The sequence below is a fragment of the Capra hircus genome, chromosome 8 (genome assembly GCF_001704415.2).
Source record: "Capra hircus breed San Clemente chromosome 8, ASM170441v1, whole genome shotgun sequence".
NCBI lineage: Eukaryota > Metazoa > Chordata > Mammalia > Artiodactyla > Bovidae > Capra > Capra hircus.
Window position 1 is genome coordinate 42,887,242 of NC_030815.1, and position 72,089 is coordinate 42,959,330.

Here is a 72,089-nt window from a genome sequence, read left to right on the forward strand (position 1 = left end):
ACACCATCAATGACTGTAGGGATATGGTAGACTGCATCCTTCTGTGCAGATTTTTCACTGTATTCCCTCTTGCATATGGAGTTCAGATGTCCTCACTGAAGTAGATATCTATTTGCCTAGAATAGTATCATCCATTCCTACTCCTGTATCTAATAAAGGCTTCTCCAGCCCAAGTGGCCCTAGCAGGGGCTGGCAGTTGTAGCATGCTGGCCACTTACCTCTCCTCTGTCCCTACCATAAGGTCACTCAAATGACTTGTGTGAGCCATTCCTAGGCATAGTTCAATAATAGGCATATGACTCAAGTCATGACAGTAAGATGTCTTCTCCAAGATTTGTTCAACTCAAGTTGGAAGAAGAGAAATATTTTATCTTTGGCTAGCAAAACAAAAGAATGGAGTCTCCCTACCTTCCACCAACACCTCTTTTAGAGAATGGAGCAGAAGCTAGCATTCAGGGGAAAATAAAGCAAAAGATGACTAGGGAGGGTAGTCTTGGTGCCATTCACATTTCTGGTTCCAAATGACACAAAGGTCAGTACCACTGAAGGTCAGTACTTCTGAAGTATTATACAAGCCAAGGCAAATTTCTCCCTTTGGTCAGACATTTTGGCCCTTGGCGTGCATGCATGCTAAGTTACTTCCTTTGTGTCTGACTCTTTGCGACCCCATGGGCTATATAGCTTGCCACGCTCCTCTGTCCATGGGATTCTCCAGGCAAGAATACTGGAGTGGGTTGCCACTTTCTACTCCAAGGGATCTTCCCAACCCAGGGCAGCTCCTGCAATGCAGGCAGATTCTTTACCAGTGAGCCTCTGGGGAAGCCCATTTTGGTACTCAGGAAAGCTTAATTTATGTGTGCAGATATAGCTGATACTACAGGTACTGATTTTTTTTTTTTTAATTGCAGAGAGGAACGGAGTACCAAAGCCATCTTTTTGGCCCTACTCTCCTCAGACTTCACAGCCTCATTATCATTTAGGATTTGGGTGAAAGGGGTACCAGCTCTTCACATTTCTGCTTACACTCTCCAAAATTAAGCTGATGTGGAACCTTTTTGGAACAAGATACTTAGATTGAAGATGTGAAATCCTTTGAAAATCACTGGAAAACTACCTTAGAATAAATTAAGGGCACATTCCCAGGCAAATCTTTTTAGAACTTCATTGCTGGAAGAGCATTATCTTTAATGTTAGTTACACAGCTCCTTGAAAACTAATATTTTGTCTTATTTATTGTGCCTGGTATTCTTCAGGCACTCAATAAATTATTTATTTCATGAGAGTCTTTTGTTGTGAGATGCATGTTAGGTTAAGGATAGAAATGGGGATGAAACAGTTAAGCGACAATTCCTAGGAACTTAATTGAGATTCTCTGATCTTTTGGGGAGAAGAAGAAAAGAAGCCATCCTATGTTACATTTCAACTTATCTGTTTTCTACAGAGGGAAAGAATAAGCATTTATTTGAAAATACCATGAATTATAAACTATAATAGATAATTTCATATGCACAATTTTGTCTAATTATCATAGCCAGTATGTTAGGAGGCAGTATTGTTAGTTGTATGATTACTATTACACACAAAGAAACTGAAACTCAGAAACACAAGTAATTTACCCAGGGTTACAGAAAAACATAGGAATCAGGGCATTGCCGTCTCTGACACTCAAACTGGTCTCTTTTCATTTTAAGTCCTTCCTGAGCTTTGATTACAGTATCTGTGCTATGAAGGATTGTAATGAGATCAGTGCTGGCAAATATACATTCCATAAACCACCTACTCCCCAAACGATATCCCTGGTGGCCACTGTTAGAATCAATTATGTTATTTTACTCTGCTGAGCCATAACTCAGAATCCCTGTAAATAAAATGCCCCAGGAACAATTCATTTTACCAATCAGAGGTAACACTCATGTTCTATTCTGTATCCTGTTCCGAAAATGACATTAAGCCCCTTCCCAGGGCTCTAGATCCAAGCTAAGAATTTCAGTTAACAACAAAGCAGCCCTAAAGAGGTCATCACCCGTGACTTGGCGATGCAGACATCCTAACACTGGGACCCCCTCCCCCACCAGACAGTCTATGCAGCAATCATTACTCCTCACGAAAGAATCCCTTGCCCTCAGAAACACCAGGCACGGGCAGCCCTAGGCCTCAGTGCAAAGTCAGACCAGAGACCGAAACCCGGGTAGGAGCCCAGGGCTGCTTCTTGGCAGTTTTCAAACTGACCAGGTAAGTTGCAGCCTGACGGAAAGGACAAAACAGGAGTTTGAGCACCTGGCAATTTGGGTGGCTTTGAAATGCCAGCTAGCAGGAGCTGGGGCACAATCAGGGCCCCAGCATTTCAGCATGTTCACATCTCATTTTGTCATTCCTCACCCTTGGTCAGGAGAATATGCCAAGGTGATTTCAAACAAAGCCTCAAATTCAGTCTTGATGGAAGAGGCAATATTCATTTTGAATTATGTTTACAAAAGCTGGGGGTGGAATATAAGAGGGCAGGAAAGGTGAAGTGATAGGGTGATGTCATTTGGAGTGGAGGTATTTTGCATAATAGAATTTTCTCCTATGCAGGGCATTGTGGAGAGTGACATTTCAAAAGAGCAGAGCTAAAGCAGAAGGCCATCAAATGAAGTGGAGTTAACAAACTTGAGAATGCTTTGGATAAAACCTAAAAAAGTCAAGTAATAAGCCACCCTGTCCCTTCAGCAGCTTTTCTGTGCTATGTTCCACCTTCTTTAGAATCCTATAAGCATGGAACTAGAAGTCCAGTGTCTTTCAAAAAAATTTATTAGCAGATAAATATTTGATAAAATGAAACCCTGTATATAACTTCTATATCCAGTGAAGTCTCCCTGACCTCCCATTTTGTGGCAGACAATGCCTAGTGTCCTTTAATAGTATCTAAACCAATTAATGTCATAATGAAATTAACAAAATATTCTGTTTGGTTCTGGTGTCACATGACTTGGTTCAAGACCCAGACCTACCATTTGCTACCGTGACATTGAAAATGAACACCCCCAAGAGCCTTAATATCCTCATTTGTAAAAATCAGGAGCTGATATGATGTTATAGCGGGAAAAGAAATGTGTGAACAAAGTCATTACATCTGATAAAGGATATCTACTTTTAATTAAAAAAGAAGGAAAAGGAAATAGACTACTTTTTTGTTTGTTTTTATCTCCCTCTTCCTTCCCTTAGATGTCATATGTCTTTTTAACAAAAATTGACCCAGTGATGATTCTTACTTGTTATATTAATGAACATAAGAAATGCTGGTTTCTATAACAAACTCTAAAACTTTAGAAGTTTAAAGAATGTAACTTTGTTTCTTAGTCAAGCAAAATGCAACGCGCATGTTCCCGGTCGCTGGGTGGCCTTCCATGTAGCTCCACCCGCCCCCCCGCAGCCTTAGTAGAGGCTCTTCCAGAATTACAAGTCCCTCCCTCTGTATTCTGCGCGTACGCAGCACGCAGCGGGAGGCAGGACGAAGCATTATGTAGGAGGCTTTCATGCACTAGGCCTGGAAGAGGCGTACATGGATTCTGAGCATACTCCTTTATCAAAACTCTGTTACATAGTCCCATATCATTTTGAACATTATTTATTCTCTCTAAAATATTTCATTTTTCTTCTCTTCCTTGCTGTGTTTGAAAGGCACTTTTACCTAAGTTTAGATGTTTATAAACTGTAACGTTTATAAATTATACTCCAAATTCTGTGAGTATAAAAGGGGCTGTTTACATGGAAAATGTTATAATCTTATGTTGTTCCTCATACACAAATTAATTCTCTACACAGGATTTGTTTAAGTTGGTTAATCAGCAAGCACTGTGCAAACAGGTGTCATCTATGATTTACAGAAGTGATGTAATACGAAAACGGTTCCAAGTACATGTTCCATTCATGGTGCTTATTGATATCAGTGTTTCTCTAAACTGATATTAGCTTTGTTTATACGAAAAGAACAAAAGCGACAGCTGGAACAGCCAGGAGCCAAGGCATCCATTTGGCCTGGGAGTCTGCCCATGTGTCCCACCACTGACCACAGAACTCACTTGCTCTCTGCCTCTCTACAGCATGGATCCCAGCCTTTGTGCCCACTTACTGAAAGCAGAACTCTTATTCTATGAGCTCTGACAGCTCTATTTATTCTCCTCCTATGCTCAGGAACTGTCTACCCGAGTCCATCATTTCTTTCCCTCAAGGAGCATTGCCTCTTCATTAACAAGCACTTTTTTCCCATTTCACACCTTCCACATCTCTAGGGACTTTCTCGTTGGTTCCAAGGTCAGGTGTGATAAGTAAAGGTGGTTCTCCTTCACAAAACAGAGGTGATGTGATTCCTGAGGCTCACCACTGGGAGCCCTCTAACCCAGCACCATCCTCGGTGAGTTCCAGTGAATTCTGTTTCTGTAGGTTGCTGACAGATGAGGGACAAAGAGGGAGCAGTGGTTCCCATAATAAAATATGTTCTGAAAACACTGAGAATAAACACATGCCTTTAATACAGAACTTTTCAAAGCTTGAAATTTATCACTGTTATTAAGAATCCAAGACTTAGCGTGTAGTGTACCCTAACTGATCTGACTTAAGCACCCTTGTTTTCAGAGTTTCTTGTAGAACTGATGACAATGGGAAGATATACTTTGGAAGACGTGGTGATCCGAACTATCCTGTCTCAAGCTGGCAATCTCATCCATCTCAAGAAGATTTTTATAATGATTGACACACTGATGATATTACTCATGAAGAAGTAGGCTTCTGCAAGTATAATCAGTGAGAAAAAATGTCATGTGGAGTATGAGAGATTTATAGCGTAAATCTCCAGGTATAGCACACCTGGAGTTCTGGAGCAAAGCTATGCCATGTGAAATAGAATAACATACACTTTCGAAAACATGCCCCCTGACATGCCCCAGGGTGGCTCTCTGAACTCACACCCATGTCAGTGTGAGAGATCTGTTAGGACCAGCTGAAGGAGGAAGGGAAAGCTTGACTTCGGTTTGTTGATGAACTTGCTGTGTACGTGGCAAGGCTGCACTGCCCTCAAGGGTAGCCTTAAATGATGGTAGTGAGAGAAAATCCTGCCAATTGGAAGAACCTCGGGAATTGCACCTGGTTTTTCACTTTTGCTGTTGGAAAACAAAGAGACCCAAGTTGAGAATACATGAACTTACAGGTAGTGGTGAAAAGCCTGGCCAGCTGGTGAGGGATCTGAAAGGGAAAAGATTGTAAGATGAGGGATAAGGAGGCTGGGATTCAGTCATGTGAATAGACATTAAACAGTGGACATGAACAGGAAAGATGCTCTGTGTGTGTTTGTCAGCCCTATCAGATGCAATTATTTAGCCAGTTACCCATGGCATGGCCTCTAGCCATCGGCTCATTCAGGACTGGTGTCGGCTGCAGACGTACCTGAGTTAAGGTTCTCCTGCTTGTGCAGCCAACACTGGGTGACTGAGGAAGGCATAGATATAAAGCCTGGGTGCTGCTATGGCTCATTATGGAGCACCTGATGGGCTATATTCCCTTCAGAGCTTATGGACGAATGGGCTGAAGCTCTTTCAGGCATGCCTTGAAGGCCAATTTCTTCCTTTCTCCAGCCCTACTTTCTTACCCTTCTTTCTTACTCTCCTACCCTCTTCCCTTCACCGGGAAACCATCTGGAACACATGGTGAGATAAGTAGCAGGTAAAGAAACTGAGACTCAAAGCAGACTCTCAACTGAGATCACTCAGCTTTGGTGGTAGAATCACGACTTGAAGCTGCTGAACTCAATCCTGTATTTCCTAACTCCATTTCTTTATATATTAATAGAAGGGTAATTTTTTTTCTGTGTGTTTGCTCTTATTTAATTACAGGACAATCACACACCCTACAGAGGCCCCTAATAAACTTCAGATCTCACTTGCTTCTTATTTCATTAGCCCCAGTTGACAAGTCATCCTTGTAGGTTTCAGCTGATTTTCAATGGCATGATAATTCCCCTATGGTACAGAGATATTTGATATACTTCCTTAAAAAAAACCATCTTCATTGTCTAGAAAATTCTAAAACACCAAGAAGAAGGGAAGTAAACCCTGATAAAATTTAAGACTTCCTTCCTTGAGGGGGTAAAAACAGCATGTATAAATGAAGGAAAATAGGATCCTTGTGCTGAGAATTTGGAAAGTTGTGGTATCTTATAAAACCAATTCAGTGAAATTAGAGATAAAACAGAAGGGAAAGCAAGAAGGGGAGGACAAGACAACAAACGTTTGAGTCCCCGATGGCTCAGCGGGCAAAGGATCTGCCTGCAATGCAGGAGACACAGAAGATAGGGGTTTGATCCTGGGCTTGCAAAGATCCCCTGGTGGAGGAAATAGCAATCCGCTCTAGTATTCTTGCCTGAAAAATCACAAGGACAGAGGAGCCTGGTGGCAATAGTCTAAAGAATCACAAAGAGTTAGACACGACTGAACATGAGAATGTTTTTTTTTGTATTGTATCTACCACAAGCCAGACCTTGTACTACATATGCCATCTCATTCAATCTTCCTCATGTTACTACTGTGCATGCCTGCACACCCTAATATATAAGAAGCATCTGAATTTGACTACTTAGGATTCATTCCTCATCCATTTAGAGACAGAAATTAAAACCTCCTTTGAGAAATTGCTCTTTTTCATTCTCTACCACAAAACTGAAAGAGATTAGTCTCACCCCCATTTCTATGACTAGGCCCTGATTGGTTCATATAAGTGTATTCTGTGTCCTTATATTAATGTGCTAAGGGCACCATAGCACCTAAATAAGGGGAGATAAGAAAGCCTTCCTAAGTGATCAGTGCAAAGAAATAGAGGAAAATAACAGAATGGGAAAGACTTGAGATCTCTTCAAGAAAATTAGAGATACCAAGGGAACTTTTCATGCAAAGATGGGCACAATAAAGGACAAAAATTGTATGGACCTAATACAAGTGGAAGATATTAAGAAGAGGTGTCAAGAATACACAGAAGAACTATATAAGAGATCTTCATGACCCAGATAACTACAATGGTGTGATCACTCACCTAGAGCCAGACATCCTGGAGTTTGAACTCAAGGGGGCCTTAGGAAGCATCACTATGAACAAAGCTAATGGAGGTGATGGAATTCCAGCTGAGCTATTTCAAATCCTAAAAGATGATGCTGTGAAAGTGTTGCACTCAATATGACATCAAATTTAGAAAACTCAGCAGTGACCACATGACTGGAAAAGGTCAGTTTTCATTCCAATCCCAAAGAAAGGCAATGCCAAAGAATGTTCAAATCACAACACAATTGCACACATTTCACACACTAGCAAAGTAATACTGAAAATTCTCGAAGCCAGACTTCAACAGTACATGAACTGAGAAGTTCGAACTGTTCAAGATGGATTTAGAAAAGGCAGAGGAACCAGAGATCAAATTGCCAACATCTGTTGGCAAGAGAATTCCAGAAAAACATCTACTTCTGCTTCATTGCCTATGCTACAGATTTTGACTGTGTGGATCACCACAAACTGTGGAATATTCTTAAAGAGATGGAAACACCAGGCCACCTTACCTGCCTCCTGAGAAACCTATATGCAGGTCAAGAAGCAACAGTTAGAACCAGACATGTAACAGTGGACTAGTTTCAAATTGGGAAGAGTATGTCAAAAGCTGTATATTGTCACCCTGCTTATTTAACTCTTATGCAAAGTATATCATGCAAAATGCCAGTCTGGATGAAGCACAAGCTGGAATCAAGATTGCCATGAGAAATAATAACCTCAGATGTGCAGATGACACCACCCTTATGGCAGAAAGTGAAGAGGAACTAAAGAGCCTCTTGATGAAGATGAAAGAGGAAAGTGAAAAGGCTGACTTAAAATTCAACAATCAAAAAACAAAGATCATGGCATCTGGTCCCATCATTTCATGGCAAATAGATGGGGAAACAATGGAAATAGTGACAGACTTTATTTTCTTGGGCTCCAAAATCACTGCAGATGGTGACTGCAGCCATGAAATTAAAAGACGTTTGCTCCTTGGAAGAAATGCTATGACAAACATAGACAGCATATTAAAGAGCAGAGACATTCCTTTGTGAACCAAGGTCCAACAGTTAAAGTTAGGTTTTTTCCCAGTAGTCAACTATGGATGTGAGAGATGGCCCATAAAGAAGGCTGAGCACCAAAGAATTGATGCTTTTGAGCTGTGGTGTTGGAGAAGACTCTTTAGAGTCCCTTGGATTGCAAGGATATCAAACCAGTCAATCCTAAAGAAATCAACCCTGAATATTCATTGGAAGGACTGATGCTGAAGCTCCAATACTTTGGCCACCTGTTACAAAGAACTGACTCATTGGAAAAGACCCTGATGCTGGGAAAGACTGAAGGCAGGAGGAGAAGGGGACGAAAGAGGATGAGATGGTTGGATGGCATCACTGACTCAATGGACATGAGTTTGAGCAAGCTCCAGAGGATGATGAAGGATGGAGAAGCCTGGTGTGCTGCAGTTCATTGCGGAAAAGAGTCAGACATGACTGAGCAACTGAACAACAAGGGGCATCATAACAAACTACCATAGACAGGGTGGCTTAAACAACAGAATGGTACTTCCCCACCATTCTGGAGGCTGTAAGTCCAAGATCAGGGTGTTGTCAAGTTTAATTTCTTCTGAGGCCTCTCTCCTTAGCTTGCAGGTAGCCATCTTGCTGTGTTATCATGTGGTCTTCCCTCTGTGAATCCGTGTGCGTGTTCAGCTGCTCAGTTTTGTCCGACTCTTTGCCGCCCCATGGACTGTAGCCCATCAGGCTCCTCTGTCCAAGGGGTTTTCCAGGAAAGAATACTGGAGTGGGTAGCCATTTCTTCTCCAAAGGATCTTCCCATCCCAGGAATCAAACTTGCATCTCCTGCATTGGCAGGCAGATTCCTTACCATTGAGCCGCCTGGGATGCCCCATACACCCATGTATCTGTCCTACTCTCCTCTAATAAAGATACCAGTTGTATTGGATGAGAGCCCACCCATATGACCTCATTTTATCTTATTGCTACTTTAAAGGCCATATCACCAAACACAGTCACATTCTAAGGGATCAGGAGTTAGGACTTTAAAGTATGAATTAGGGGGAAGGGGGCTCATAATTCAGTGTGTTTGGGCACAGTGATGGGTTCAAGGATAAGAATGTATTCTAGCCAAAGTCTATGAGACTCAAGGAAATTATGTCCAGACTACTGGGAAAGAGGAATTTATTTTCTTCCAATGGATTTGGTAGTATTAAGATATCACACTAGGGCTTCCCTCACAGTCCAGTGGTTAAGAATCCACCTTGCAATGCAGGGGATACTGGTTTGATCCCTGGTCTGGGAAGATCCTACATGCGGCGGGGCAACTAAGCCCATGGACCACAACTACTGAGCCTGAGCTCTAGAGCCAGTGAACCACTGCTACTGAGGTCCACACGCCTAGAGCCCCTGCCCTGCAATGAGAAGCCACCACAATGAGATGCCCACACAACACAAAGAAGCACAGCCCCCACTTGCCACAACTAGAGAAAGCCCCGGTGAAGCAATGAAGACCCAGCACAGCCAAAAGAATTAAAAATAAATAAATTTTATAAAAAAGATATCAGTCTAGAGGTTCCTGCAGCTGTTTTTATACCATGAGGAAAGCCAATTCATGATGAATCCATCACATAGAGAAAGGCAAGACAGAGATTCAGAGAAACTGCTTCTGAATATGTGATTTAAGCCTCTAGACTACCCCCAGGAACCAAAGACTTTGGTACCAGGACTTCCAGGTACTAGAGCCAATAGATTTCTTTAAATTTAAGCCAGTTTGAGTTGGACTTCTTTCATGTATGACATCAAAATTTCTAACTGATAAATATCTTTTTTTTTTTTTAAGAGTTTAAGTTCACACAGCTAGCATTTGTGTAACATTCTGGCATTTTTTACTACACTAAGTTCATTGTATTTTTCTTTAGAGAACCACAGGGCTGCAGGTCAACCATATCTTCAGTTTAAACACCATTCCACCTCTAATGTCAGAATGCAGTAAGTTACCTATCCTTCCAGAACCCATACATTTCCCACAATGTCCTGTAAATTACTGTGTGAATAGGTACTAAGGTGATAAACCAGCCAGTGACTCTCTGTTCTCTCCTTCAATTCGATTGAATTCTACATAGGTTTCCTGCACTGTTGAGGGTCTAAAAGTGTACATGCCATGGCCCCTGTCCTGCAGACACTCACATTTACCACCATATAGGGAACCTGCAAACAGCTAACCAAATATAAACGGAAGTAACTGGACAGAAGATCTTTCACAGTTATTAAATAAATATTCTTGTTCAGAGAGGCTAGGAAGAGCACCTTGCCTCTAATACATGGCTGCTTTCATCTTTGGTTCCAAAGGCTAGATCCCTAAACAGTATCATTTGATGCTGAACTTTATTAAAATTACAGTATTTTTATTTGTCTACCACTGACTTTTAAATGCTTTTGCCACAATTTACAGTGAAAAAGATCTAGAAAACATGGTACCACAGGGAAAACTAACACTTCCTCATATGCTATCCCCTTCACCAAAGGAAAGAAATAAAGCTGTAACCATGATAATAAGGCAATACAATGAAAACAATACAGGAAACCAGGGAACCAAGAGAATCTAGAGTCATTTATTTCAGGCAGTAATTTCCTCAACAATAACATGGGTATTCTTTTTTGAGTTAATTCGATTATGTGGTTAAATAAATGCAAAACATTTTTTGCTGTTCCCACTGTGAGTTTTGAAATGATATCATTATATTATGTGAAAACTGAAGATTCATAGCCAAAAAACATGCCTATGAGGACTCTGGAGTCAGACTATTTGTAATCTAGAGTGCCTGAAATTTTTAGAATGATGGGATCCAAAAGCAGAGTTTAATTATTTGTCTCCTTTACTATTTTTATTTTAATCACCAAATACTTAACTGTATAGTCTATTGGACCATTTTTATTATATGCTATGAGAATTATAAAAATTACTTTTAACAACCTCTTCTCTTGTGAAGCTTACAGTTTAGAGAAAATTTTACCACTTAATATTGACCTACTGAATCATTTGGAAAAAGTTTTACTTTTCTGCTTCCTTTAAAATCTGTATAACAAATAGTCGACCTAGACAGAAATAAGCTTTATCAAGCAGCACTCAGTAAAGGGAGGTACTTTGCTTGGGTTAGCTCAACATGAGCAGCAGCATCTTGTCTACAATATTTAGACCAGGTACACCAGGTCTGTCTGTTCCTTTTCTACAGCAGTACCTGGAGGGATGTTTTAACTCAGGAAATACTCAACTTTCTAGATGAAAGGAGAACGACACGCATCGACCTCTGTGTAAACGTGCCCTTCATGCAACATGGAGTTCTGATCGTGTATTTCCAGCCTCTCACTCCAGCTGAGCTCACTGAGCACTGCAGCGGGACAATGACTCAGTTCTGCTTCTCTTCTTTTGTGTCATCCTTCTGCTGCCCCGCCCCCAGAGTAGTGTGTGTAATAATGCTCACTTAGGAAAAGGAGTACATCAAGGCTGTATATTGTCACCCTGCTTATTTAACTTCTATGCAGAGTACATCATGAGAAACTCTGGGCTGGAAGAAGCACAAGCTGGAATCAAGATTGCCAGGAGAAACATCAATAACCTCAGATATGCAGATGAAACCACCCTTATGGCAGAAAGTGAAGAGGAACTCAAAAGCCTCTTGATGAAAGTGAAAGAGAAGAGTGAAAAAGTTGGCTTAAAACTCAACATTCAGAAAACGAAGATCATGGCATCTGGTCCCATCACTTCATGGCAAATAGATGGGGAAACAGTGGAAACAGTGTCAGACTTTATCTTTTTGGGCTCTAAAATCTCTGCAGATGGTGATTGCAGCCATGAAATTAAAAGATGCTTACTCCTTCGAAGAAAAGTTATGACCAACCCAGATAGCATGTTGAAAAGCAGAGACATTACTTTGCCAACAAAGGTCCGTCTAGTCAAGGCTATGGTTTTTCCAGTGGTCATGTATGGATGCGAAAGTTGGACTGTGAAGAAGGCTGAGCACCAAAGAATTGATGCTTTTGAGCTGCGGTGTTGGAGAAGACTCTTGAGAGTCCCTTGGACTGCAAGGAGATCCAACCAGTCCATTCTAAAGGAGATCACCCCTGGGTGTTCTTTGGAAGGAATGATGCTAAAGATGAAACTCCAGTATTTTGGCCACTTCATGCGAAGAGTTGACTCATTGGAAAAGACTCTGATGCTGGGAGGGATTGGGGGCAGGAGGAAAAGGGGACGACAGAGGATGAGGTGGCTCGATGGCATCACTGACTCAATGGACGTGAGTTTGAGTGAACTCCAGGAGATGGTGATGGGCAGGGAGGCCTGGCATGCTGCGATTCATGGGGTTGCAAAGAGTCGGACATGACTGAGCGACTGAACTGCACTGAACTGATTCATAGCAAGGCCCCAGGTCACCAATATGCATTTCCTTTTTTAAAAAATTAATTTTTTATTTGAAGTACAGGTGATTTATAACACCATGTTAGTTTCAAGTGTACAGCAACATAATTCAGTATTTTTGTAGACTAGACTCCATTGTAAGTTACTATGAGATAATGGCTATGATTCCCTATACTATATAATACATCCTTGTGGCTTATCTGTTTTATACATAATAGTTTGTATCTATTAGACCCATACCCTTAATTTGTCCCTCCCTTCTTCTCTTCCATGGTCACCAACCACAAGTTTATTTTCTATATCTCTGAGTCTGTTTCTGAATCTACTAAGTTAGTTGTCACGGGCATTTGGGAGATAATGCTGCAGGGAAGTGACTACCTTAAATACAGCCAACAGGGTATCCTATTTAAAGAGAACTTAGAGCCTTTGAAAATGCAAAGAAAGACAAATACTGTATGATGTCACCTATATGTGCAATCTAGAAAATAATACAAATGAATGCATATACAAAACAAAAACACACTTTCAGTTAACTTAGTATGTTTCTGTTTTGTGTATACAAATGGCTTCTCATTCTCATTACATGGCTTAAAACTTTCTCTCTGAGCATTTTTTTACAGGAGCTGCTTCTAAGAAAGGCTCATATAATAGTAATGAGGGAGGGACTGTAACCTACTTACTTCTGGTGGGACAAGTACGTCAATATTGGAATTTAGACAGAAACTGGAGCAGGAACCCATGCCTACCCCACCTCTACAGTTCATCTCGTAGTTTAACCAATTATTTCTCATTAATCATGCGTGCTATATTTGTACCCCCAAATTTGGATACTAACAAGCAATATATATGTGGAAAAGGATCTGAGGTAGAAGCTATGGAGAAATGAGACAGTCCCTATTCTCAGGGAGTCACATCTCTCTGGGACCCAAGACAAGATGCACACATCACTTACTGTATGACTCTGGATATTCCTTAAAAATCATGTCCTAAGACTTCCTTGCATTCCCAAATTCATAAATCACATAATTTCCTTCATAAACTATGATCAAAATATATTTAAGTGGCACCTTCAGACACAAGTGATTTTCCCTATAAAGGACTAAAATTGTGTATAATATAACTTTTTTTCTGACTAGGAATAATCACTTCTGCGTTAACTCTTCAGTTGCTCCTCACTTCCATTACCAGCACCAGAAACATGTTTCTTTATGAAAAAAATTACCCTCAAAACAAAGTTTCAAGGGAAACTGAATTTCCAGGCCATTTTTGAAAATGTGGCAGACAGCACTTCATCGTCGCGTTGACTGTGGGGTTGCAGAATGGTCAAAGACGCAAATTCCTATACAAGGTATGGAAAAGCCCCTTCCAATAAAGAATTTTTCACATCTCTCACAGTTTCTAAATGTCTTGCCAGATATCCACATAGATGAAACAACTGTTTAGAACTAGCCAAGCTGACACCTTAAATCCTATTTTTAAAAAATGTACCATTCGGAAGAGTGATGTTGGTAATGGGGGAGAATATGCATGTGAGGAGCAGGGGAGCAGATGTATGGGAAGTCTATACTATCCTCTCAATTCCATTGTAATACTAAAACTGTTCTAAAAAATAAAGCCAAAAATGGCACGCAAAAAAAATAGACAAAATGTATTTTTGCTTGGTTTTAATATATGTTGATTTTCTAAGAATGCAGCCACCTTGCAAATCAAAAGAAGAGTACCTTCATGTTTTGTTGGTATTTACCAAGAGGTACTGGCCCTTTCGCAAAGAGTTGGACATGACTGAGCACACACATGTATGACTGGCCTTTTCAGAAAAATCATATCACCAATAACAGTCTCACCAATAACAATACTACTTGTGATAGTTGAGTAACCAAAATAAATACTTGCATCTGTCTGCATTTGTAGTTTGGTGTTGATTATTTATAAAGGAGAATTGTATCTTACAGTTCCCTTGCACCCAAAAATATACATGTTCAAATACATATTTTTATTATTATTTCTTATACTTAACTTATATATTTAAGTAGGATATATTGATTTTTATGAATATAGATGCAGATATGTTATTTAACACACTTCAATTTCAGAACACTCACAGTGCATTATAAATACATGTTATGAAAAAGAGAAAGAGAGAGAGGGGTGTTTAGCCTGGTAATAGCTTAAAAAGCCTTTGAGTCTGAAGAAGTGAAGAGCAAGGTGACTTTGGGAAGAAGGGTCATTAAGATATCTTGGCAGGGGTAAATACATTTTCCATGTACATAGTTCTTAAAGCTGTCAACCATCCTCCTCTCATGGCCTAACCTTGATCAGTGTATCCCTTCCTACACTTCTCTATTATTCCATTTTACAGAACCTGAGTCTTGGAAACCAGTGGCAAATAGGCCATGAGATGCCGGGAACACTGAGTTAAGCATAGAGTTCTTCAGCTAAATGGCCCAAAGCTGTCAAACTTATTTCAGGATTTCATGTAGCCCTGTGCATGCTTGGTATGTGGAGGCTGCAGTAGGTGTCCAATAGCTAGGAGAAGCATAGTGAGAACAGAAGTTCTTGAACCAATCAAGTTTCCACAGCCCAATAACAGGTCTCAATTTCTCTGAGCCAGATGGCCACCATTCCCAGATGTTATTCTGATCTCATTTACACCTAATCCTTTAGGCTGCCAGTTTCTGGAGTCAACCCCATGCTAGCAAAGCTGCTAAACCTTGAGCTAAGGGCTATTACTAGATCAGAAAAATTTCTTACAAGATAAACAGAATGCTTTATGTGCAATTCAATCCTTCAGGTTCCAACAAACATTTATAAAGTGCCCAAAGGACGCTGTACAGTTCTAGGCATTTCATAATACATGAATGGTGATGGTGGTGAAGTTGCTCAGTTGTGTCCGACTCTTTGCAACCCCATGGACTGTAGCCCACCAGGCTCCTCTGTCCATGGAATTTTCCAGGCAAGAATACTGGAGTGGGTTGCCATTTCCTTCTCCAGGGTATCTTCCCAACCCAGGGATCCCAACCCACACTGCTGGCAGATAATTTACCATAGAATGTAGGAAAGATTTGGTTTCTGCACTTTGGGTATTCAGTTTAGGAAAGCCAAACCAAATGAGCACCAAGAACAATAAACCTTTACCCAGATAGGTCTTATATCACTGGAGTACAATTAGTCTCTCCCTATCCTCCTGTGATTTACTGCTTCTGCTACTGCTAAGTCGCTTCAGTCGTGTCCGACTCTGTGAGACCCCATAGACGGCAGCCCACCAGGCTCCCCCGTCCCTGGGATTCTCCAGGCAAGAACACTGGAGTGGGTTGCCATTTCCTTCTCCAATGCATGAAAGTGAAAAGTGAAAGTGAAGTCGCTCAGTCGTGTCCGACTCCTAGCAATCCCATGGACTACAGCCTAACAGGCTCCTCCGTCCATGGGATTTTCCAGCCAAGAGTATGTTATTTCCTCATAGATATACCTTCCACTGCAGATACTTCAGAATGACATTCAGAGGAGCAAATTATCAACTTAATGAAGACGAAGGCAGCTTCAGCTCCTGTTCAGTCCTGGGAAGTCTTTATCAATGACCCAGAAGCTCACTTATGCCTCTGTTGTGACATTTTCGACAAGAATTAAGTTTCTGGATTTTGAGTCACTAACCACCCCCCCCCAAAGAATGTATAAATTAGTTGGTTATTTTATGCTTGTGATTGTCTACCTTTTTTAATTAGAAATACAATTTGATATTTTTAATGTTATGATACTTGGCTTCATAAGCAATTTACATCAACATATCAATAAACAAACATTATAACTGTCTAGCAGTTGTTTGGGTAAAATATCTGTCTTTTAAGTAACTATTTGCTGTTTTATTAAGTCGTAGCACTTTTGATCATTTCTATGTAAAGGCTCTTGACCTCTAGATCTCACCAGTCCTCTCTACCAGGTTCCATCTTCCTCTCTCTATCCTCTTGGCAACTAGAGGTGTCCTGATCTGGTTGGAAGTTTACACAGCACTGTATTATTTCTAATGAGTTATGAACCCTTTATAAAAAGTGACTGTATCTCTGATCTCTTGTAGATTCCCATATTTTCCTAATACCACAGGTGTTTTACATAAAGGACAACCAAAACCAAGTAGAGAGACTTCTAAGTTCTTGTCCCAAAAGCAAAAACTCTTAGTTAAGTGCTAAGAGTTACCCTTCATAACTGTTGTCACCCGTAGTTAACTGCTCATCAACCCCTGCCCCATCCCTCTTGCTATCAAGAGCAAAGCAGAGATTTGGATCTTTTATCTTCATTAAATCCTTTTTCTTAGCTAGAAGCCTTTACTCTTACCCAGTCTTTCTTAGAGAATGTAGAAAAGAGGGTCCCTTTCCAATAATAAGATTCTGTGAGTTATCTCTTTGTCTTATGAAGCTTGTGAAGCAAATAAGAGGGAAGAAGCAAGCTAATATTCACTGAGAATGTACTGTGCGGCAGATATTGTTGTTAATGTGAACATCTTGTGGACAAGGAGAGTGAATCTGCTGATGGGAGTAAGTTGACAAGGTCATGAACTAGTAAGTGGCAAATCAGATCTCTTGACTCCATTGCCCCTGCTTTTCCCACTACTCTTTCAATAGAAATGGAAAGGGAAACTCGGATTTTGATATGGTAACAATTGGGATTCTGAGCACTTACTATGTTCCTGGTATCAAGTGATAGACTGGAGTCCTGTCATAATATTAGTATTGGGGATAAGGAGTTATCCCATGTTACAGATTTTATTTGCTCTGGAAGATTATTTACTCTTTGGCATGCACACAGCTGCATAATTTAGTCCCAGACATCCCTGATTTTGTAGATGGCCACAGCCCCTTCATATAGGGACCCACTGTACTGCTTACTCCAGCAGGCAGTATCTTACAGTTCAGTCAAAAGGCTGTGCCCTGTGGTTCAGGATATCAGGTGGAAGGGCCTTTGATCTTGGAGTAGCCTCGAATTCCCATTCTGAACCACAAAGGACTTCTTTTCAGAAAAAGTTGATCATCAATTCCAGTCTCATTTCTCGACTACTTCATCCCTTGTCTTTCTGTTACTGCCCATCTGATTCTGACTACAGTTGTAAATAAAATCTATTCAAGGATGTAGAGACAGGATGGAAGTGTGGCACAGATCCAATAAAATATAAAAATCTTTTTAACTATTACTGTTGCTATTATATTCAGTGGTAAAGGTATTCTTGTCTCAGCATAAAACATTCTGCGAGTCTTCCCAGCCTTTATCAATGGAATACAATAGGCAGATTAATGGGCTTCCCTGGTGGCTCAGACAGTAAAGAATCTGCCTGCAATGTGGGAGACCTGGGTTCGATCCCTGGGTAGGGAAGATCCCCTGGAGGAGGGCATGGCAACCCACAAGCCTCATGGGTTACAGTCCATGGGGTTGCAGAGTCAGACACGACTGAGCAACTAAGCACAGTACACAGGCTGATTATAAGCCACGTGCCCTTATGTATGCCTACATAAATTGTCATCTCTATGGTTTTTTTTTTCTGAATGATCTCTGCCAGGACTATGGTCTCTCTACCATTTAGATCTTGCTAATTCCCAGACAGTATCTTTAGGACTCTGAATTCACAGTCCCTGAGAATTCAATAACTTGTACATATCACCTCCTCCAGTACCTAGGACCTACGGCTCCTTTAGCCTGAGTAGGAACCCCATTTCCTGACCAATTCAAGTTGGAGTTTGAAATCTTCCTTTCAGTATTGAGCCCTGATGCAGAGTCAGTCCCTAAGGAGCTGAGGAATAAACTGAATGAATGGTGATTTGCCTCTTTCCAACAAGTTCCATAAAGTGGGAGTGGCTACCTGGTAACAGGAATGCTTTTTCTCTCTAAAATAGTGAAGCACTGTCTGACACAAGAGCATCCAAAGAAAGACTGTGAAGTACACCTTTTCAGAACTTGATCTCAGAACTCACTTGGAGAGTAATTCAGCAATGTTTCGGAAAGAAGGAGCATTGTTCTTCCTTGGGACTTTAGGATGGTGTTTCCCAGAAATACACATTTCCTTTACATTGCCCACCTTTTAAGAAAATCTGCCAGTACAAATGTTATTTATATGAGGGGGCGGCTGCAAATATTTATTGTCATTATTAGGTTGGATTTACACACAGGCCAAGGAAGTGACTGTCTATGACATGATGTTGAGGCTCTGCAATGAGCGCATTGCTCAAAGCCTTGTATTAGAATAAGTCTTTCCATGTAAATATGCCTGGGAATGGTGTAGCTTGTGTAGATACCTCCAAAGTAAGCTTTCTTGAGAAATAAGCTTTCACAGAACAGAGGATGGAGAGTAAATAGGTGTACACAGTACGTAAAAGGAGGAAGGATGAGGTATTGTGCTTTCCTGAAAATAAAGACAGTGGTTTTCAAGGATAAAGTTCATCTGTGTAGTGGAGTAACTGAAGATGGAGTAAGGAATGAGACGACTTGGGTACATACCCTGAGTTTCTCTTAAATACCCTTGTGACTCTAAGTACACTGCATGACTTCTCTGGGCCTCAGTTTCCTCATCTATGAAACAACTGGGTTGATAAGATGGTAATTCCACTCTTCTCATGATCTGACCAGGGATAAAAATCTTAATCACATTTAATATCTTGGCTTCATCCTTGGTTTTCCTCTCCTAGTAGAAGCAAGTTGGAGCAGGAACTTGGAGAGTGATTACCGGCATTGAATTAAAGAATCCAAGAAAGACGCCAGAGAGAAAAATTAGTCTACATCCCCTAGCTTACAAGCAGTAAGTTGGCTTCCCTGCCCTGACACATGGCATGCTGTTGCTCAGTTGCTACATCATGTCCAACTCTTTGCAACCCCATGGACTGCAGCACACCAGGCCTCTCTGTCTCTCACTATCTCCCGGAATTTGCTCAAATTCGTGTCCACTGAGTCAGTGATGCTGTCTAACCATCTTGTCATCTGTCACCCTCTTTTCCTTTTGCCTCCAATCTTCCCCAGCATCAAGGCCTTTTCCAACGAGTCAGCTCTTTGCATCAGGTGGTCAAAGTAGTGGAGCTTCAATGTCAGTCCTTCCAATGGATATTCAAGGTTGATTTCCTCTAGGATTGACTGATTTTATCTCCTTGCTGTCCAAGGGACTCTCAAGAGTCTTCTCTAGCACCACAGTTTGAAAGCATCAATTCTTCCATGTGCAGCCTTCTTTATGGTTCAACTCTCACATCAGTACATGACTACTGGAAAAAACATAGCTTTGGCTATATGGACCTTTGTTGACAAACTGGTCTCTTTGCTTTTTAATATGCTGTCTAGGTTTGTCATAGCTTTTCTTCCAAGGAGCAAGTATCTTTTAATTTCATGGCTGCACTAACCATCCACAGTGATTTCAGAGCCCAGGAAAACAAAATACATCACTACTTCTACAAGTGGGATAGAAAATCTTTCAGTGGCTTTGTAATAGCCTTGCAAGAAGCCCAAGAAATGTTTGATTCATTGAGCTAATGCAAACTTCAGTTGGATCACACCTTATTCTTGACCCCATCTCTTTTATTGTAGAAAAATACACGGAATAAATACACAAGGTTGATGCTTTAAGTTCATGGAGGAGAGAACGGAGGCAAAGACAATAAGGCTACAGTTCCTTCCAATCTGTTGAGTTCTCTTTGCCCAGACTAGCTGGTGCTAGCTGATTCCAGATACAGGAAATAGAGAGCAACTATTCCCATTTGGAGGGAGCTTCATTAGCAACAAAACTGAATGCACATATTCTCATACTAAGCACAGAGCACCATGAAGGAGAACTCTTCTCTATGTGTGGGATTTAGGTTATGATCCTTTGCCATGCTTCCATGGGTATTCACTCAAGCAGCCCATGGCTTTGTCAAACATAGGAAGAAGTAGTTCCTCCTTAATGTGTGAACTATACCAGTGGCCGCATTTGGGGCAACCACCTACTTGGTGTCTGCTTGACACAACAGCTTCATGGAAACACATGTACAATCAGTTAAGTTTAGTTCAGTTGCCCAGTCGTGTCCAGTTCTTTGTGACCCCATGGACTGCAGCATGCCAGGCCTTCTTATCCCTCACCATCTCCCAAAGTTTGCCCAAGTTTGTGTCCATTGTATTGGTGATGCCATCCAGCCGTCTCATCCTCTGATACCCTCTTCTCCTTCAATACACGTACAATACTGCATGCCTATTTCTCCTATATGCTGCACGCTTATTTCTAGGATTTAACTTATTGCGGCTGAAGTCTTAGCCCCAAATGCAATTTAAAAGTTTCTCATGCCAAGATAAGAATTATGGAGCTGGGGTGACAGGGTAACTGCAGCCAAGACACTTGGGTTACAGGCATGCAGCGCCAGGTCTGAAATCCCAGAGCTGACTGGTTATGGGTTATGTTGCCTTTCGTTCAAGAGTGTGGTAGCAGTGGCTGGGGAGTCATAGCTCATAAGAACATGAGCATGTGAGAAGAGGTCCTTCTTGTCATGTTGGGCCTCATGCCCCTGACCTACACTAAGCAGCTCTTAATGCACATACACTTACAGAAACACGCATGGAGGGTGCTGAGGAAATTCCAACCACTTGCTGTAATTTCTGCTGGACTGTGTCCTGTCTTTTCCTCAGAGGAGACCCGCTATGGCAAAGGATGCTTTAAGTGGTAACTGCCTCACATATTGGCCTTCTGCTCCACCTCCCTTCTAAGCTTCCTCCTTGACATCTTGGAAACTTGTTTCAATGATATTTAAAAGTGCATTTGTACACTATTTCAATTTTTGTTTTTTCCCTCATCCATCCATATGATTCTCTCCAAATATATAGACTGTTGCTTCCTTCTCTCTCCTTTGCCAAGTACTCTTATCTTCAAAATTAGAGATATAGGATCTGCAAAAACTCCTGATCCTGTTGAGTGTTCTTATGACTGGGAGCATATTTTGGGGGGAAAGGCTCCATCTACAAAAGCCTTAGCGCACTCAGTCATGACAACTCTCCCCCAGCTCCCAGCAACTGGATGACCAAACACAAGATCTTAATCATGGCATACGTGGGTCTCCCTGACTGGTCCTTGGCCACCTTCTCATATTCCTTATTCATCACATTGCTACCCACAACCTGCCATTGTCCACTTAGCTCTAGCATCAAACTATTACTTGTCTTCAAACAATCACATTTGTTTCACACAGTTGTGCCTTGTGCTTTGACACACTATCTTCATGGCCTGGCCCAGCCTACCAGCCCTTGAGCATCTGAGAAAACCCTCTTTGTGCTTCAAGACTCAACTCAAGGGCTCTTCCTCTTTGAAGTCTTTACTACACTCCCCATAATGAGGAAGATCCAGGTGTTGCAGAACCCACAGGATAAACCAGTGCAGAGAGGGAGACTCTTTAAAAATAAAATAAGGTAAACATTCACTAAATTTCAGTTGAAATACACTACCTGTGCATGAAAAGCTCTACAGAAACATGATGAGTACTCTTAGGACAGGTTTTAGACAAGTCAGATACCCTGACTCTTAAGCATCATTAATCTCACAGTATATTCATCCCTGATAGACCTGGCCACTTCCTTATTTTGTTTGCAGTGCTCTTTGCACTTACTTCAGTCATCGTATTTGTGAAAGGAACATTGACTGACTGATTCTTTTTAAATTTCCCAGTACCAAAATGTGATTAGGTATAGAACCCCAATATCCAACAAATGGGTTTTAACTGTTTTAACACCAACAATATATTAACTGAAAGTATGGAAGTGCAGGCAATCTAGGTAAATTAAACTGCTGGGGTTTGCTGTAAAGATACCGCCTCCTGGACATCAATATAGAAAATGAGGCATCACTGCAGTTGTCAGGAGTGGAACTAGGAGAAAAGTCTGAAGTCTGGGCAGCCCTGGTACCTTGATTTTGGAAGCTAGTATTCTGCTGCGAACCTGGCTCATTGCCTCTTCGTGTCTACTTCTAGAATCCCTTAAACCCACCAGTGACTTTCCACCAGGTCTATGGTCCAGTCTCCTAAGAGAGAATCTGACTGTCTTAATCCAGATAACTGTTGTCTTCCTCTCCTTTTCCCAACCTGGCTATGATGGGGTGTGTAGGAGTGTCAATTTTTTACCAGTATCTGTTAAATAAGAACACATTCAGACACAAGCTAGGACCTAGCAATCCCACTTGTAAATGTGCACCCAACAGAAATGCATACATCTTCTCACCAAAAGACCTGGACTAGAATGATCATTGTACTCTAGAGGTACTAACCTCCACATGAAAACCAACCAAATACTCATCAATAGTTGAAAGACTATGCCAAAGAATGTTCAAACTACCACACAACTGCACTCATTTCACACACTAGCAAGTATTGCTCAAAATTCTCCAAGCTAGGCTTCAACGGTATGTGAACCAAGAACTTCCAGATGTACAAGGTGAACTTAGCAAAGGTAGAGGAACCAGAGATCAAGTTGTCAACATCGGTTGGATCATAGAAAAAGCAAGAAAATTCCAGAAAAACATCTACTTCTGCTTCACTGACTATCCTGAAGCCTTTGACTGTGTGCTGCTGCTGCTGCTGCGTCGCTTCAGTCATGTCCAACTCTGTGCGACCCCACAACAAACCATGGAAAATGCTTAAAGAGATGGGAATACCAGACCACCTTACCTGCCTCCTGAGAAATCTGTATGTAGGTCAAGAAGCAATAGTTAGAACCGGACATGGAAGAACAGACTGTTTCCAAATTGGGAGAGGAGTACATCAAGGCTGTATATTATCACCCTGCTTATTTAACTTACATGCAGAGTACATTGTGCAAAATGCCAGGCTGGATGAAGTACTGCTGGAATCAAGATTGCCAGGAGAAATATCAGTAACCTCAGATATGCAGATGACACCACTCTTACAGCAGATAGCAAAGAGGAACTAAACAGCCTCTTGATGAAGGTGAAAGAGGAGAGTGAAAAAGCTGATTTAACATTCAGAAAATGCAGATCATGGCGTCTGGCCCCATCACTTCATAGCACATGGATGGGGAACAATGGAAACAGTGACAGGCTTGATTTTCTTGGGCTCCCAAATCACTGTGGATCGTGACTGCAGCCATGAAATTAAAAGACGCTTGCTTCTTGGAAGAAAAGCTATGACTAACCTAGACAGCATATTAAACAGCAGAGATATCACTCTGCCTACAAAGGTCAGTATAGTCAAAGCTATGATTTTTCCAATAGTCATGTACGGATGTGAGAGCTGGACAATAAAAAAAGGCTGAGCGCCGAAGAATTGATGCCTTCAAACTATGGTGCTGGAGAAGCCTCTGAGAGTCCCTTGGACTGCAAGGAAATCAAACCAGTCAATCCTAAAGGAAAGCGGCCCTTGCTATTCACTGGAAGGACTGATGCTGAAGCTCTGATACTTTGGCCACCTGATGTGAAGAGCCGAATCATTGGAAAAGACCCTGATGCTGGGAAAGATTGAAGGCAGGAGGAGAAGGGGATGACAGAGGATGAGATGGTTGGATGGCATCAGTGACTCAATGACATGAGTTTGAGCAAATTTCGGGAGATGGTGAAGGACAGGGAAACCTGGCATGCTGCAGTCGGTGGGGTTGCAAAGAGTTGTTCATGACTGAGCGACTTAACAACAAGTCGACAGATAAATTATGATAAAGTCACACCGGACAGCAAAGAGAATAAATATTCTACAAGTACAAATAGCAATGTGGGTGAATCTCACATACATAATACTGAGCAAGGGAAGACAGACACAAAAAAATGCAGCCTGTATGACTATATTCATATAAAGTACAAAAACAGACAATTCTGATCCATAGGGTTAAAAGTCATGACAGTGCTTAACCTTAGGGTGTGGATACTGATTGGAACGGACATGAGGGAAATTTCTGGGATGTTGGTAAACACTGTATTTCTTGATCTGTGTGCTTGTTGCAAGGTTGTATACAGCTTGTAAAAATCAACTGAGCAGCATGCCAATGTATACTTATCAGTATGTAAATTATAATGAATGGAATTTTTTTTTATTAAGCAATTATTTATTTATTTATAAAGTAGAACTAAATAATGACAACTGGGCCCTCTTGTTTCCAAAGCTGGGGAAACTTACTCCACCAAGGGCCCTAATCCAAAAACTAAAATCATGAGCCTCAAAAGTAGAGGGCAAATTAATTTGGATAATATCTGTCTTTTTTTTTTTTTAATAATCATCCACGTAATGGATAAAGCACTGCACTTACATTCATAAGATCTGGGCTTGATTCCCAATCCCACCCATCATTAGCCATATGACAGACAATAGCTAAATTAATCCTACTTGCTTCACAGATGCAGTCTTGGGTCAAGAGAGATTAGTGATGATTTCTCTACTGCCTTAGAGAAATACTCTATGTACCAGATCAAATCAAACTATGCAGATAAAGCTGCTTGTAAAGCACACAGTGCTATGGACCTATAAAGTATCAACTTTTAGAACTAAAGAGGAACATTAAAAAAATACAATGGAATAAATTAATTTTAATGAAAAACCAAATAGAGTGATCAAAAACCCAAGGACTGGTTATAAGCCAAAGAATTTTGGTTCAGTTCTAGAATGTAAGTATGTTTTATTAAACCAGTAAATTATTTTCAAGAGATTCCTAATGCCAAGTGCTTAAAATAAAACCTAATCCTATGAATTATGAACAAATGTAAACATTTAAAGTTTCTGTTCCAGGAATTAATAAGAAGCTAGACTGGGGCATTCATCCTAAAGAAATTTTTCCAGACAATTGAAGGATTAAAATGTTGCTGTGCAAACTTCAACACTTAGCCATTTTTATAGCAATGCCTTTAAAGTAATTTTTGAGAAAGATAACACACAATTAGGAAGGTGCAGACAACACAAACATGGATCTAGATGGATTATCATAAAGCAAACATCTGTGGACCCACCACAGGAGTCAATAAATACAACACAGGAGACATCACAGAGGACGGCTGTTAGCCTCCCAATCCCGAGGCCCTCGTCTCTCCCAGAAAAGGCAGTCACTAACAAAGCTGTCTTAGTTTCTTTTCCCGCTTTCTCTAAAGTTTTAAAATCTTAGCAGACCCTTCGCATTTAAAGTTGTGGACCTCTTTCTATGGTAATTAATTCACCACTCCTTTTAATGACTCTATTTTAAAAAGAGAGGTACCTGGGTACATTTTTTAACTGCTCAGATTTTAAATGTTTACTTGTCATATTAACATGAATTGTTTTACTGTGCAATGTGTTCTGATGCTTCCAGGTGCCAGTCATTTGGATAAGCATTGCCATTTGCCCCCAGTTAAATGGCCTTAGACCTCTGAAATACTTCTAATTCATTCCTTTGTGCCCTTTCATTGTAGAAATCTGTCACCTGATCTTTTTGCAAGCCTACTTCTCACTTCAAGCACCTCTCTCTACATCAACAAATTCCTTTTAGGGCTGATTTTCCCTAGTCAATATCCTGGACAAAAGAGCAAACATCCAGTCTTCTCTCCAGCTTGTAGAGAAGAATCACCAGAATTGCTTGTTAAGAATAAAAATTTCTAAACCCATGAAAGTTTGAATTCTAAAAGGTATAAGATGGGGACCCCAGAATCTACAGTTGCATCAGGTAATTGTTTTGTTGCTGGCCCCACAAACCAGTGTTTGGTAACCCTTGCTCTGTAGAGATGAGTAGTCTGGATCCCAGGCACAGGTCTCACTCTGTACCCCATAAAGTCACACTTAATTCATATATTACTCACCACACACATGCTAACACATGCACAAGCATATACCCACTCCCCGAGGAAAACAGCTCCACAGCAACCTAGGAATTAAAGGGTAAAATACCTCTATCCTAGTTCGAGTCTTTACACATACTGGAATTTATCTCAGGTGAAAAATTACATGAAGCCCAGAGGACAGTATTTTCCTGAAATTGTATGGGTAGCATTTAAACTCACATGCTCTCATGAGTTCATTAGTTTGTATTTTTAAAGTCTCTATATATCTCCAAAGATCAGAAGGAATTCAAGAGAGAGACAGGGAAAAACAATGGGGAGATGGAGAGGAGAAAGGAAGGAAGGGAGGGAAAGTGGGTAGGAAGCAGGGAGAAGGGAAAAAGAAAAGAAAAAGGAAAACAGAATGCTGAAAAGTCTCAACAGAACCAGATGATTCAAAATTTGGTTCCCAGCCCTGATCAGTAGCTAGCCAATGAACAGACAGTGACATAAGTAGTTATCTATTTAATGACTGAATAACTGTGTATTGGAAATCTGTGATTCCACGCACTATGCAAGGGGCTGAGGACAATAAGGTGAACAAGACAGGCAGTTCTGGCCATCTCGCAGCTTACAATCTGATAGAAGTGAAAAACATTGCGTAAGCACACAGAAAGCAATAGTCTCACGGAACTTTGTTTCTCTCATCTGTCCTTCTCATTTCTCTTTTCAAATGTATCAAAAGTCAAAAGGAGAGTGCCTTTAGAGGACTGTGTGTTATAAGGTAAAGAACTGCAAGCCATGTCAAAATGAGGAATGACTGAATGAGGTGCAGCAGTTTAGTCTGGAAGGATAAACCTCAGGAGAAGTTGGAGAGTTGTCCTCAAATATTTGAAGGAAAGCTCTGCAAAAGCAGGACTTGACTCCGTTTGTCCCATTACAACAGGCAGAACCAAGGAGGACAGAAGAAAGAGACAAGGAACCAGAACACAGCCCAACTCCCTAGCCTCCACTAGCCTGAGTCTTTGAATGACTGCATGGAATACAACCTTTCACTGAAGATTTTATGTCTATGAGAAAATAACTTTCTCCTGGGTCAAAAAACATTTTTCAAAGTTAGTAACTATAAAATTATGCTGTGAAGAAGTCTTCAAGCTCTTCAAAAATTATAATATGGCCATATTAAAATTATTTTCTTAACTATGTTTGGACAATATTTGCAAAACATGGCAGTTTCTATACACAATCATTCCTACATAGGAGGATCTCACAGGAACAGATTAAGAAGAAATCCTCTAACAAAAGAATAAAAGCACAAATACGGGCCATGTATTTCAAAATGGACTGCCATTTTGAAAGAGTCAGTAAAAACCAGTTCTTATCGATTATTAAAAAAAAAGATAAATAAGCAAAACTCTTTTATTTAGGGGAAATATGAGTGACAGTGACAGAATTAGAAACATATTTGGCTAAGAAATTGCTTATAAAGTATGTGAATAAATACCAATAATAATTATTTTGCATGTTATTTTTAGTATTCCTACAATCAATATACATTTTAAAAGATTTGGTTTATCTTAACTGGTATCTGTTATTTTTACTTTAAGAACTTTGTATTTGAAAATTGTATTAATAGAACTATTTCACCTAGTCAATATTTCAAAATCATATCATTTAAATTATTTTTGTTGCTCATTTTAATTTCAAATATGTGCCAAACTGGACAAGAAATTTTATGGTCATTCTAATGAAAATGTTCTTTTTGGGGGAGAAATTATCAGCAGTTTATGAACTTAGAGCTCTCACATACTAAATTTCATAGAAAATTCTTTGAGGCTTGGATAGCCAGTTAATACTTTCTGATAGAAGCAGGGCGGGGGACAGGGTCAGTTCAGCAGAGTATGGCACAGCCTTTGCTCAGGAAGGAACTCTAAAGGTCAATATTGGCTACATTGAGAAAAAAAGAAAACCTGAAGATTTAAACAATTTTCATTCTTTCCTAACAATAGTGGTTGTTCACCCATGATCTTGGGTATGTCATCGAGTTTCCCTGAGCTTCGGTTTCCTCATACATGAAGTGGGAGCAGAAAACAAAAACTGTCTCAGGATTGCCACAAAAGAGCATGTGTGAAAGTTTTTTAGTAAATCAGAAAATTATAGGTAACCTTGACTCAAAACAATCAACACCACCAAAAGCAGACCTTCACGAATCAAGTAAGGATGAGCTTTTGCAATGGCCTTTGGGCAGCCTGGGAGGACGTAAGAAAGAATGCAGGGAATAGGCAGGGAGACCACCCAGGTTTCAGTCAATTCTCCTAACTATACCTTTTGTTTGGTGTCTAACCTTCACAGCAGTGTGGGTCATTTTGTGCTTGGCCAGGAGTTAGAAGACACAGTAGTCTTCTGCATTCATTCACACATGAATTATTGGGTCTTTCTTGTCCACCTCTCCACCCTGTAAGGCTCAGCTGCCCCTCAGTCCTAAGATGGGAATTACAGGACCCTATGCCATTGACATGTTACTCAACTACATCCCCATGACACCATGTTACTCCTCCCCACTCCATGACATCTGTCCTCCCTAAGGTGGCTGACATAGAACCCATCAAGGCAGACCGACAGCATGACTCAGGCCAGGTGCTGACTGGTTTGGCTTTATTCTGGTGACAGACGCCTCCCACCTGGGTGTCTCGTGTCCCAGGCCTCCCTAGTCATTTCTGTGAGATTTGTAACTTGAGCCATGTTTCTTCCCAGAATTAAAATGTAAAGGCATGATATTAAATATCCACTGGTTAAATATAATCAAGCTCCAGTGTTGAGTTCTTTTTTGTTTCAAACTCTGCATTTAAAGCTGATTACACTGTTGAAAGCCCTCTACCCTCACTCTTCAGTTCCACCTCCTGCTCTCCCTACCCCCAGAACCCTGTTTCCTGAGGTCTCAGATCGCCTCGCCTTCCCTGGGTGGTGCTAGTCTTTCATCATTCTCTCAGCAGATGGACCAGCCCTGGCGATGGAATGCAGCCTTCCTCAAAAGCTCATTTTAGAATCAATTTTCAGAATAACCTATGAATGACTCACAACTGTGAGCCTAAGAAAGACTCTGCTTTCTCACCTTTCTTGGTAGACAGACAAACAAACAAAATTATCACTACAGTGGTGTGAGTGTTGCCAACATCAGAAAAAAAAGAATGCAGAAATGTTGTCATCAGGGTGCTTTACTCACTAGTTTAGAGAATTGAAAATGACGCAGCAAGGTACTTGGGGCATGGCTATGGAGTCCAACAAACTCAGTTCTGATCTGTTCCAAATTCCACTATCCTGCGCAATTTTGCACAAATCACTTTTCCTCCCTGGATCTCAGCTTCCTATCTGTCAAATGAGAACGACAGTGGCAGCTACCTCATGAAGCTGACGTAGGGATCCATTGAGATAATGCATATACAGCACCTAACAAAGAGGGTGCACAGTGTAAGTACTCAATCAGGGTAAGTACTCAATACTACTAATATTACAAATTAGATAATCCACTCAAACGCAGCATTATAAATGAGATAACTTACTGAGGCCCCTGGGAAAAGTAGATGAGTCACCTAAGACCATGCATCAAATCCCGAGTTAATGGCAGAGCACGAACTTCCACTAAGCACTCATTTCATTTAGCATTTATTGAGTTTATTTTGTGCTGGATACTGAGTGAAGTGCTAGAGGGGCAAGGATGAACGAGACAAGGTCAGCAGCCTCAGATGAGCTCAGACATTATTTATCAGAGGACATGAACCATGTGTGTGAAGAGTTAAAATCTGTTAAGGGAAATAATAGCGGTACATTCAAAGAACAGAATTAGATGGTGTAATTCTTTCTCAGATAAAGTGAGTCTTACAAAAATAGTTGATAAGAAACAGTTTTCATGGATGCCAAAAGGCAAAATACAGAAGATAGTCTTCCAGGAAGAACAAAAAATATACAAAACATATGAAAATGCATGACAATCTGAAATCCCCACTGTCCATATGACAAAGTTTTTAAAACTTAATTGAACTTGCTGAGGTACAAAGAACTAGGTGGGATTGCAGATAGCAACCTGCTGAAACGCTCATCTTCTCAGCCTTGTGTCACCATGATGGGCCGTTCAGGAACTGAAACAAAATCTGGAGTTACAGAAACATTTGATACAAATTTTGCTTGGTGGTAGATATTTTAAAGAAAGTAGCATTGTGATTATCTAGGATCTCTCTACTAACAGTCATTTGTCCTTAAAATCAGCAAGAGAAGCTGCAGCAAAAAGTCAAAACCAACTCAAGGCAGTACAGAAGAGTGACTGGCAATAAAAAGCTGCAACTTGGCACCCACTGGAGCTTCAGGTGCCACGTTATACGACTCCGGCCTCATGCTCCTGGAGTGTAACGGCATCCTGTAAGGACTTCCATGACATTGCTCGGCCTCACTCTCAAATGCCAGCACACATTCATCACTCCCTTTCTCTATGCTTATCCTGCTGGTCTTGTATCAGTTCCCTGAACAGATTGCTCCCTTTCCAGCTTCGAGGCATTTGCCTTTGCTTGTCCTTGTCCTGGAATGCTCACAGCTCAGGGCTTTGCATGGCTTCCTTCTTCCCAAGTTTGAAGTCTCAGGACTCTATGTCACCAACTCAGAAGTTCATCTTTAACTAAATTAGAGAAAACCCCACTATCCTATATGAGTATGTTCTATCATCATACATTTTTTTCCTTTCATAAAACTTACAAATTCTTCCAAATCACCAACACCCGACCTAGTACCTGGCATGTAGAGATATATTTGCTGAACAAAGGAAAGATAGAATTGGGGGAAAGTGTTTTATGGGAAGGATGGGAAATTTGCCAAGTTCACAACCTGGTACCCGAGGAAACTCTTGGAAACACGAAGAACTGGGTTTGTATCCTACTTCTTCCATATATTAACTGCTTGTTGTTGTTTTTCAGTCACTAAGTCATATCTGACTCTTTGCGACCCCCTGGACTGCAGCTCGCCAGGCCTCCCTGTCCTTCACTGTCTCCCAAAATTTGCCCAAGTTCATGTTCATTGAATCAGTGATTACCCGTTTGCCCATGGTCAAACTCCTTATCTTTTCAATATCTACTTCAGATTCCTCATTTCTAAAATAGGAGTAATAATGCTTATAGGAGGTTTGTAGACTGACAAGAGATTTTAAATTATTTAAAATCACCTAGGTCAATGCTTGACCACTTCCCTTTAAATCTTCAGTCTTAAATAAATCTTTCCAGAGCTCTATTTTAAATCTCAGGCTATGTCTTATAACAAGACTAAATCTGAGAAGACGGAATAAGTGACACAAGAGTCCCGCCAAGGACAACTGGAGCACAGGGGCAAAGTGTGAGAGCGCACATTTATTTAGGACCAGCTCTGTGAATAGCTACCTTATCAATTCATCTGGAACCAGTTAGTGGTTTATATGTTGGGGATGACAATGTTCATGGCATGATCTGGGGTTGTAACAATCTGTGATTCTAACCAAGGCAATGTTTAAGCTGATCAAAGAAATCAAGCATCCTTTTTGCAGCTCAGCTTCCTGCTTTGTTAAACACTGCCATGAGTCCAGGACGCTGACTTACTTCACCTCAGCTTTACTTACTGATTGTAAGATAAAACTCCTTGGTAACTGAGCAGGTGCTACTTGATGCCAAAGATGCACAGAAAGAAGCAGCATTTATCCCTGCAGTAGCATCTCCATTAATCATCTGGACAAGACATGGAGATCAGATACATTCTTCTCTGTTAACAAGCAAAGACAAAAGGGACTCTGGGGCTATCTGTAAGTAGGACTAGGTGAGTGAAGCTGTGAGTGACTCATGGTGGGTTGTTTCACCTTTCATATGGTCTTCCCTGCCCCCAAGTTCTCATCTTCTCTGAGAAGTATCCACTCACTTATAACACTGACCACATTATTCCCACTTGACCAAGTCTGAAAACTGCTACCAGTTTCTGGGAGATTTGTTTCCCCTCTAATGCCTTCCGTGGTCACCTGAAATAGAGGATGGCAAACAATCCCCCCTTCTTCTTTTCCCTTGGCCCCAAGTCTCCACCCAAAATAAACTGTTGCAGTCATGAGAAATTTTTTTATTAAACAAACAAAAAACAAACAAAACAAAAAAATCCAAAAGGACCGTGACCACAGAACTGTGACTAATATTGGAATTTAGCAAGAAGTCAGCTCTGGTTTCATGAGGCTACACTAAGAATTTGGGAACATTTTGCTAGTAAAGCTCATGATGAATGACTCTAGGAAGAAAGAGCTGCAATTTCTAATGTCATCTTTTTCGGGATCAATTTCATGCTGCTGGTAATGGGGAATGACATGAAGGCATGTAGCAGACCGTCTCCTTGACTGACAAAGGTAAGCTACTATCATATCAGTCCTGGCATCAGAGAGCTTCTGGTTTGTAACTTAAATTTGATTCAGAAAGGGGGAGGTTTCAGGAGAGTATAATAAATCACTCCATTTTCACTATGTTTAGATTAAGCCCATCAACTCTCCCAAGAGGTTAACCAATGTACACTTAGCAATAAAAAGAAACTCAATCCTGTGTGCTTCAGCCAATTCACTTTTAGTAATTGTTTCTTCACATAATTTTAGCTTTCAGTAAATTTACAAGGATGATACAAGCAATTCCTAGATATCTATTTCCCAGATTCAACAACCACTTACACTTTCTTCAGTTTGCTTTATTATTTGCGGGCTTGTGCTGTGTGTGTCTGTGTGCGTGTGCAGGTGGGTGTGTGTAATGTCTTAAGCCCTTTGAAAGAAAGTCGCATACCGCTACCGCTAAGTGCTTCAGCATGCATTTCCTAAGAACACTGACTTAATCAACTACAGTACAAGCATAAAAATGGATAAAACTTTGTCATATCACTATTATCTAACACACACATAATAATCTAATTTTGCAGTTGCTCCGATATCCATTAGATCTTTTTTTCCCTCAGTCCAATATCCAATACAGGATCATTAATTGCATTTTGTTGTCTTATTTCTTTTAATATAGAAAAAGTTAAGTTCCTTAGTTTTTCTACATATTTCACAACCTCAGCACTTTTAAAAGTACAAGCCAATTATTTTATGGATTAATCCCAAACTTAAGGTTGTTACTTCATTCAAAATCAGACTGACTTTTTTTTTTTTGCCTGAATACCTCAGAAGTACTAGTGGAAAAACAGGAGAAGACTCTTGAGCCCAAGAAGAGTTTTCAAGAAGACTCTTGAAAACCAGTTATCTCATTCTCACTCCTACCACCCTGAATGAAAATATCTCCTAACATATGGAGCATGGATCTGTTCCTCAGCAGGGTATTTCTTTAGTGATGAAGCCAAATTTATAAATTAATAACTTTTCTGGACCTGCCTTGACAAAGTTAAAAACCAAGTTTAAAGACAATTAAACTGATTCTAAATAATTGGATTACAAATAAATCCCAATGATATTTAAAAGAATACAAAAAATAAGCATCTAACAGTGTGAAATTTAGAATTTTTTCATCGAACCAAAAATTATCAATCATACAAAGAAGCTAGAAAATATGATCCACACCAGGAGGAAGAAAAATCAATAGAAACAGACCCAGAAATGACACATATGATAGAACAGGCATACAAGGGTTTTAAAATAGAGTAATGAAAGATATTAAAAAACCCAAAATTAATATTTATACATGAAAAATACAATATATGAGTAGAATAAGTAACATCATACTAGACTTGTAGAAGAAAAAGCTGGTGAACCAGAAGACACAGCAATAGAAACTATCCACAGTGAAATAGAGATTAAATAGACTGAAGTGATGAACAGATCATCCATAAGCCTATGGATCAGTATCACACATTCTAGAGTATGTTTAATTGGCACCTCCAAAGAAAGCTAGGGTGGGGAGGAAAAAATACTTTTAAAAATAATGAGGGACTTCTCCGGTAGCCCAGTGGTTAAGAATCCTCCTGCCAATGCAGGGAACATGGTTCAATCCCTGGAGTGGGAACTAAGATCCAACAAGTCATGAGGGATCTGAGTCCATGTGCCATAACTACTGAGCCCATACTCTAGAGCCCGTGAGCCACAACTATTAGAGTCAGCACCCCCGAGACCTGCTCTGCAACAGGAGGAGCCACCACAAGGAGAGGCCTGAGCACTGCAGCTAAAGGCCTCTGCTCACCACAATTAGAGAAAGCCTTAACGTAGCAGCACACGCACAACGTAGTCAAAACAAACACAGAAATAATTTTAAATGGCTTCTTTTCAAATTTGAACAAAATAAAAAATATCCAAAATTGTCAACAAACCCCAACCAGAAGAAACATGAAGAAATTATCAATAAGGCAAGTCATAACGAAATGTTTGAAAGCACACAGTAAAGAGATATTTTGAATGCAGACAGAGAAACAAAGACAATACAGAAAGGAGGGGTCATATTAGAAGCAATGGAAGTAATAAGAGAATGTAATGATCTCTTTAAAAATAACCATCAATCAGGAAATCTATATCCAGTGAAAATCTTTCAAAATCAAAGACAGAATGAAGACATTTTTTAATATAAACAAGCTGAGATGAGTTACCACCAGAAGAACAGCACTATTAGAATCACTAAGGAAGATCTGGTGGCTCACAGGTTAAAGTGTCTGTCTGCAATGCGGGAGACCTGGGTTCGATCCCTGGCGTGGGAAGATCCCCTGGAGAAAGAAATGGCAACCCACTCTAGTATTCTTGCCTGGAGAATCCCATGGACGGAGCAGCCTGGTGGGCTACAGCCCACAGGGTCGCAAAGAGTCGGACACGACTGAGCGACTTCACTTTCACTTTTCACTTCCAAGGAAGATCTCAGGCATAAGTAAATGATACCAGATGGAAATTTGGATCTAAACACAAAAGAAAGAAGTTCTCAGGAAACAGCAAGTATATAGGTAATCATAAAAGACTTTTTTTCCTCATTGTTTAAATTAACTGAAAAGACAAATACTCAGAGTAATAATAAAACTAATAATAAGATTTATAATATACGTAGAAATGCAATCAGTGACAAAAATAGTATCTATAACTTTAACTTTCTAAGAGAAAGTTAAATAGAAATACAGATTCTATATGAAGTGATATAATATGTTCAACATGGAAGAAATATAAAAACCCTAAAGAAAGCACTAAAAAGCAATGCCAAAATATCAGATACAGGTAACAAGCCATCAAAGGAGATGGAGTTATACAAATACTCAATTATAAAAAAAAAAGAGGAAAAACTTACAAAAAAAGATGGTGCAAATAGCAGCAAGACAGCAGATTTAAGTATAATCATATTGATAATAATATCACATTAAAAGTCAGTGTTCTACAAAAATCACAGATTCTCAGATTGTAAAAAAGAAATACCTAGTTTTAAGCTGTCTACATTAAACCCACTTTAATACAAAGCCTAACAAACATCAAAAGTAAAAGAATGGAAAGAGATATACTATATAACCACAAATCAAACAAAAGATGACATAGTTATACTAATATCAAGATTTTTAAAGCAAATAATATTACCAGGAAGAGAAGATCATTTCATAATGAAAAAGATATCACTTTAACAAAAGGACATAATCTTAAAAGTTTATGTACTTAATAACAATTTTAAAATACAGTAAGTCAATAACTAATAGAATTGAAAGGTAAAAGACAAAAAAGTTTACAGTTGAAGAACTCAACACTCTGACTTAATAACTGGTAGAAAAAAATTGAAAATCAGTATGGATATAAAGGACTTGAAAAACATAATCAACGTAATGTTTATTGAACAATGGATGCAATATATATTATGTTCAAGTGCACACAGAAAATTTACCAAAATAGACCATATTCTGGGCCATAAACCAAGCATCAGTAAATTTAAAAGGACTTAATAATACAAAGTATATTGTCTTATCAGGACACAATCAAAAGTCAATAATAGAAATGTGCATGAAATACCTTCAGTTATTTAAAAATTAAATGATATATTTCTAAATAACTCATGGCTCAATGAAGAAATTAAAATTATAAAATATTTGAACTTCACAAAAATGCACACACAGTATATCAAAATTTGTGAGACATGGCAAAGTATTTTTTAATATTTCAATTTTTTACTTCATTTATTATTAATTGGAGGATAATTGCTTTACAATAATGTGTTGGGTTTTGCCATACATCAACATGAATCAGCCATAGGTAAACATATGTCCACTCCCCTCTTGAACTACACTCCCACCACCCACCCCCATTTCATGTCTCTAGGTTGTCACAGAGCACTGGGTTTGAGCTCCCTGAGTCATAAATCAAATTCCCACTGGTTATCTATTTCACATATGGTAATACGTATGTTTCAATGTCACTCTCTCAATGTGTCCTACCCTCTTATGACTAATAAACACATGAGAAGATGCTCACCTTCGCTCATTGTTAGAGAAATGAAAATCAAAACTACAATGAGGTACCACCTCATTCTACTCAGGATGTTGTTGTTCAGTGGCTCAGCCGTGTCTGACTCTTTGCCACCCCACAGGCTGCAGCATTCCAGGCTTCCCTGTCCTTCACCATCTCCTGGAGTTTGCTCAAACTCATGTCCATTGAGTCAGTGATGCAATCCAACCATCTCATCCTCTGTCGTTCCCTTCTCCTCCTGCCTTCAATCCCTCCCAGCATCAGGATCTTTTCCAATGAGTCAGTTCTTCATATCAGGTGGCCAAAGTATTGGAGCTTCAGCATCAGTCCTTCTAATGAATATTCAGGGTTATTTCCCTTAGCACTGACTGGCTGGATCTCCTTGCAGTCCAAGGGACTCTCAAGAGTCTTCTCCAACACCACATCTCAAGAGCATCAATTGTTCAGCATTTAGCCTTCTTTATGGTCCAACTCTCACATCCATACATGACTACGGGAAAAACCATAGCTTTCACTACACGGACCTTTGTCAGCAAAGTAAGGTCTCTGCTTTATTTTTAATATGTTATCTAGGTTTGTCATTGCTTTTCTTTAAAGGAGCAAGCATCTTTTGATTTCATGGCTGCAGTCACCATCCACAGTGATTTTGGAGACCAAGAAAATAAAGCCTGTCACTGTTTCCATTGTTTCCCTATCTATTTGCCATGAAGTGATGGGACCAGATGCCATGATCTTTGTTTTTTGAATATTGAGTTTTAAGTCAGCTTTTTCACTCTTCTCTTTCACTTTCATCAAGAGGCTCTTTAATTCCTCTCCACTTTCTGCCATAAGGGTGGTGTCATCTGCATATCTGAGGTTATTGATATTTCTCCCAGCGATCTTGATCCAAGCTTGTGCTTCATCCAGCCTGGCATTTTGCATGATGTACTCTGCATAGAAGTTAAATAAGCAGGGTGACAATATACAGCCTTGATGTACTCCTTTCCCAATATGGAATCAGTTCATTGTTCCATGTTCTGTCCTAATAGTTGCTTCTTGACCTGCATACAGGTTTTTCAGGAAGCACATAACTTGGTCTGGTATTCTCATCTCTTGAAAAATTTTCCAGTTTGTTGTGATCCACACAGTCAAAGGCTTTAGCATAGTAAAGGAAGCAGAAATAGATGTTTTTCTGGAATTCTCTTGCTCTTTCTATGATCCAACAGGTGTTGGCAATTTGATCTCTGGTTCCTCTGTTTTTTCCTAAATCCAGCTTGTACATCTGGAAGTTCTTGGTTCTTGTACTACTGAAGCCTAACTAGTCAGAATGGCCATCATTAGAAAACCTACAAAGACTAAATGCTGGAGAGGGTGTAGAGAAAAGATAATCCTCTTGCCCTATTGGTGGAAATGTAAATTGATACAGCTACTATGGAGAACAGTACAGAAATTCCTTCAAAAACTAGGAATAAACTACCATACAACCCAACAATCCCCCTACTGGGGATATATCCTGAGGAAACTGCAATTGAAAAAGATACACATACCCCAGTGTTCATTGCAGCACTATTTACAATAGCTAGGACATGGAAGCAGCCTAGATGTCCATCGATAGATGAATGGATAAAGGAGCTATGGTATATATATACAAAGGAATATTACTCAGCCATAAAACGGAATGTATTTGAATCAGTTCTAATGAAGTGAATGAACCTAGAGCCTATTATACAGAGTGAAGTAACTCAGAAATAGAAAAACAAATATTATATATTAAGACACATATATGGAATCTAGAAAGTTAGTACTGATGAACCTAAGTGCAGGGCAGTAATGGAGACCAGACAGAGAGAACAGACTTGTGTCAGTTCAGTTCAGTTGCTCAGTCGTGTCCGACTCTTTGTGACCCCATGAATTGCAGCACGCCAGGCCTCCCTGTCCATCACCATCTCCCGGAGTTCACTCAGATTCACGTCCATCGAGTCAGTGATGCCATCCAGCCATCTCAGCCTCTGTTGTCCCCTTCTCCTCCTGCCCCCAGTCCCTCCCAGCATCAGAATCTTTTCCAACGAGTCAACTCTTCACATGAGGTAGCCAAACTACTGGAGTTTCAGCTTTAGCATCATTCCTTCCAAAGAAATCCCAGGGCTGATCTCCTTCACAATGGACTGGTTGGATCTCCTTGCAGTCCAAGGGACTCTCAAGAGTCTTCTCCAATACCACAGTTCAAAAGCATCAATTCTTTGGTGCTCAGCCATCTTCACAGTCCAACTCTCACATCCATACATGACTACTTGTATAACACAGTGTTAATAAGTTTTATAGCATCAAAAGCATTGACTTGAAAAGAAGAAATATTATGTCAATTACTTACACTTTCACATTAAGAAACAAGATAAAATGGAGAAGGTTAAACCCAAAGTATGCAGGAAGAATGAAATTTTTTCAAAAGAAGAGCAGAAATTAGTGAAATATAACACAAAATGAAGTAGATAACAAATGAAATTAAAAGCTAGTTCTAAGATTGATGAGATGGCTAAACCTCTAGTAAACTGATAAGGAAGAATAGAGAGAAGATACAAATTAAAAATGTCAGGAACTAGAGAAAGGACATCACTAGATATCCTATGTATCTTAAAATTTTAATAAGAGGATGCTGTAAAGAAATTTTATGAGAAGAATTTCAACAACATGATAAAAAAAAAATTCCTTGAACTATACAAACTACCAAAGCTCAACACAAAACAAATTTGAAAAGCTTTGGATCTATTAAAGAAATTGATTTAATAACTTATAAACTTTCCAAGAAGAAAACTCTTTGCACAGATGGCTTCACTAGAAAATTATTTAAAACATTAGGAAACAATGCAAATTATATTCAAAATATCCTAGAAAATACAATGGGAAGGAACACGTTTCAGTTCATTGATGAGACCACATTGCCTTGACACCAAAACCAAAGAAAGAATTTACAAGAAAACAACAGAACAACATCCCTCATGAATGTGAAAGTCAGTCAGTCATGTGTGACTCTGCAACTGAATGTTAAAACCACTTTGAATTATTGCTGCTGCTGCTGCTGCTGCTGCTAAGTCACTTCAGTTGTGCCTGACTCTGATGAATTCAATTTGCTAAGTGTTTGTTAAAGATTCTCCAGGCCAGAATACTGGAGTGGGTAGCCTTTCCCTTCTCTAGGGGATCTGCCCAACCCAGGGATCAAACCCAGGTCTCCCACTCTGCAGGTGGATTCTTAACCAGCTGAGCCTCAAGGGAAGCCCAAGAATACTGAAGTGGGTAGCCTTTCCCTTCTCCAGCAGATCTTCCTGACCCAGGAATTGAACTGGGGTCTCCTGCACTGCAGGTGGATTCTTTACTAACTGAGCTATCAGGGAAGCCCATTCCTCATGAATATACATATATAAATCTTTAACAACTACTTAGCAAATTGAACTCATCTCAATAAATCAAAGTGGGTTTGACATTCAGAAATCATCAATGATGTAATTTCTCATCTAAGAATCTTAAAACGAAAATTTAAGTTTTATCAACTTTCTCAATCTGATAGATAAAACTACAGTTAACACTAAACTAAATGGATAGACTGAATACTGTCCTTCTAAGATGAAGAACCAAGGCAAGGATTTTGCTTTAATTATTTCTATTCAACATTATGATATAAATCATGGCCAGAGAAATAATATAAGATAATAATAAATGAAAAAACAAATAAGAGAAATAGGTATTGGAAAGGAAGAATTCAAACTGTTCTTGTTCAGAGTACATGTTCATCTATGCTGAAAATCCTAAGGTAAGGGTTAGTTCCTCAGTTGTTTGGACTCTGCAACTCCATGAACTATAGACTGCCAGGCTCCTCAGTCCATGGGGTTCTCCAGGCAAGAATACCGGAGTGAGTTGCCATTTCCTCCTCCAGAGGATCTTCCCAACCCAGGGATTGAACCCGGGGCCTCCCACATTGCAGGCAGATTCCTTCCCACCAGGGAAGCTAAGGAATTTCCAAAAAGACACCAAGAAAAAAAATAAATGAGTTTACCAAGATTATAGTATACTAGATCAACACATAAAAGTCAATTATATTTCTATATCTTTGCCACAGATGATCAGAATTTGAAATTTTTAAATTATAATTTACAGTAATATCAAACATGAAGTAAACAGAAATATAGTTTAAAAACTATGTGAAAGTCAAATTCAAGGAGAACTGTAAAATGTTGCTAAGACAAATTAAAGAAGACAAATTCAAAGCTGTATAATTTTTATGATCAGAAGATTTTATATTTTCAGATGTCTGTTTTCTCCAAATAGATCTATCGATTCAATGCATTCATAAACAAAACATCAAATGACTTCTTTGTAAAAATTGGGAGGCCGATCCTAAAATTTACATATAAACTCAAGGAATTCAGAATAGACAAATTAATTTTGAAAAGAGATCTCTAGTCTTTCCCATTCTGTTGTTTTCCTCTATTTCTTGGCATTGATCACTGAAGAAGGCTTTCTTATCTCTTCTTGCTATTCTTTGGAACTCTGCATTCAGATGCTTATATCTTTCCTTTTCTCCTTTGCTTTTCGCTTCTCTTCTTTTCCAGCTATTTGTAAGGCCTCCCCAGACAGCCATTTTGCTTCTTTGCATTTCTTTCCCATGGGGATGGTCTTGATCCCTGTCTTCCGTACAATGTCATGAACCTCATTCCATAGTTCATCAGGCACTCTATCTATCAGATCTAGTCCCTTTAATCTATTTCTCACCTCCACTGTTTAATCATAAGGGATTTGATTTTAAGTCCTACCTGAATGGTCTAGTGGTTTTCCCTACTTTCTTCAATTTAAGCCTGAATTTGGCAATAAGGAGTTCATGATCTGAGCCACAGGCAGCTCTCAGTCTTGGTTTTGCTCATTGTAGAGTTTCTCCATCTTTGGCTGCCAAGAATATAATCAATCTGATTTCGGTGTTTACCATCTGAGGATGTCCATGTTTAGAGTCTTCTCTTGTGTTGTTGGAAGATGGTGTTTGCTATGACCAGTGCGTTCTCTTGGCAAAACTCTATTAGCCTTTGACCTGCTTCATTCTGTACTCCAAGACCAAATTTGCCTGTTACTCCAGATGTTTCTTGACTTCCTACTTTTGCATTCCAGTCCCCTATAACGAAAATGACATCTTTTTTGGGCGTTAGTTCTAAAAGGTCTTGTAGGTCTTCATAGAACCGTTCAACTTCAGCTTCTTCAGCGTTACTGGTTGGGGCATAGACTTGGATTACTGTGATATTGAAGGGTTTGCCTTGGAGACAAATAGAGATCATTCTGTCGTTTTTGAGATTGTATCCAAGTACTGCATTTTACTCTTTTGTTGACCATGATGGCTACTCCATTTCTTCTAAGTGATTCCTGCCCACAGACTAGTAGATATAATGGTCATCTGAGTTAAATTCACCCATTCCAGTCCATTTTAGTTTGCTGATTCCCAGAATGTCGATATTAACTCTTACCATCTCCTGTTTGACCACTTCCAATTTGCCCTGATTCCAGGTTCCTATGAAATATTGCTCTTTACAGCATTGGACCTTGCTTCTATCACCAGTCACATCCACAGCTGGGTATTGTTTTTGCATTGGCTCCATCCCTTCATTCGTTCTGGAGTTATTTCTCCACTGATCTCCAGTAGCATCTTGGGCACCTACCGACCTGCGGAGTTCTGCTTTCAGTATCCTATCATTTTGCCTTTTCATACTGTTCATGGGGTTCTCAAGGCAAGAATACTGAAGTGGTTTGCCATTCCCTTCTCCAGTGGACCACATTCTGTCAGACCTCTCCACCTGCAAAGACGGGCTCGACAAAGGACAGAAATGGTATGGACCTAACAGAAGCAGGAGACATTAAGAAAAGGTGGCAAGAATACACAGAAGAACTGTACAAAAAAGATCTTCATGACCCAGATAATCACAATGGTGTGATCACTCACCTAGAGCCAGACATCCTGGAATATGAAGTCAAATGGGCCTTAGAAAGCATCATTATGAACAAAGCTAGAGGAGGTGATGGAATTCCAGTTGAGCTATTTCAAATCCTGAAAGATGATGCTGTGAAAGTGCTGCACTCAATATGCCAGCAAATTTGGAAAACTCAGTGGTGGCCACAGGACTGGAAAAGGTCAGTTTTCATTCCAGTTCCAAAGAAAGGCAATGCCAAAGAATGCTCAAACTACCGCACAATTGCACTCATCTCACATGCTAGTAAAGTAATGCTCAAAATTCTCTAAGCCAGGCTTCAGCAATACGTGAACTGCAAACTCCCAGATGTTCAAGCTGGTTTTAGAAAAGACAGAGGAAGCAGAGATCAAATTGCTAACATCTGCCGGATCATGTAAAAAGCAAGAGAGTTCCAGAAAAACATCTATTTCTGTTTTATTGACTATGCTAAAGCCTTTGACTGTATGGATCAAAATAAACTGTGGAAAATTCTGAAAGAGACGAAAATACCAGACCACCTGACCTGCCTCTTGAGAAATCTGTATGCAGGTCAGGAAGCAACAGTTAGAATTGGACATGGAACAACAGACTGGTTCCAAATAGGACAAGGAGTACGTCAAGGCTGTATATTGTCACCGTACTTATTTAACTTATATGCAGAGTGAAAGTGAAAGTGAAGTCTCTCAGTCGTATCCGACTCTTTGCGACCCGTGGACTGCAGCCCACCAAGCTCCTCTGTCCATGGGATTTTCCCGGCAAGAATACTGGAGTGGGTTGCCATTTCCTTCTCCAGATATGCAGAGTACATCATGAGAAACCCTGGGCTGGAAGAAGCACAAGCTGGAATCAAGGTTGCCGGGAAAAGTATCAATAACCTTAGATATGCAGATGACACCACCCTTATGGCAGAAAGTGAAGAGGAACTAAAAAGCCTCTTGATGAAAGTGAAAGAGAAGAGTGAAAAAGTTGGCTTAAAGCTCAACATTCAGAAAACAAAGATCATGGCATCCGGTCCCATCACTTCATGGGAAATAGACGGTGAAACGGTGGAAACAGTGTCAGACTTTTTGTCGGGGGCGGGGGGGGCTCCAAAATCACTGCAGATGGTGACTGCAGCCATGAAATTAAAAGACGCTTACTTCTTGGAAGGAAAGTTATTACCAACCTAGATAGCATATTCAAAAGCAGAGACAGTACTTTGCCAACAAATGTCCATCCAGTCAAGGCTATAGTTTTTCCAGCGGTCATGTATGGATGTGAAAGTTGGACTGTGAAGAAAGCTGAGCGCTGAAGAATTGATGCTTTTGATCTGTGGTATTGGAGAAGACTCTTGAGAGTCCCTTGGACTGCAAGAAGATTCAACCAGTCCATTCTGAAGGAGATGAGCCCTGGGATTTCTTTGGAAGGAATGACGCTAAAGCTGAAACTCCAGTACTTCGGCCACCTCATGCCAAGAGTTGACTCACTGGAAAAGACTCTGATGCTGGGAGGGATTGGGGGCAGGAGGAGAAGGGGACGACAGAGGATGAGATGGCTGGATGGCATCACTGACTCAATGGACGTGAGTTTGAGTGAACTCCAGGAGTTGGTGATGGACAGGGAGGCCTGGCGTGCTGCAATTCATGGGGTCACAGAGTGAGACATGACTGAATGACTGAACTGAACTGAATTTTGAAAAGGATAGACAAAACGGAAAGACTCACACTATGTGATTTCAATACCTATTGTAAAGCTACAGTAAGTAAGACAACTTGGTTTTGGCATAATTACCTATAGATCAATGAACCAGAAAAGTCCATCTATCTATCTATTAACAATTGACATTAGATAAATATGTCAGAAGAATTCAACTGGAAAAGCATTTTTTTCAGCAAGTTGTTTTGGAGTGATTATACCCCCCCATTTAAAAAGTTCTCATTGACTTTCATCTTATACAAGAGTTCAAAATCAATCACTGATATAAATAAAAGAACTAAAACTAGATATTGCCATTCCATTCTCCAGGAGTTCTTCCCTACGCAGGGATCAAACCTGGATCTCCTGCACTGCAGACAGATTCTTTATTGTCTGAGACACCAGGGAAGCCAATAAAACTTCTAGAAGAAAATATTTTTTAAAATGTGAAACCTGGGTTAGGCAAAGATTTCTTAAGTAAGACCAAAAAAAAAAAAAGCATGAAATATAAAAGGTAATGAATTATATTTCATCAAAATTTAAAATTTTACTCTTCAATAGATAATTATTAAGAAAAATAAATGGCAAACCAGATAAATAGATACCAAAGAAAATATGGGGTGGCAAACTGACATATGAAATTATGCTGAAAATCAATAGTCATGTAGGGGAAGGCAAATAAAAATACATTGCAATGAAACACAAAAGATGTTTAGCCACTAAAAATGGCTAAAATTAAATTGACAATATTAAGTATTGTGAGGGAGGTGGAGCAACTGTAAGCCTTCTACACTAGTGATGAAGATGAATAACATGACAAGCACTTTGGAAAGCAGTTTGACAGTTTCTGATAAATTTAAGCATACACTTACCATAAGACTTAGCAATTACACATCGAGGTATTCAAGAGAAATGTAAATATATAATCACACAGAGGTCACATATTGTATATGAATGTGCAGAGCTTTTAGTACCAACTTCCCAAACCTGGAACAAAGTCAAATAAATGTCCATCAACTTTAGAATGAATAAACAAATTGTGGTACAGCAATAAAATGGGATTTTCTAATCATTAGTAAACAGGTACTAACTAATGATCACACCATCATGATTATCTGGGTCATGAAGATCTTTTCTGTACAGTTCTTCTGTGTATTCTTGCCACCTCTTCTTAATATCTTCTGTTTCTGTTAGGTCCATACCATTTCTGTCCTTTATTGCGCCCATCTTTGCATGAAATGTTCCCTTGGTATCTCTAATTTTCTTGAAGAGATCTCTAGTCTTTCCCATTCTATTGTTTTCCTAGATTTCTTTGCACTGATCACTGAGGAAGGCTTTCTTTTTTTTTTTAATAATTTTACTCATTTTAATTGGAGACTAATTACTTTACAATATTGTAGTGGTTTTGCCATACATTGCCGTGAATCAGCCATGGGTGTACATGTGTTCCCCATCCTGAACCCCCCTCCCACCTCCCTCCCCATACCATCCCTCTGGGTCATCCCAGTGCACCATCCCCGAGCACCCTGTATTATGCATCAAACCTGGACTGGCGATCTGTTTCACATATGATAATATACATGTTTCAATGCCATTCTCCCAAATCATCCCACCCTTGCCCTCTCCCACAGGGTCCAAAAGACTGTTCTATACATCTGTGTCACTTTTGCTGTCTTATATAGGGTTATTGTTACTATCATTCTAAATTCCATATATATGTGTTAGTATACTGTATTGGTGTTTTTCTTTCTGGCTTACTTCACTCTGTATAATTGGCTCCAGTTTCATCCACCTCATTAGAACTGATTCAAATGTATTCTTTTTAATGGCTGAGTAATATTCCATTGTGTAAATATACCATAGCTTTCTTATCTGTTTGTCTACTGATGGACATCTAGGTTGCTTGAGGAAGGCTTTCTTATTTTTCTTTGCTATTTTTTGGAATTCTGCATTCAAATGGGCATATCTTTCCTTTTCTCCTTTGCTTTTTGCTGCTCTTCTTTTCACAGCTATTTGTAAGCCCTCCTCAGAAAGCCATTTTCCTTTTTTGCATCTCTTTTTCTTGGGGATGGTCTTGATTCCTGTCTCCTGTACAATGTCATGAACCTCTGTTCATAGTTCATCAGGCACTCTATCAGCTCTAGTCCCTTAAATCTATTTCTAACTTCTATTGTATAATCGTTAGGGATTTGATTTCGTTTGGTCTAGTGGTTTTCCCTTGGAGAAGGCGATGACATCCCACTCCAGTACTCTTGCCTGGAAAACACCATGGATGGAGGAGCCTGGTGGGCTACAGTCCATGGGGTCGCTAAGAGTCGGACACGACTGAGCGACTTCACTTTCACTTTTCACTTTCATGCATTGGAGAAGGAAATGGCAACCCACTCCAGTGTTCTTGCCTTGAGAATCCCAGGGACTAGGGAGCCTGGTGGGCTGCTGTCTATGGGGTCGCACAAAGTTGGACACAACTGAAGCGACTTAGCAGCAGCAGCAGTGGTTTTCCCTACTTTCTTTAATTTAACTCTGAATTTGACAATCAGAAGTTCATGATCTGAACCACAGTCAGCTCCTGGTCTTGTTTTTGCTGACTGTATAGAGCTTTTCCATCTTTGGCTGCAAAGAATATAATCAATCTGATTTTGGTGCTGGCCATCTGGTGATGTCCATGTTTAGAGTCTTCTCTTGTGTTGTTGGAAGAGGGTGTTTGCTATGACCAGTGCATTCTTTGGCAAGACTCTATTAGCCTTTGCCCTGCTTCATTCTGTACTCCAAGGCCAAATTTACCTGTTACTCCAGGCATTTCTTGACTTCCTACTTTTGCATTCCAGTCTCGATGTTTAGCAGAGAAGGTGGTGGGGCCCCACTCCCGTACTCTTGCCTGGAAAATTTCATGGGTGGCGGAGCCTGGTAGGCTTCAGTCCATGGGGTCACTAAGAGTCTGACACGGCTGAGCGACTTCACTTTCACTTTTCAGAGCCTGGTTGGCTTCCATCTAAGGGATCTCACAGATTTGGACACAACTGAAGTGACTTAACAGCAGCAGCAGCTAGATGTTTAGACCCTGTTATAAACTCAAAAACTATTTTCACATGCTGCTAAATAGGATAGTTGAGACAACATTGCAGTTCAAAATACAATTCAAAACTTCATGTCACAGGCAAAAGTAATCTTAAACTTAAAAATTGTATTAAAGTTGCTGTATAACACAGGGAGCCCAGCCTGGCACTCGGTGATGACTAGAGGGATGGGAATTGGGGAGGAGGGAGAGGCTCAAGAGGGAGGTAATATATGTATAATCATGTCTGATTTGCATTGTTATATGGCAGAAATCAACATAATATTGTAAAGCAATTTTCCTCCAATTAAGAAATAAATTTTAAAAAGAATAAGTAAAAGACAAACAAAAAAACTGTATTAGAATTGGACCATAAGGAAGGCTGAACACTGAAGAATGATGCTTTTGAATTGTGGTGCTGAAGAAAACTCTTGAGAGTCTCTTAGACAATAAGAAGATCAAACTAGTCAATCCTAAAGGAAATTAACCCTGAATATTCATTGGAAGGACTGGTGCTGAAGCTGAGGATCCAATACTTTGGCCACCTGATGCAAAGAGCCAACTCACTGAAAAAGACCCTGATGCTGAAAAGACTGAGGTCAAGAGGAGAAGCAGGAGACAGAAGACGAGATGATTGGATGGCATCACTAACTTAAAGGACCTGAATTTGAGCAAACTCTGGGAGGTAAGAGGACAGGGAAGTCTGGCGTGCTGCAGGTCATGGGTTTGCAAAGAGTCAGATGTGACTTAGCAACTGAACAACAACAACAACAGGGCTGTTTGAGATACTTTAAAAAGGGAGGAGAAAGGAACTAAGAGTTTGAGTTAAAACTATATATTAAGTTCTTTCAATGTGTATATCACCTCATTTACTACTCACAAGAACTCAAAATTATACTGAGCTATTAATGTTGCCTTAAGATATCAAGTAGCTAGAGATGTGGAAGTGATTCAAGTTTAAGTCTATTTGATTCCTAGTCTTTATATCCAGCCCTGACTTTCCATATCCAGGAAGATGGAGTGTTATTACAAGGTTATATAAGGTCTAACAGGCAATCTGCATTTAGAAATTTTCTGAATGCCCCCCATGTAGAGATGAGGTTTTTTGTTTTTTTGTTTTTTTAATTCCATCTGCCAAGCATTGTGCTGGGCACTTGGTCACGTCGCATTTAAGCCTTTTAACAAGCCAATGCTTGTTAAAGTGCTCAATGGACTGAGCACTTTACTATAGCCATTTTGCAAATGAAGAAAGGTTAATATTGTTTTTATCTGACACTAAATTCTGAATTCTTTCTATACCAAGAACTGTTCACTTTCATAAATGACTTTCAGTAGATTTAGGGTTTGTAATTTTCCATTAGAACCAGTAACCACTTTCACTGATTATAAGTCAAATACATAGAAGTCATGTGTATACGCAACATGGTATTCCTTCACACTGATCCTATCTGACACAGATAACCTACCTTTCCCATGTTCCCAACCTCCCTCTACTTGCCATTGTGCCTCATATCTCTCCTTCAATTATTTCCTGTCCTTGCAAGTCTTTACTTGCTAGTCTTTCCTTTAGTGTAGGAAACCAGGCTTCTGCAAAGCATGGCTCTTGCCTTATTTATGTCATAATCAGCCCCTCGCTCTTTTTCTCTTTAATGTTTTCCATTGAACATCAGTTTTATTATAATTGATAATTCTACACCACAGGTTTAACTTCCTAATCCTCTGAATTTTCTTTTACTCAGTTCCTGGGCTTCTGCAGGTAGATAACAGTGGTATTCCATTTTATGCTGTGGCTAAGTTCTAAAGTCAGGGCATAAGAAAATAATTTGAATAATATCAGATTTTCTCTTGAAAAATTCTTAGAAAAGGGTCACATTACAAACAAATGCACCATTTTCCAGGCAATTATCACAATTAACTTTGGAAAATAATTTACTATTTCTTTGGCTAAGTTGTAGTTACTTGTACTACTGGGTCATTTAATACGAAAATGCACATCTGTACATTTAATACTTAGAATTACATTCAATACAGCAAGATGTTCTAAGACAGTTACATAGGACTAGAGATCACCTGAGGCTGTAGGAATTTCTCTCCTATCTCATCCTCACTGAGTAGAATGGTAACTGAAATAACTTGTAATCATTATTTTTTACTCCGTGTCTCCCTCTCTCCCTTACCCTAATACTGCACACATTAATTGCATTTATGGTGCAATGGCACTACACAGAGCTATAAAGAGCACACTATGGTGAGTGTGCAGCCTACAGTTTAGGTTTTATGGATGACCTGCATGATTCTCTTGCCCCAGTCTGGGGAGCAACTGTCCAAATGTGAGATCATTATGTCTAGGACTTACAGGCTAACGATCACATCACTCTGTCCTTTCCACACTCTGAGAGAAGAGTGAGTGACATCACCAACTCATGGATAAAGTCTTGATCTCCATAGAGTGTGATCTGGGGTGGGGCAACTGTCTCAGTTTCTTCATCCATAAAGCAGAGCCAATAGGAGGTAAATAAGTGTACTTATTTTGGTCAGATATGAAGACATCTATTTTTAGGATCTGTTTACATTTTACTCACTTTCTTCCCAACTTCTGCATCTTGAAAACATCATTTTTTTCAAAATCCTATTCCCTCTTAATGTTTAAAGCTTTCTTTCCTTTGAAGGCAGTTTAATTCATGTGTTTCTGATTGGTTTTCTCTTAAAACATTAGCGTATTTTTTTCCTAAGAGGTTACAGGATCCAAGAAGCCTTAAAATACACTTCCACAGAAGGTTTCTTCGGCTTGGTGTGCCATTTTTGAAACCTGGAAATTATACTTTGCCAAATATAAATTAACTCAGACACCAAAATTTTGAGTTCAAGTTGAAACTTCATATCCATGAATTTTAAACAGCTTCTAAACTTGGCACAATCTATTCTATATTTGGCCCTTTTAGCCATTGGCTAAAGAAGACAGTTTCTTGATTAAATGAATTTTGACATCTAAATAAAACTAAAGGCTAAAGAAAGGCAGCTAATGATAAAACATTACATGTCATCATGTGACAAAGGGGAAGATCCAAAGTCCGTCTCAGAAGTCTGGGACAACCATGGGTGTTATTTAAGAAGCTCACAGCCACTTGCTTTTTTCTCAGAAACCAAATACTTGAATTTCAGAGGATTTATCTAAGCCCTTTGTCAAATGTTCCTGATCATAAAATTCCAGAAAATGGGGCTGAGAGAAACATAACTTCATTAGATGCAATCCCTGTATGCTGTTGTACAGTATTGCAATTCTTATGTTGATTATATCACCCTGCTTAGTTTTCTGGGATTTCAGCAGTGACCCCACAATAGCTGTGCAAAGGAGAAAATTCTTAATAATTGTCTTTTCCTATGTTCTCCTCTGTCCATGGGATTCTCCAGGCAAGAATACTGTGGTGGGTTGCCGTGCCCTCCTCCAGGGTATCTTCCCAACCCAGGAATCAAACCTATATCTCTGGTATCTCCAGCATTGCAGGCAGGTTTTTTACCCACTGAGCCACCTGGAAAGCCCATTAGCACACTAAGACCTTCTTAACTTTGTTTCCATTAGCTCACGGTATCAGAATGTGGAGAAGCAAACATACAGATCTGTCTTCTGACTACCTTCATAAGTCATGCAACTGCACACAGGCCTCCTGAATGCATGTTTTCTCCAGCCCTGCAGAGCCCCTTAAACGGCTGCTGTAAGTGACATAGAGCAGTAAGCAAGAACACCAGTATTAAGACAAATACTAACTGAATAGTGTCAGAGCAGCATTTCACATACTCCCATCAAGCACAGGATATGAAATAAGTGAAGAACAGAACCAGCAAAAATCATGTCCTAGAGCAGGGCAGAGTCTTTGCCTATAGTCTTAAGCGAAATAACCTTTTGTGGTTGTATCAGACAGACTGTTTGGTTGTGATCACTTTCATGATTCACTCTTCCCAACAACCAAGACTTGCTGGCACAAAACAGAAGGAAACTGATGTAGTTCTGAGTCAAGCTAAATCACTAGGAGTGCTGTGTCAATTTCCCTTGGCTATAATATTCCCAAGTCCAACATTCTAGCAATTTCAAAGCCCTTGATCTCACCTGAAAGGTATAGAAGCCAAACCAATAGGTGTGAAACATGGATGCAGCACTTTCTACCTCAGGCACTCAACAGAGCGGAGCTTGCTTCTGAGAGCGTATGACAGTCTGCCCCTCCACTGCCTAGTGACAGAAAACTAGCATCTCTCATCAAACACCAACCTTTCAAATGTGAAGTAATGTCTGAATGCTTTCAAGTTTTGAAGGCAATAAATGAAGAGACTAGCGGAAAAAACCTAGATAGCATATTGAAAAGCAGAGACATTAATTTGCCAACAAAGGTCTGTCTAGTCAAGGCTATGGTTTTTCCAGTGGTCATGTATGGATGTGAGAGTTGGACTGTGAAGAAAGCTGAGAGCCGAAGAATGGATGCTTTTGAACTGTGGTGTTGCAGAAGACTTGAGAGTCCTTTGGACTGCAAGGAGATCCAACCAGTCCATTCTAAAGGAGACCAGTCCTGGGTGTTCATTGGAAGGACCAAAGTTGAAGCTGAAACTCTAATACTTTGGCCACCTCATGCGAAGAGTTGACTCATTGGAAAAGACCCTGATGCTTGGAGGGATTGGGAGCAGGAGGAGAAGGGGACAGCAGAGAATGAGATGGCTGGATGGCATCACCAACTCAATGGACATGAGTTAGAGTGAACTCCGGGAGTTGGTGATGGACACGGAGGCCTGGCGTGCTGCAATTCATGGGGTTGCAAAGAGTCAAACTCGACTGAGTGACTGAACTGAACTGAGGGGGAAAAAAAAACCACCAACCCTTCCTACTTGTCTCCTCCTACTGCTCCTGGTACATTGCTTACTCCTCATCTTATGATTAAATCATACTTGACTACTTGACATTTCTTCAAATGCACCATGAGTTTTCACCATTGAATGCTTTTCCCTGCCTCTCTATTTAATCCCTTACTTATCCTCAAAGTCCCACTTACATGCTGCATTCTTTACTTCCCAGGCAAATATAGCCCTCATCAGAATTCATCTCTCTCTACTCTACACTCCAACACTACTGTATTTAATACCATATTATTAGTAGTACTTATAGTTTAATTAGTAATACAGCTAGGACTTTACAGTTCTAGACTAAAACATGAATTCCTTTAGTTTCTTGAATGTCTTATTCATCTAAAAATCTCCAACAACTGGCATTTAAAAGGCTAGCAGTAATATTTATTCAACTGAATATTCAACAGGCATTAGTGATGTACTGGATTCTATATAATAGAATTCTATATAATCATGAAAAACATGATTCTTGATCATAAGCTCTTATATCCCATAGTATATTTTGGGGTTATGTCCCAATAAACCCACAATTTGAAAATACCATAAGTTGAAAATACATTTAATACACTTTACCCACTGAACATCCTAGCATCATTAGCCTACAGTTGGGCAAAATCGTCTGACACAAAGCCTGTTTTACAATAGAGTTTTTAATATCTCATGAAATTTACTGCACACAGTACTAAAAGTGAAAAATAGAATGGTGTAAGTGTATTCATTGTTTACCCTTGTGATTACATGGTTATTTGGGAGCTGAAGCTCACTGCTGCTGCCCAGTATCATAAGAAAGTACTATACTACATATAACTAGCCTAGGATAAAACTCAAAGGCCGGTTTCTATTGAATGTGGATCACTTTTGTATCCTCATAAAGTCAAAAAATCTAAATTGAACCATGGTAAGTTGGAGACTGTATGAATAAACATAGACATTTAAACATTTAAGTGATTTATTACCTAAGGTACGATTGACAATCTTTTTTCTATAAAAGGCCAAATACTAAATATTCTAGGCCGCATGTGGTCTAGTCACATACTCTTCTTTGTTTTCCTTTACACTTCTTTAAAAATGTAAAGCCTTTCTCAGCTTGCAGGTTGTACAGACACAAGCCAAGAGCCAGACTTGGCCCAGGGATATAGTTTGCCACCTCTGATATAAGACAGAAGAACCCAATAAAACTTCCTCTAACATGAAAATGTTTTCTCTACTGTTCAACATAGTAGCCACTAATTTCATATGCAACATGTGAAATAGGCTACTCTGACTGAAGAACTAAATTTAAAATTTTACTTCATTTTAATTACTTTTAATTTAAATAGCCAATGTGGATATTGGTTTGCCTACATGAGTATATTGCTTAGAGATCATTAGAACTACCAACCCCCTGAATTGGTCCGAGTAGACTATTTGGGAACTAGACAGTTAGCAAGTAGAAAATTAACTGTGATGATGGGTATCCTTGCTCAATATGATACAAGAAATCAGAAAGCCCCAAAAGTTGTCTGAGTATCATAAAAAAAAATCTCTAAATATATACATTCAAAGCAAGGGAAAGATTTTCAGAGTTGGTGCTATATGAAATTGCTTTAGCTGTTAGGATTCAGAAAATCAAGGTCAATTCTAATCATCTACAAGGAGTCCCCAACCTGATAAACTTGAAAAAATAGCTTTATTTTACCTGCTGAGAAATATATCTCCAATTCCTTTAAAACTTTTAAATGCCTCTGCCATCTCATCACCTTTCCTGAAAATATACTGCCCTTCAAAATAATGGGGGCCTAGACCTTTAAGAACTACAAGTTCAAGTGACCAATGAGGCATGTGCATTTAACCTCAGCTTAGTTGAACGCATTTGCTATGCTGCTAGCCTAGTGAGGGACCATGTGATGATAAGCTGAACAAGGAGGGGTCAGACAAAACAGGAAGGTGTTGATGGATGGTGAGAAAGCAGTGGATCAAGGAATTTGTGGGTCTCCCTAGTCAAAGAGCTGTGGCAAAGGAAAACGAGAGCAAGTAAGTTGGAAGTATAGCAAGTGGTACATGGAGTAACTGAATGTTGAAACTGAGACTTCAGAATTGGAGCAGTCACTAGTGATGACAAGGTCCAAGATGAAATTTGGCTGCAATGTGGTAGAAAAATGATATGTAGTTGGAAATAAGGAAGTAAAAGAATGAGAGGCCAGGGTGTCAGATGGGTCATCTGTTGTATATGCTAAAGACATGAAAAATGATGATAGAATTAGGGCCAGGAGCCAAAGTTTTCAGGGAACTATGGGTTGGTGTGGGGTGACATAAGTGCAGTGAAATAAATATTGCCCAGTTGTGTCCAACTCTTTACAACCCCATGGACTGTAGCCTTCCAGACTCTTCTGTCCATGGGATTCCCCAGGCAAGAATACTGGAGTAGGTTGCCATTTCCTTCTCCAGGGGATCTTCCTGGCCCAAGGATAGAACCCAGGGGTTGTGTACTGCAGGCAGATTCTTTACCGTCTGAGCTACCAGAGGTAAATAAGACAGGTTAATAGACGGCACAGCCAGACTATGTCCCTCCAACTCTATTTACAAGTTTCCTTCTGGGGAAAAGCTGGAGTCAGAACACGAGATCAGCTTGTGCTGAGACCTCTTCCAATTAAGAGCCTCTGCCTAACTTAGTTCATCCGAGGTCAGGGCCACTTCCTGTGTTAGCCATTGAACACAACTGAATCTCCTATGCTATCCCAGTCCACCAAAGGTATCCATCCTGAGTGCCTGGAACTGGGGACCTATAACCCTCTCCTTTTGAGCGAGAGTCTGAGAAGGACTTTTAGCAGTCAGGGCTCTCCAGGAAAACAGGGAACACAGCCAACAGATGGGTGTGTATACGTAAAGGCTCCCAAGGTGGCTCAGTGGTAAAGAATTTGCCTTCCAGTGCAGAAGACGTGGGCTCAATCCCTGAATGGGGAAGATCCCCTAGAGAAGCAAATGGCAACCCATTCCAGTATTCTTGCCTGGGAAATCCCACAGACAGAGGAGCCTGGTGGGCTACAGTCCATGGGTTCGCGAAGAGTCGGACACAACTGAGCACACACGCATGTGTTTGGGGGCAGGGGAAACTGTTATTTCAAGAAACTGACAAGTCTTGAAAATCTACAAGGTAGGCTCACAAGCTAAAGATCCAGGGAAGGGTTGAAGCTGCAGTTCAAGTCTGAAACCAGTCAGCTGGCAAAATTTCCTCTTCCTCAGAGGAAGTCAGTCTTTTTCCTAGGGCTTTCAACTGTTTGGATGAGGCCCACCCTCATTATATAGGGCAATCTGCTTTACTCAAAGTCTACTGATTTAAAGGTTAATCTCATCTTAAAACATACCTTCACAGAAACATGGAGGACTAAGAGCAGGAAATGATACAATGTATATAGGATTTTAATTTAAATGTGTACACCTTCAAACAATGTTTGCTAACTCAGAAGATATCATTACTTCTGAGTTATCTCCAGGCAAAGTGGACCAATCCCTTGCATGAAACTATGAATGGATATTCTGTAATGCTTGCCAGTCTTGCCTTTTTATGGAGTCAATACTTCTTTCCCATCTTACTTTCTCAACGGAACTGTACTTTCTCATTACCTGTCCTAATCTCTGCTTTTTCTCATGAAAATTAAGTGCACTTTTGCCTTCAAGGAGTATGCTTTATATCTTTAAAAGAGGGTCAAGTGAAATACTTGTTAACTCAAGACCTCCCACATCTCTGTTTTTAGAAAGTTTCTACTGAACTCTCATGAGTGCAGAAGATGCTAGCTACCCCTAAACTTAAGAGTACTACTACATGGATTACAGGCATAAGTCAGAGATACTGTGGGCTTAGTTCCAGATCACTGCAATAAAGAAATATCACAGTAAAGGAATTCATATGAATTTTTTGGTTCCCCAGTGCATATAAAAGTTATGTTCATGCTATACTATAGGCTACTATATGTGCAAAAGCATTTTGTCTAAAAAAAACACATACCTTAATTTTATTTTATTTTTTTTAATTTTATTTATTTATTTATTTTTTAAATTTTAAAATCTTTAATTCTTACATGCGTTCCCAAACATGAACCCCCCTCCCACCTCCCTCCCCATAACATCTCTCTGGGTCATCCCCATGCACCAGCTCCAAGCATGCTGTATCCTGCATCAGACATAGACTGGCGATTCAATTCTTACATGATAGTATACATGTTAGAATGTCATTCTCCCAAATCATCCCACCCTCTCCCTAAATACTTATTATTGCTAAAAAAAAAAAATGCGAATGCTAACCATCATCAGAGCCTTCAGTGAGCTGTACTCTTTCTGCTGGTGGAGAGTCTTGCCTCACTATTGGGTGCTGCTGACCAACAGGGATGGTTCCTAAAGGTTAGGGTTGTTGTGGCAATTTCTTAAAATAAGACAATAATGAAGTTTGCCTTATCATTTGACTTATCCTTTTATGAATAATTTTCTATAGCAGGCATGCTACACTGGCTGACAGCATTTTACTTACAGTAGAACTTTTATAAAAATTGAAGTCAATCTTTTCAAGCCCTGCTGCTACTTTACCAACTAAGTTTATGTAATATTCTAAACCCTTTCCTTTAATTTCAACAATATTCATAGCATCTTCACCAGCAGTAGTTTCCATGTAGAGAAAACATTTTCTTTGCTCATCCATAAAAAGGAACTCTTCATTTGTCACAGTTTTATCATGAGATCGCAGCAATTCAGGCACATCTTCCGCCTCTGCTTCTAATTCTAGTTCTCTTGCTGTTTCACCATATCATCAGTTATTTTCTCCACTGAAGTCTTGAATCCCTCAAAGTCAGGCATGAAGACTGAAATCAACTTCTTCCAAAACTCCTATTAATGTTGACATTTTTACCTCTTCCCAGTGAACCACAAATGTTCTTAATGCATCTGGAATGGCATATCCTATCCAGAAGATTTTCAACTGACTTTTTCCAGATCCATCAGAGGAATCACCATCTATGGCAGCAATAGTCTTATAAATATATTTCTTAAATAAGAAGATTTGGAAGTTGGAATTTGTCCTTAATCCATGGGCTGTACAATGGATGCTGTGTTAGTAGGCATGGAAATGGCATGAACTCTCATTGTATATCTCCATTAGAGCTCTTAGGTGACCAGGTATATTGTCAATGAGCAGCCATATTTTGAAAGCAATCTGTTTTTCTGAGCAGTAGGTCTCAACAGTTCGCTTAGAATATTCAATAAGCCATGTTATAAACAGATGTGCTGCCATTCAGGCTTTGCTGTTCCCCTTACAGAGCATAGGCAGAATAGATTGCCCACAATTCTTAAGGGCCATAGGATTTTCAGAACAGTAAATGAGCAGTGGCTTCAACTTCAAGTCATCAGAAGCATTAGACCCTAATAAGAGTCAGCCTATCCTTCAAGGACTTGAAGCCAGACATTGACTTCACCTCTCTAGTTATGAATGTCCTGCTGCTGCTGCTGCTAAGTCACTTCAGTTGTGTCTGACTCTGTGCGACCCCATAGATGGCAGCCCACCAGGCTCCTCCATCCCCAGATGGCATCTTTTCCAATAGAGGGCTGTTACAGCTACATTGAAAATCTGTTATGTACTGTAGTCTCCTACATGAATTATCTTGGCTAGATTTTCTGGAAAGCTTGCTGAAGCTTCTATATCATCACTTGCTGCTTCAGCTGGCAATTTTATGTTATAGAGATAGCTTCTTTTCTTAAATCTCAAGGACCAACCTCTGCCAGCTTCAAACCTTTCTTCAATAGCTTCCTTAACTCTCTCAGCCTTCAGATAATTGAAGATAAGGTCTGTCTCTGGATTAGCCTTTGGCTTCCCGGGATATTGTAACTAGCTTGATTTTCGATCCAGCTTTCTCCATATCAGCAATACGGCTGTTTTGCTTTCATAGCCTTTCAATGTTTATGTTTAACTTCCTTCAAAAACTTTAGCTTTGAATTTGCAGCCTGGTTAACTGTTTGGGGTGAGGGGCCTAGTGTTCAGCCTCTTCTGGCTTTTGTATGCCTTCCTCACTAAGCTTAATCATTTCTGGCCTTTGATTTAAAGTGAAAGATGTGTAACTCCTTCTTTGACCTGAAAACTTAAAAGACCATTTTAGAATGAGTTGACCCAATTATACTATGGCTGTGTCTCAGGAAATGGGTAGGCCCAAAGAGAAGGAGAGAGATGGCGGGTCAGCTGGCAGTTGGAGCAGGCAAAATACAAAAAGCCTTAATCAAGTAAGTCAACACTGGTACACAGACGAAGTCTATGGCACCCCAAATCAATTACAACAGAAAATCTAAAATCACTGATCACAAATCACCATGACCAACATCACAACAATGAAAAGGTTTGAAATGTAAGAATTAACCAAGATACTATTTAAAAATGTGAATTTATTGTCTGACTCCTGGACTTATTAAAGTGCTTTCAGTGGAGACTTTAAAGAACTCAAAGTAAAATAAAAGACCATCCCTTTCCATCCCAGAAATGTTCCCATTAATGTTGCTCAGATAATTCTGCATGTACTGAGTAGTGTTTCGTCTTCTAGTATTATACAGAAATTAGGAGGACAACTAACCACCCAAGGAGCCTGCCTTATGAAGAAATGGTCTATCTTTGATTGACAGAGCAAGCTCAACCTGGAGTAGAAAAGTAAACAGCTCATGCAGACCATCTGGAAATAAAGGAAGGAAAGTGTACCTTTTGGAATCGTGGGCTGATAATAACAGGAAGCTGAAGTGGCCATGGAAGTATAAGGACATAGGCAAGTTCAACTGAACCTCAAAAATGTGTGGATGGAAAACTGGTTAGGTGCACTGGATAAGCAGTCAAATTCTTTTCATCCCACATCCTGAAGAGAATCTTAGTTTAAAAAGAATATATAAATGTGTACTATTCTGGAAATGCTAAATGCTCTCAATATGGAAACAAGTCATTTTGCCAAAATCTACCTTACTTCTGCCAACCTTGCCTTTTCTTCACTTATCGCTAATATTGCAACTTCAGTAAGAGTAAAGCTTTGAGTAAGAATAAAATTTATGAGACTTCCTCTACTCGATGAAGTTCAACAATTCCACTTAGACAAATTGTTAATTGATGTGTCACTTTCAAATTCTGTCGTGTTGAAATGGCTTAATGCCCTAAGGATTTTGGACATCATAAGTACAACTCTCTGGGAATCTCCCATTCAACCAGCAGAGTGCTAGAAAGCAGGAAGGAGAAAAAAAAAAAAAAAAACAGTGTCCAAGGAAAAGCCACTGATTTTATTTCCAATACTCTCTATGTAAGGCAATTCAAACTGAAGACAACATTCTCTCCTATCCTTTGCTTTTTTTCATAATCAAAATATACTAAGGTAAGGACACTTAAAAGCAGTAGGTTTTCTACAAGTGGATCATTAGCAATTGAATGTGACCCCATCGAAATGATTAATTTTACCATCACTTAAGGACAGAAAATGAAATAATTTCATCTATTTATTTAAGTCCTTTCTTCAAGGATGAAAAACTCAACAATGAATTTTTTTAGCCTTCAGTTCAGTCCCTTAGTCGTGTCCAACTCTTTGCAATAACATGGACATCAGCACACGAGGCCTCCTTGTCCATCACCAACTCCTGGAGTTTACTCAAACTCATGTCCATTGAGTCAGTGATGCCATCCAACCATCTCATCCTCTGTCGCCCCCTTCTCCTCCTGCCCCAAATCCCTCCCAGAATCAGGGTCTTTTCCAATGAGTCAGCTCTTCCCATCAGGTGGCCAGAGTATTGCAGTTTCAGCTTTAGCATCAGTCCTTGCAATGAATATTCATAACTGATTTCCTTTAGGATGGACTCATTGGATCTCCTTGCAGTCCAAGGGATTGTCAAGAGTCTTCTCCAACACCACAGTTCAAAAGCATTAGTTCTTCAGCATTCAGCTTTCTTTATAGCCCAACTCTCACATCCATACATGACTGCTGGAAAAACCATAGCTTTGACTAGATGGGCCTTTGTTGGCAAAGAAATGTCTCTGCTTTTTAATATGCTGTCTAGGTTTGTCATAACTTTTCTTCCAAGGAACAGGCATCTTTTTATTTCATGGCTGCAATCACCATCTGCAGTGATTTTGGAGCCCCCCAAAATTTAATCTGTCACTGTTTCCACTGTTTCCTCATCTATTTGCCATGAAGTGATGAAACCAGATGCCATGATCTTAGTCTTCTGAATGTTGAATTTTAAGCCAACTTTTTCACTCTCCTCTTTCACTTTCATCAAGAGGGTCTTTAGTTCTTCTTCACTTTCTGCCATAAGGGTGGTGTCAACTGCATATCTTGGGTTATTAATATTTCTCCTGGCAATCTTGATTCCAGCTTGTGCTTCATCCAGCCCAGCATTTCACATGATGGACTCTGCATATAAGTTAAATAAGCAGGGTGACAATATATAGGAGTACATCAAGGTTGTATATCATCACCCTGCTTATTGTACTCCTTTTCCGATTTGGATACCAGTCTGTTGTTCCATGTCCAGTTCTAACTTGCTTCTTGACCTTTATACAGATTTCTCAAGAGGCAGGTAAGGCAGTCTGGTATTCCCATCTCTTTCAGAATTTTCCACAGTTTATTGTGATCCACACAGTCAAAGACTTTGGCATAGTCAATAAAGCAGAAGTAAATGCTTTTCTGGAACTCTCCTGCTTTTTTGATGATCCAACAGATGTTGGCAATTTGATCTCTGGTTCCTCTGACTTTTCTAAATCCAGCTTGAACATCTGGAAGTTCACGGTTCACATACCCTTGAAGTCTGGCTTGGACAATTTTGAGCATTACTTTGCTAGTGTGTGAGATGAGTGCAATTGTGCAGTAGTTTGAGCATTCTTTGGCATTGCCTTTCTTTGGGGTTGCAATGAAAACTGACATTTTCCAGTCCTGTGGCCACTGCTGAGTTTTCCATATTTGCTGGCATATTGAGCACAATACTGTCACAGCATCATCTTTCAGGATTTGAAAGAGCTCAGCTAGAATTCCATCACCTCCACTAGCTTTGTTAATAGTGATGCTTCCTAAGGCCCACTTGACTTCACATTCCAGGATGTCTGGCTCTAGATGAGTGATCACACCATTGTGATTATCTGGGTCATGAAGATCTTTTTTGTACAGTTCTTCTGTGTATTCTTGCCACCTCTTCTTAAAATCTTCTGCTTCTGTTAGGTCCATACCATTTCTGTCCTTTATCGAGCCCATCTTTGCATGAAATGTTCCCTTGGTATCTCTAATTTTCTTGAAGAGATCTCTAGTCTTTCCCATTCTATTGTTTTCCTCTATTTCTTTGCACTGATCACTGAAGAAGGCTTTCTTCTCTCTCCTTGCTATTTTTTGGAACTCTGCATTCAAATGCGTATATATTTCCTTTTCTCCTTTGCCTTTCACTTCTTTTCATAGCTCTTTGTAAGGCCTCCTGAGATGACCATTTTGCTTTTTTGCATTTCTTTTCCATGGGGATGGTCTTGATCACTGCCTCCTGTACAGTGTCACGAACCTCCATCCATAGTTCTTCAGGCACTCTGTCTATCAGATCTAATCCCTTGAATCTATTTGTCACTTCCACTGTATATTCATAAGGGATTTGATTTAGATCATACCTGAATGGTTTAGTGGTTTTCCCTACTTTCTTTAAGTCTGAACTTGGCAATAAGGAGACCATGATCTGAGCCACAGTCAGCTCCTGGTCTTGTTTTTGCTCACTGTATAGAGTTGGCTACAAAAAATATAATCAATCTGATTTTGGTAATGACCATCTGGTGATTTCAATTTAGAGTCTTTTCTTGTGTTGTTGGAACAGGCTGTTTGCTACAACCAGTGTTTTCTCTTGGCAAAACTCTATTAGCCTTTGCCCTGCTTCATTCTGTACTCCAAGGCCAAATTTGCCTATTACTCCAGGTGTTTCTTGACTTCCTACTTTTGCGTTCCAGTCCCCTAAAATGAAAAGGACATCTTTTGGGGTGTTAGTTCTAGAAGGACTTGTAGGTCTTCATCAATTCAGTTCAGTCGCTCAGTTGTGTCCGACTCTTTGCAACCCCATGAATAGCAGCACGCCAGGCCTCCTTGTCCATCACCAACTCCCGGAGTTCACTCAGACTCATGTCCATCGAGTCAGTGATGTCATTCAGCCATTTCATCCTCTGTCATCCCCTCCTCCTCCTGCCCCCAATCCCTCCCAGCATCAGAGTCTTTTTCAGTGAGTCAACTCTTCACATGAGGTGGCCAAAGTACTGGAGTTTCAGCTTTAGCATCATTCCTTCCAAAGAAATCCCAGGGCTGATCTCCTTCACAATGGACTGGTTGGATCTCCTTGCAGTCCAAGGGACTCTCAAGAGTCTTCTCCAACACCACAGTTCAAAAGCATCAATTCTTCAGCCGCTCAGCCTTCTTCACAGTCCAACTCTCATACCCATACATGACCACAGGAAAAACCATAGCCTTGACTAGACGGACCCTAGTCGGCAAAGTAATGTCTCTGCTTTTGAATATGCTATCTAGGTTGGTCATCACTTTTCTTCCAAGGAGTAAGCGTCTTTTAATTTCATGGCTGCAATCACCATCTGCAGTGATTTTGGAGCCCAAAAAAATAAAGTCTGACACTGTTTCCACTGTTTCCCCATCTATTTCCCATGAAGTGATGGGACCGGATGCCTTGATCTTCATTTTCTGAATGTTGAGCTTTAGGCCAACTTTTTCACTCTTCTCTTTCACTTTCATCAAGAGGCTTTTTAGTTCCTCTTCACTTTCTACCATTCAAATTCAGCTTCTTCAGCATTATCGGTAGGGGCATAGTCTTGGATTCCCATGATATTGAATGGTTTGCCTTGGAAACAAGCAGAGATCATTCTGTTGTTTTTGAGATTGCATCCAAGTACTGCATTTCAGACTCTTTTGTTGGCCATGATGGCCTCTCCATTTCTTCTAAGGGATTCTTGCCCACAGTAGTAGATATAACGGTCATCTGAGTTAAGTTCCCCCATTCCAGTCCATCTTAGTTTGCTGATTCCTAGAATGTCAACGTTCACTCTTGCCATCTCCTGTTTGACCACTTCTAATTTGCCTTGATTCATGGACCTAACATTCCAGGTTCCTATGCAATATTGCTCTTTACAGAATCGGACCTTGCTTCTATCACCAGTCACTTCCACAACTGGGTGTTGTTTTTGTTTTGGCTCCATCTCTTCATTCTTTCTGGAGTTAGTTCTCCACTGATCTCCAGTGGCTTATGGGGCACCTACCAACCTGGGGAGACCATCTTTCAGTATCCTATCTTTTTGCCTTTTCATACTGTTCATGAGGTTCTCAAGGCAAGAATACTGATTTGCCATTCCCTTCTCCAGTGGACCACGTTTTGTCAGAACTCTCCACCAGGAAACAACCTAGATGTCCATCAGCAGATGAATGGATAAGAAAGCTGTGGTACATATACACAATGGAGTATTACTCAGCCGTTAAAAAGAATTCATTTGAATCAGTTCTGATGAGATGGATGAAACTGGAGCCAATTATACAGAGTGAAGTAAGCCAGAAAGAAAAACACCAATACAGTATACTAACACATATATATGGAATTTAGGAAGATGGCAATGACGACCCTGTATGCAAGACAGGAAAAAAGACACAGATGTGTATACCGGACTTTTGGACTCAGAGGGAGAGGGAGAGGGTGGGATGATTTGGGAGAATGGGAATTCTAACATGTATACTGTCATGTAAGAATTGAATCGCCAGTCCATGTCTGACGTAGGGTGCAGCTTGCTTGGGGCTGGTGCATGGGGATGACCCAGAGAGATGTTGTGGGGAGGGAGGTGGGAGGGGGGTTCATGTTTGGGAATGCATGTAAGTATTAAAGATTTTAAAATTTAAAAAAAATAAAAAATTTTAAAAAAATAAAAAAATAAAAATATAGAGCTAAAAAAATAAATAAAAAATAAATAAATAAAAAATATAAAAAATTAAAAAAAAAAAAAAAAAAAAGAACTCTCCACCATGATTTGTCCATCTTGGGAGTCCCTACAGGGCATGGCTTATAGTTTCACTGAGTTAGACAAGGCTGTGGTCCATGTGATCAGATTGGTTAGTTTTCTGTGACTGTGGTTTTCACTCTGCTACCTTCTGATGGAGAAGGATAAGAGGCTAATGGAAGCTTCCTTATGGGAGAGATTGACTATGGGGGAAACTGGGTCGCCTTCTGATGGCCATGTTCAGTAAATCTTTAATCCAATTTTCTGTTGAAGGGTGGGGCTGTGTTCCCTCCCTGTTATTTGACCTGAGGCCAAACTATGGTAGAGGTAATGAAGATAATATTGACCTCCTTCAAAAGGCCCATGAATGCACAGCTACACTCAATGCCCCCAACCCTGCAGCAGGGCACTGCCAACCCATGCCTCTGCCAGAGTCTCCTGGACATTCAAGGTGCTGGAGTGATGGCTGTGCAGCGCTGGAGCAGCTGTGAGGAGATACCCCTTGTCCAAGGGTAGAGAAGCCCCAGCAAGATGGTAGGCACTGGAGCAGCAACTTTGCAGCACTGGAGCAACTTTGAGGAGATATCCCATGTCCAAGGGCAAAGGAGAAGCCCCAGCAAGACAGCAGGAGGGGCAAAATCACGTTTCGAATCAAAGCCCATATTTGCCAGAGATGCTCAGAGGGCTCAAACATACCTTGAGTGCACCAGGACCCAGGGACCCCTCAGAGACTGAGACAGATCTGTGCTTGGGTGTCTCCTGAGGAGGTACGGGTGAGCTGTGGACTGCTGTGGGAGCAGGGGCTCCGGGTGCAAAGTCCTGGGTATGGCATAAGCCTTCTTGGAGGTCGCCATTAACCCACCATAGAGTGGCCAGAACTTACACAGGACTGGGGAAACAGTGTCTGGGAGGGCACAAACAGAACCCTGTGTGCACCAGGACCCAGGAGAAAGGAGCATTGACCCCACAACAGACTGACCCAGCCTTGCCAGTGAATATTATTAGCATTAGAGTTTTTTAATATGGAGGACTAAGGCTTCCTGGAGATCTGCAGACAGAAAGAATTTAGCTGGCCTATGAATTTAAGTGAGAAAAAAATGTATCTTCATTTTTGCTAGTGTGTGAAATGTGAAAGTTGCTCAGTCATGTCCAATTCTTTGCAACCCCATGGACTATCCATGGAATTCTCCAGGCCAGAATACAGGAGTGGGTAGCCTTTTCGTTCTGCAGGGGATCTTCCCAACCCAGGGATCAAACCCAGGTCTCCCGCATTGCAGGCAGATTCTTTACCAGCTGAGCTAAACTCTAATTAAAACTCAACATTTCCTTCAACCATAAATGTTGGCCACAAACCATGTGACAAATATTTTCATATCATATTACTTTTTTGTAGATATTTCCAAATATCATTAATACTTATCACTGCTTAAAAATTATAGTTATTATTAAACTCATTAGATTTGGTTTTTAATGCATTAATAAACATATTTCTGAATCAAAATATTTATTAATTTTATAGCTGTTTCATTTTAATTCATTTTCTCTGCAATCACATATATTTTACGAGTTCAAAAGGATTAGAAGGTCCCCATCTACATTTTCTGAAATTGATTACTTTAAAAAAAAAATTCTGCTTCTTAATGGTTTTCAGTTTCTTTTCGAGTTTTACAGAAATATTTTAGGAACTGCTATCTCTCCTGCTATAACTGGATTAACATGTTTCTGTTTCTTTGTACCCACTCTTCTCTCTCCACAGAGAACACTTACTTCACCAGGGTTTAAGTCTTTTTTCTTTTTGTTCTCCACCTGTATTTGCTCAAGTTATAGCTCTTAGATTTATATTGATTTTATTCTTCTATTTAGGAGGTATTTTCTATTCTTGAGTGCTTAATTTTGGTTCAGTGTTTTTGGATAAAGACAAAGCTGGGGAGATGATTTCCAAGAAGTGCTCATGAGTGTTATATTCCCTGATTTCATGATATTGTGAGATATCTACAACAAATGTAATTCATTTGCACCTGTCCTCAAAGAGATTATAATGTCAAAAGAGACTTGAATAGGTAAATGAGCACACAGAGGCTGCATGGTGCTGGGAAGGTGGGCAGAGGAGGAGATGGGAGGGAAGATAGAGTGATTCAGGAAGATTTTCAAAATGGAAATTGAGCCAAGCCTTGAGAAAGGAGCAAAGGTAAGGTCATCAGAGAAAAGAGGAAAAGGATATCTCGGGAAGTGGGTTAGGTAGTAGCAAAGACTCAGAGGTAAGGGAGCCTCTAGCATGTTGGAGGGACAGAGAAGCAGCCAATTATCTGGAATGTGTGTGCTGAGGCTTATGTGTCAGAAAATTGAAACATATCCTCTGACAGAGTTTTGCACCACTTTGGCCATGAGAGGTACATTGGCATTTAGTCTCCTAGGGGCTCCTGATCAATAAATCCATTGCTGCTACTTAAATCCTTTTGCCCTTTGACCTCTGTGAAGTACTCAACAATCCTAACAACCAACATTTCTGTTTGCAATCCTGTCTTCTCTTGGTCTGTCAGTTAGATCCTGAGCCTCGGGCCTCTCTGTCTGGGTCTTCTCTTTATTATCTGCTTCATCTGGCCAGCGCGTGACTAGGGTGCTCCCATGGGCTCGGTCATTGGCTTTGTTCCCTTCTTCTACCAACTTGCCCTGGAAAGTTCCTCCATCTACTCTCATCACATTAACAATCACCCCAAGGCCAGTAACTCCTAAATAAATATATGTAGTACAGACTGGCTCTCTCCTGAGCTCCAGTGGGATATCTCCAGCTGAGGATCCCAGATGCTCCTCACATTTAGCATGCCCCAAACTGGATCATCGAAAAAGCAAGAGAGTTCCAGAAAAACATCTATTTCTGCTTTACTGACTATGCTAAAGCCTTTGACTGTGTGGATCACAATAAACTGTGGAAAATTCTGAAAGAGATGGGAATATCAGACCACCTGACCTGCCTCTTGAGAAACCTGTATGCAGGTCAGGAAGCAACAGTTAGAACTGGACATGGAACAACAGGCTGGTTCCAAATAGGAAAAGGAGTACGTCAAGGCTGTATATTGTCACCCTGATTGTTTAACTTACATGCAGAGTACATCAGGAGAAACGCTGGGCTGGAAGAAGCACAGGCTGGAATCAAGATTGCCAGGAGAAATATCAATAACCTCAGATATGCAGATGACACCACCCTTAGGGCAGAAAGTGAAGAAGAACTAAAAAGCCTCTTGATGAAAGTGAAAGAGGAGAGTGAAAAAGTTGGCTTAAAGGTCAACATTCAGAAAAACGAAGATCATGGCATCTGGTCTCATCACTTCATGGCAAATAGATGGGGAAAGAGTGGAAACAGTGGCAGACTTTATTTTTGGGGGCTCCAAAATCACTGCAGAGGGTGATTGCAGCCATGAAATTAAAAGACACTTACTCCCTAGAAGGAAAGTTATGACCAACCTAGACAGCATATTCAAAAGCAGAGACATTACTTTGCCAACTACGGTCTGTCTAGTCAAGGCATGGTTTTTCCTGTGGTCATGTATGGATGTGAGAGTTGGACTTGAAGAAAGCTGAGTACCAAAGAATTGATGCTTTTGAACTGTGGTGTTGAAGAAGACTCTTGAGAGTTCCTTGAATTGCAAGGAGATCCAACCCGTCCATTCTAAAGGAGATCAGTCCTGGGATTTCTTTGGAAGGAGTGACGCTAAAGCTGAAACTCCAGTACTTTGGCCACCTCATGTGAAGAGTTGGCTCATTGGTAAAGACTCTGATGCTGGGAGGGATTGGGGGCAGGAGAAGAAGGGGACAACAGAGGATGAGATGGCTGGATGGCATCACCAACTCAACGGACATGAGTTTGAGTGAACTCCGGGAATTGGTGATTGACAGGGATGCCTGGCATGCTGCGATTCATGGGGTTGCAGAGAGTCAGACAAGACTGAGCGACTGAACTGAACTGAAACAAAACATGTGTTGCTGCTGCTGTTGCTAAGTCACTTTAGTCATGTCCAACTCTGTGCGACCCCATAGACAGCAGCCCACCAGGCTTCCTCATCCCTGGGATTCCCCAGGCAAGAACACTGGAGTGGGTTGCCATTTCCTTCTCCAATGCATGAAAGTGAAAAGTGAAAGTGAAGTCGCTCACTCGTGTCTGACTCTTAGTGACCCCATGGACTGCAGCCTACCAGGCTCCTATATATAAAATAGATAATGAGTAAGGACCTACTGCATAGGACAGGAAACTCTACTCAATACCTTGTAACAACCTATAAGGGAAAAGAATCTGAAATATATATATATATCTTTCCTTTTCACTTCTCTTCTTTTCATAGACATTTGTAAGGACTCCTTAGACAGCCATTTTCCTTTTTTGCATTTCTTTGTCTTGGGGATGGTCTTGATCTCTGTCTCCTGTACAATGTCATGAACCTCCGTCCATGGTTCATCAGGCACTCTGTCTATCAGATCTAGGCCCTTAAATCTATTTCTCACCTCCACTGTATAATCATAAGGGATTTGATTTAGGTCATATCAGAATGGTCTAGTGGTTCCAAAGAATAGCAAAGAGAGATAAGACAGCCTTCTTCAGTGATCAGTGCAAAGAAATAGAGGAAAACAAAAGAATGGGAAAGACTAGAGATCTCTTCAAGAAAATTAGAGATACCAAGGGAACATTTCATGCAAAGATGGGCTCGATAAAGGACAGAAATGGTATGGCCCTAACAGAAGCAGAAGATTTTAAGAAGAGGTGGCAAGAATACACAGAAAACTGTACAAAAAAGATCTTCACGACCCAGATAATCACGATGGTGTGATCACTCATCTAGAGCCAGACATCCTGGAATGTAAAGTCAAGTGGGCCTTAGAAAGTATCACTACGAACAAAGCTAGTGGAGGTGATAGAATTCCAGCTGCGCTATTTCAAATCCTGAAAGATGATACTGTGAGACTGTTGCACTCAATATGCCAGCAAATATGGAAAACTCAGCAGTGGCCACAGGACTGGAAAAGGTCAGTTTTCATTCCAATCCCAAAGAAAGGCAATGCCAAAGAATGCTCAAACTACCGCACAACTGCACTCATCTCACATGCTAGTAAAGTAATGCTCAAAATTCTCCAACCCAGGCTTCAGCAATACATGAACATGAACTTTCAGGTGTTCAAGCTGGTTTTAGAAAAGGCAGAGGAACCAGAGATCAAATTGCCAACATCCGCTAGATCATGGAAAAAGCAAGACAGTTCCAGAAAAACATCCATTTCTGTTTTATTGACTATGCCAAAGCCTTTGACTGTGTGGATCACAATAAACTGTGGAAAATTCTGAAAGAGATGAAAATACCAGACCACCTGACCTGCCTCTTGAGAAATCTGTATGCAGGTCAGGAAGCAACAGTTAGAACCGGACATGGAACAATAGACTGGTTCCAAATAGGAAAAGGAGTACATCAAGGCTGTATATTGTCACCCTGCTTATTTAACTTCTATGCAGAGTACATCATGAGAAACACTGGACTGGAATAAGCACAAGCTGGAATCAAGATTGCCAGGAGAAATATCAATAACCTCAGATATGCAGATGACACCACCCTTATGGCAGAAAGTGAAGAGGAACTAAAAAGCCTCTTGATGAAAGTGAAAGAGGAGAGTGAAAAAGTTGGCTTAAAGCTCAACATTCAGAAAACGAAGATCATGGCATCTGGTCCCATCACTTCATGGCAAATAGATGGGGAAAGAGTGGAAACAGTGGCTGATTTTATTTTTGGGGGCTCCAAAATCTCTGCAGATGGTGATTGCAGCCATGAAATTAAAAGACGCTTACTCCTTGGAAGAAAAGGTATGACCAACCTAGACAACAGATTAAAAAGCAGAGACATTACTTTGTCAACAAAGGTCTGTCTAGTTAAACCTATGGTTTTTCCAGTAGTCATGTATGGATCTGAGAGTTGGACTATAAAGAAAGCTGAGCACCGAAAATTGATGCTTTTGAACTGTGGTGTTGGAGAAGACTCTTGAGAGTCCCTTGAATTGCAGGGAGATCCAACCCGTCCATCCTAAAGAGATCAGTCCTGGGAGTTCATTGGTGGGACTGATGATGAAGCTGAAACTCCAGTACTTTGCCCACCTGATGTGCAGAGCTGACTTCTATGAAAAGACCCTGATGCTGGGAAAGATTGAGGGCAGGAGAAGAAGGGGACTATAGAGGATGAGGTGGCTGGACAGCATCACTGTCTCAGTGGACATGAGTTTGGGTAAACTCCCAGAGTTGGTGATGGACAGGGAGGCCTGGCATGCTGTGGTTTATGGGGTTGCAAAGACTCGGACACGAGTGAGCAACTGAACTGAACTGATATACATATTCTGAAAAAAAAGTTATATATATATATATATGTGTGTGTGTGTGTGTGTGTGTGTGTGTGTATGTATGTATATAACCAAATCACTTTGCTCTGCATCTAAATCTAACACAACACTGTAAATCAACTATACTTCAACAAATATTTTTAAAATTTTAAAAAAAAAGCATGTCCTCCCCTCCCCACCTTGCTCTTCTTCCTGTGTTTCTTATTTTAGCCTGATTCACGATAGGGAAAAAGAAAAGCAAAGGGACAGGGTAGAGACTAAGGAGGGCTCACCAAGTCCTGTAGGCTCTTGCATGCTTTCCCTTTCCATCCCAACAACACAAGGTCAAGCTCTCTTCCCGTCTCCCCTGAATACCCATACTAGCCTTGCATCTGGGAATTCACTCTGGACTTGCCCTAATCTGTCTTCTACAACTGACCACAAAGCCTTGGTAAAACATAAAACTGAGCACTGATCTTTCCTTCATGGCCTACCTGCCTGAATTTATTTTCACCATCCATTTCCTTAAGCCCCCTTCCATATACAAACATTTTTTCTAAAATCAAAACTTTTTTGATAACCCCAAGCACACTCATATCCCTGACTTCAGACTTTCTCCATGCTACCCTGGTTTTTATCTCCCTTTACCAGGCCATCATTCATGGCCCTGATGGGCTTATCCTGATAGCTTACCTGACAGTGAACAATATCAGATTCCCGATGTCTGAAGAAGATTTAGCTTCCAGACCAGGGACCAGGCTTGATCACTCAAGAGCTTTTGTGTAGCAGAGTTTTATTAAAGTATAAAAAGGGACAGAGAAAGCTTCTGACATAGACATCAGAAGGGGGATGGAGAGTGCCCTCCTCACTAGTGTTAGCAAGGGAGTTATATACTTTTTAATTAATTATTACAATAAATCAGAGGAATGTTTCAGGTTTGTGAAAATTTAACCAGACCCACTCCCACAAATTACATTTTAGGATAATAGGATTCAGTTCAGTTCAGTTCAGTTGCTCAGTCGTGTCCAACTCTTTGAGACCCCATGGACTGTAGCACACCAGGCCTCCCTGTCCATCACCAACTCACAGAGTTTACTCAAATTCATGTCCATTGAGTCAGTGATGCCACCCAACCATCTCATCCTCTGTTGTCCCCTTCTCCTCCCGTCTTCAATTTTTCCCAGCATGAGGGTCTTTCCAAATGAGTTAGTTCTTTGCATCAGGTGGCCAAAGTATTGGAGTTTCAGTTTCAACATCAGTCCTTCCAATGAATATTCAGGACTGATCTCCTTTAGGATGGACTGGTTGGATCTCCTTGCAGTTCAAGGGACTCTCAAAAGTCTTCTCAAATACCACAGTTCAAAAGCATCGATTCTTCAGAGCTCAGCTGTACAATTCTCACATCCATACATGACTACTGGAAAAACCATAGCCTTGACTAGATGGACCTTTGTTGGCAAAGTAATGTCTCTGCTTTTTAATATGCTGTCTAGGTTGGTCATAACTTTTCTTCCAAGGAGTAAGCGTCTTTTAATTTCATGGCTGCAATCACCATCT